The sequence below is a fragment of the Alosa pseudoharengus genome, unplaced genomic scaffold, assembly GCF_046254945.1.
Source record: "Alosa pseudoharengus isolate Yale_2024_CS ecotype anadromous, Long Island Sound unplaced genomic scaffold, YU_APseudo_1.1 YU_APseudo_1.1_scf_2, whole genome shotgun sequence".
Taxonomy (NCBI): domain Eukaryota; kingdom Metazoa; phylum Chordata; class Actinopteri; order Clupeiformes; family Clupeidae; genus Alosa; species Alosa pseudoharengus.
In genome coordinates, this window is record NW_027468663.1 from 4941117 (window position 1) to 5013205 (window position 72089).

Genomic DNA, 72089 nt, shown 5'->3' on the forward strand with positions numbered 1-72089 from the left:
CATCACAATCTAGAATTTTAGATAGTATAGTAATTTATGAATTACTATATAGTAATTTCAGACTTACCCCAGATGTCTTCCATTTTGTTCAAAAAGCAATGAAATCCTTACATCAAGCTTTAAAATTAAATGTGTGTATCATCATTGATATTCATAGTAAATTACATATCAAAGCAGCCAGGATGGATAGGGTATAATGCTTGACTCTTGTTGTGTATGTTATACAGACCCACCCAAGAAGTAACCCACAGTCAGGGTGTGGTGGCTGTGGTGAGAAAACACTAGTTGACACATTATAGTCCACAACTGCAAATTCTCACTCGTATTCATAATGGCAGGCTTGAAAATAATTCGATTTATATTGTTTTTATTTACATATCATCAGAGTTTGAGCTCTGTATGTTTAGGCTATATCCAATGACTGTGGTCAAAGGTGGGCACAAATACATCAAAAAATTGTTACAAATTACAAATACTGACTCATAAATAAATGTAACAAAATAAAATACAAAATACTGATTGGTCATTCCGTGTCAAATCAGATAAGGTTGTTGCTGCACTGTCTTAGATTTTTTTCAAACCTTGTCTATCATCAATGGGTCCTAAAACCAAGGCCTGTGAAATATTTCTGTGCAAATCTTGTCTTCATATCTTTTCCAGACCTTGAATTTCTTTCATTTTTACAGCTTGAGAAAAACATGCCATGTTTGGGCATTAATATCTTGACCTAGCCTCCTGAAATTTTCTAGGATGGAAGACCAACTCATAAGCATGTGTAAACCATTTACACCCTAGCATATGCCTATTTTAAACGGAATATTGGGTCATGAAAACATGGAACTATACTCTCATTCCAGCGTAATAATCAAACACCATGCGCGCAGCAGCACAATGATGTCATGCAGCACCTGAAAATAGTCCCCATAACTTCCAGCAACAAGGTTCAGCTGCAGCAGACAAATTGGTTAGTGACTGGATTGTTACACCTGAATGAGAGTATAGTTCCATGTCAAATCAGTCTAGAAAATCACCACGTTTCATTTTCCGTTGGTCTTATTACACTTTCTAACTTGAGAAGAGACAAGTTTTAAATAGTAAAATTACCGGAAATCTTAGTCACTTTTAAACGTGATGCTAGCAGGCGAGATGCTAATGGTCTAATCCGATTCAGTGATCTGCTAGGCTGGAGCTAAAAGTGGTATCGCCAGACTCAGAGAACGGCTGGATGAACTGGAGAAAGGTAAAAATAAATTGTTTAACTCAAGTGTGAGTTGAGTGTAATTCGAGTGTAAATGAGTGTAATTCCCCAAATGGTGGAATATCCCTTTAACAGAGTATGTCATCACTGAGGGCCAGATGTATGTACATTTGCAAACGTAGCGTTATCAGCGTCATGGACAAACCGCAGATTGCGAAAGCTGTCATGGTGCATTCATGGCACTTCGGAATGACAAGGACCGCCCCTACTGGCTACTTTGTTTTTCCCACAGCAAGTGTTCATGTGCTTTGCCGTCGGAATGTGTGACAAACACGGATGGCACAACAAAGGTTAAAACATACACTTACTAATCCTAAATAAACAACTGTATTTGCTTAAAATATAGTGTAAGACGCTTGTGAAAGAAAGATATGCAGCTTTCAAGTGACAAAAACGGCAAATTCCCAAGTTCACATTAAAACTGTTGGACATGAAAGGCCACATGGACTACAAACGAACTACAACGTGACGACAAAAGTGATGACGAGCCCCTAACTGGGCAACTCTGTTAGCAAAATCTAACCCCAGTTTCCGACCTCTGCCTCTGACTCACACATTACGTGACGTGAATGACGCGGAATGATGATGTTTTCACTGGGAAAAAGGTTTTTCCGAAGCCCATGAACACTAGGTCAGACCCAAGTTTCCGTCGTATTTGTCAATAGTGTAAACTGCGCCTGCCTTTCTCCGCCCATAAACGCAATTTACAAACGTCCACAACTGAACGGCAGAGCCTACATACAAGCGAAGTTGAAGTTGAGTTCTTGCAAGAGCACAATGGAATTGTCTCTGCGAGACACTCTGGCAAAGAGCAATGATGCACGTTACTTTTACCCCAACATTCCGGGAAACCAGCTAAACTGATGAAGACAGCGCTGCAACGTTGGAAGACAGTACACATTGGTCGTAGTGTTATCCAATTGAGTCAAAGTCTGAAATCATTCAGAGTAAACATGGCCTAGTGTTATCCAATTGCGTGACCTGCGTGAAGCTGGCCCCCCATGTTATTCAAAAATGATTAAAAACACTGCTATTTGTTTGTGCTACGTTGGTGCCGGTTTGTGCCGTAAAAATTATCGTTTGTGCTGTTAAGGGTTTTAAGTAATTCAACTTTAAATTTTCTGGCCAGTGACGTCACTCAGCCCCCCATACTTGTTCAAATTTCCCCAAAATAGTGTCAATCGTTTGTGCTACGTTTGTGCTCATTTGTGCCGTTAAAAGTAACATTTGTGCTAGGCCTACTATGTCTTTTAAGATATTCCACGTTATTTGTTACACGTCATCCAGCCCCCCATCAATGTCCAAATCTTTCCAAAATGGTCTCAATCGTTTGTGCTAGGTTTGTGCTGATTTGTGCCGTCAAAAGAAACATTTGTGCTACTATGTTTTCTAAGTTATTATGCTTTATTTATTACTCGCGTGACATCACCAGCCCCCCATCAATGTCCAAAACTCACCAAAATTGTCTCAATCGTTTGTGCTATGTTTGTGCTGATTTGTGCCGTTAAAAATAAAATTTTATGTAGCTATGTTTTTTAAGTTATCACGCTTTGTTACAAGTGTGGCGTCATCCAGCCCCTTATCAATGTCCAAATCTCCTCAAAATAGTTGCGATCGCTTTGGCTACGTGCGTGCTGATTTGTGCCATTTAAAGAAACGTTTGTGTACTATGTAGAAGTTGCCCAGCAGTTGTAGCTTATACTAGACATCACCTAGCAGCACCCCCCCCCCCCCAACCCCAATCAATGTCCAATCGTAGTCCTAATCGTTTGTGCTGATTGTGCTGTTAAAAAAAGAAACAAAAGGAAACATTTGTGTTGTTTACAAAACTATATCGTGCTGATCTTAACCGAGAAAAGAAAAGAAGATGTGCTATTATTTACGTGGCTGTTTGTGCTGCCAAGGGTTCTATAGTAGCCTACACCAGTTACTTGTGCATAACGTCAGAATAGACCTCTGAAGTTCGCCTACAAAAAAGAACCAAAACGGCCATCTTTGCCCATATAAGGAGATCCGGTTGTTAATTGAAGCTAACTACCTATGGCAAGTTGCATTGAAAGTTAGCTCTGGGGTAGCAAAAATCTAAGTGTGCCGCCTTCACGTACCGGAGATCACAGTATCCACTCGAAGGCAGAGGACAAAAGTGCGTTCAGGAAAACGTCTGCATTTCAGACTTTTTCATCCCCGTGAGAGTTTAACAGGTGCGATCATTCAAAATCCCCATGTTATTTTCCCATAGGAAAAATCGCCAGATACCGGATGTCAAAGATGGCAGCTTTTTTGTAGGCGAACTTCAGAGGTCTATTACTGCAACCACTAATAAACCTGCTGGCCATTAGTCGGCAGCTGTGGAGAAACACCACTCCATTCTCCGGCCAGTAGCGTCTGCAGCACAGCAGTGTGCGTAGGCCTACTATTAGGCAGCTACGGAGTAGGCTACGAGAGACTTACGAGAGATAATTCCCCCTGTGTGTGTATATTCACTCCAAGTTGGCCTACCATAACTCATCACTGCACTATAGCCCATATTCTCTAAAATAAACAAATGTATTTCTTCAATAATTTTATGCAACAGTGGATTGTGCACACAAGCAGCACTTAGGCTACTTGCTGACCCAAGTCTCCAAGGCCACCGTGGATATATGAAACTTTGCAAACAGCAAAAACAGAAAGGAAGGAGGCAGCAAAGCTATAGAAGTTATTTCAGATGGGCAAGAAGGTAGGCTAAATTGGTATGTTTGTCAAAATAATGTTTAAACATTAAAGTCATACGACAGTATACTCAAACTAAAGGTACATTTGTAGCCTTTTTAGCACTTTATAAAGTTGACTAAATGAATAGGCTACTCTTTAGCTATAAACCTAAGAAACAGCTTCCTTGCACTTATGTTTTCTGCTCAGATCAGGAGAAACATTTGGTAGGCTACAGTTTGGGACGATTTGGCCAGTGTGTGTGAGACTGATGTCATGAGCATAGCAGATAGAACTTGGTAATGTAAATATAGTTACAGAAAACACATTGATGGGGCTGGTATCACGTGTAATAAACATAGGAGAAATGTCGGCGCAATCAGCACAAACGATTGGGTATAGGCCTAGGTTTAGACATTGATGGAGGAGCTGGGTGATAAGCTACAACTGCTGGACAAGGCCGCTGGACAATTTACATAGTAGCCTACCCTACAAACGTTTATTTAAATGGCACAAATCAGCACGCACGTAGCACAAATGATCGCGGCTATTTTGAGGAGATTTGGACACTGATGATGGGCTGAATGACGTCACACATGTAACACAGCGTGTTAACTTAAAAAACATAGCTGCATAAATGTTATTTTTAACGGCACAAATCAGCACAAACATAGCACAAACGATTGAGACCATTTTGGTGAGTTTTGGACATTGATGGGGGGGCTGGTGACGTCACGCGAGTAATAAATAAACCATAATAACTTAGAAAACATAGTAGGCCTAGCACAAATGTTTCTTTTGACGGCACAAATCAGCACAAACGATTGACACTATTTTGGGGAAATTTGAACAAGTATGGGGGGCTGAGTGAGGTCACTGGCCAGAAAATGTAGGCCTAAAGTTTAGTTACTTAAAACCCTTAACAGCACAAACGATAATTTTTACGGCACAAACGTAGCACAAACTAATAGCAATGTTTTTAATCATTTTTGAATAACATGGGGGGCCAGCTTCACGCAGGTCTGATGCACCAACCGTCGTTACGGCCGTTTTCCGCGATCTCACGCTGTTTTACGCAACACCGCCCGCTGGTCATCGCGATCCCGATCGCATACGACATCTTATGAAGTTTCTACCTTTCCACCTGTGAGCAACACCACAGTAGGCGCCCGATATTGTTTAATTTTCCGATTGAGATATCCACGCTCTGACTATTCTAAATGCAAAAATGCATCAGGGAGTTTGACAAAACCTTAACTGTTAACAAACTAGATCCTAATAGAAAGCTGTTACCTTCCCTAAGCTACAGGTATAAGGTAGGCCTATTTACAAGATAAATTGTCAATAGGCTATGCTGGCGACACAAATACAATCTCCTTTGGAAACCAATGGCTTACGCCTTACAGCAGCGGTTCCCAAACTTTTTTCCCCGCGGACCACCTTCTACATCCTGACTCGGCTCGCGTACCCCCACCATCCAACACCTAAAAAAGTAACACATTCTATTGATGCATTCCAGGCATCATTGTTTAATTAGCCGCCCTACATGATAACATAATCAAAATGTACAACTGGTCTATGAGCTCTCACGTTAAAAAAAAAACAGTGTGGAGAACCACATTAGAATGGTTAGGTAGCATCTCACTGCAGACCACGCACTGTGGCTTTGGGCAGTCTGTCTCCCAATCCACGAAGCCTAGGACTATACTGTATGCCTCATCATACTTTTGTTTTCTTTGCGCAGTCTTTTCTGTCTCGTTCTTTCTTTTATCCCCCTGCGCTCCATCTCCACCTTCATTAGTCTGCCCCCATCCCATCGTTACCTGTGTCCTGCTCTGTTTCTCTCGCTTCTCCTCTTCGATCGCTTTAATTAGGCCTTTTGGACAGTGTCCCTGTTTTTAGCCACTTCCATGTTTACGCAGCGTTCTACCTAGCCTATACTTCAACGAAACTAACGCTCCAGATATTCTCGCAGGAAAACATGTGTATTGTGTGTAGCTTATTTTTTTAATGAAAACATAGCCTATTATAGAGTTTACAAATGATTTCCTTTAATTTCACGTTTCCATATCATTATAAGCCGATTCGAAATTATGTATTATTTATTAATTAATTAGAGTATTAATTAATTAATAATTTTTAACTCCTTTCCGCCATTGCCCTTTTCATCTCGCGTACCCCCTAGTGGCAGCTCGCGTACCACCAGGGGTACGCGTACCACAGTTTGGGAATCCCTGCCTTACAGTATCAAGCGGACTTAAGCTGCCACATCGTGGCGAAAAGTTGTAATAAAATTCACGCAGCTCCATGAATCACGGAAAGCGCGAATGAAGTAGCCACTTCTAAATGGGACCCACTGCACAGTAGCTTAAGGTGTGTTGCTAAAGCAGCCATAATGAAAGCCATAATGAAGGTGTCGTTGTTTGGATACTTCACACACACGTGCTTTTTAATCTCACAGACTACAACTACCAAGCTGGAATCAAAGCACATCGAAAGCACCCTGTATGCACTTAAAACAAATAAACAGGCGTCTCCGTCTCATGCATGTATAGCCATAGATAAAACTGTATCAGACCGGTGTAACGTTGGTAAATCATCCATTGCACAGAATGATTTTTGTAGCACGTGCAACAAATAATATTAGGATTATGTGTACAGCCCTGCCTTGGATACATCTCTCAAAGTGCGCTCTAAAATATTTGGTTTAGATGTAGATCATCACCGGTGCGTTCATTTTGAAAATAGAGTATTGAAGTAGCCTAGTGGGTGTGGGTTTGGGAATGAACGTTAGCTCAGATGCTTTTTCACTCTTTTTGTGGTCTTAATGCAACACTTTACAAAGCACTGACAGGGCCACCAAGGACTGTGACCAAATCAACAGCAGAAAAAAAACTATTTAGCAAGCAGAAATGTCCCAGCCCGGTGTTTGCATCATAGACAGGTTATCTTTCAGGTATATTTTCCATTAGAAAAACATCGCGTTAGGGAACGTTGTGGCTAACTTACTTAGCTTGTTAGTAGGCCAGAATGAGATGACAGTCGAAAGATACAATTACAGTGCTGCTATCAATTTGCTTGGTATAACCGCATTTATAGTTTTCTGTAAATGCAATCAAATTGGCCTCCATCACTCAACCAATGCTAACGGTAACATTATTGTGCCTACCTAGGTCCTTATTGATATTATAAGATTAACGTACCTGCAAAACCAATCATGTCCGATAAACATTCTCAGATTTATTTCGGCTTCAAGAAGAAATGGGAATTACATTACTAAATGTACACATAACCTAAATTTTTTTAGACCCCCCCATAGATGAAATTCTACGAAACTTGGCATACCCCCAGAGAATGCCAGGTTAATCATACACATAAAATTTGGTGCAGTTTTGAACATCTTAACTGAAGATAGGGGCGATTAAAGCAGAATGATATTGCATTTTAATTTTTTATCAGGGGGGTGCAAATCACAAATCAGTGATTATGGGCCAGGTTGATGTGGGCCCTTGAGACCAACATACCATAAAAAAATCTTCATCCTCAGTGCCACGGTTCAGGTAGTTATTTAGGAAAAAATGATTTTTTTGGGTTTCGGGGGGCCCAGCGCGGAGGGGGAGTGGCCCCCGGGGACCAAACTAAATTTTTCTGTAAAAGTCTAGTGGGGCTACATACCCACCAAATTTCATGTGCCCTGGTGTTTCGGTGTCCCAGGTATCGTTGACCAAAAATTCAGGAAGTAGATGACGGAAAAAAAACTTTGACAATCCCTATATGACTGCTTCGCTAGCGGCGGTCATAATAATAGCCATATGTGTATGATTTGCCAGGAGTGTGTTGATCATTTGGAAATTGAGTGTAAAGAAGTGAGTTGTGTTTACAGTTCTGCAAAAAGAGTGCTGTGCATTGATTTGTGCCTACAGTTGTGCAAAGTGTGTGTTACAAAATTGCAAACTGAGTGCAAAGCAGTATTAGTTTTGCGAACTCAGTGAGTGGTTTTGCTATAAGTATTAATAGTTTTAGAAATTGTGCTATAAGAATCACGGTTGTGTTTAAGCATTCAGAAAAAAACTGTAATAAATAGGCATTCCCAAGTGTATCAGCAATCACTAAATTCGTGTTTAAATAACATTCTAAAACATCCCCAAAGAACCACCTGCTATTTCCAATCACCCCCAATCAGAATCAGCTTTATTTTTATTCACTGCCAAAAAATTGTTCCACCAATATCCTTTTCTTTTTCTCATGAAAACAACCTATTCAGATTATGTTGACTCGGTCTGAGCCGAGACAAGAGTTTTCATACTCAGAAAACAGAAGCCTATAGAAGATGCCTTTCTGGTTGTGTTGTAATGATTTCTTATTATCTACAGTAGGTGGAGGTGTGAGCTAGGGCTTGCAGTGCACTAAATGGCAAGGGGGCTATTGTTTTTGGATGCACATTTACTCCGAAGATTATGGTAGTTGTGAAACAAAAACAGAACATGTCAAAACAGGAAACTTCATTTTCGTACGTTTCACGTTTTTATAACAGCATGAGCTCATGGATAGAAAACTACGACTAGTCCATCAAACTTGCAAATATTATTACGAACACAAAAGGTGACTAAAAGTAGCCCATGAACGATTGGTAGCCTATTACGTTGGGATCTTTCACTACTTTTCCAAACACACGATTTGTTTTGCTATTATTATGGGAGACCACAGTCCATCTCGTGTGGCGATTATCCTACTGTCCGTTGTAGTTTACGTCGCAGCTTTGGCATTTAACGGTCTGGCAGGTCCTGGGAAAGGTAAGGACTGGTCGCACCAAATGCGCAATTTATTTGGTTTTGACATTTTCAGCCTAGAAACTAGTTGCCACATGTACCTGATTTTCTGGGATTTTTCTCTTTTTTGAGTGACTGTCCCGGATAATTAATAATATTGTCCCCGGTTTTGGTGAAAATTAATTTCTGATTAGGCCTATAATTTCTTCTAGTTTCAAATGAAAGGGTCTATTCCAGCCATCACCAAATGGCGGTCCGCGGTCCGAGTCCGGACCATGACGTGATATCCGGACCCAGACCATAATAGCCTAATTTAGATTTTCACGTAAGATTTCAAAGCTGCGTTAAATGTTAAGTTGGTTAGGATAACAGCATTTACTTCAGGAGCTTCAGGAACCATCATTTCGCTTGCTGCTACTCAGCCAGTGAAATCTGTGAATTCTGATAAAGTCGAGTCAGTAAGTAAAGTAGCCTAGGCCTACTATGGAGAAGAGACTGATAGCCTGAAACGAGTGAGGAGAGGAGACGGGACGAGAAATAATCAGATGGATAGCCTATCTAAGTTAACGATAAGTAAGTTATTTTCAAATCATCGATTGCTCAAAGAGGAGAAAGCTAGACAGCGAGAACAGAGCTTTATATAACGATACGGGGGCAATACCACGCAAAACTGTCACGTCCGTAACGCCAACTAAATATGGATGTGACAGTTTTGCGCGGAATTGCCCTGGCCCTCTTCTATAGAATATAGCACCGAGGTGAAGTTAGTTTGATATTTGATATTCGGATATTCGACAGATTTTCAAAAAAAAATGTATGCGGCCAGTTTCACCCCGTGTTTGCAGACAATGTACAAACAGATGACCTGTCTACTTGCTCCCAGCCGACCTTAGGGACAGTCTAAAAAGTACCTTCTGAATTACCTTCATAGTCTTTTTTGTCAATAGCTTTGACATCATGTGACCTAGTGACTCCAAACCAATGCAGAATATTTATCCTATATGGGACTCATCAGACACATCCCTTTTTTGATAGTCTGTATGCACACTGTATTTTATATGAATATTTTGTAAAAAAATACATTATATCCTATATGAATGGTCCTCTTTTTTCAATACCTCCCAAGTCATGTGAACTAGTGACTCCAAACCAATGCAGAATAGTGATCCTATATGGGACTCATCGGGCACACCTCTTTTTATGGTCACTGTATGCACACTGTATTTTACATTAATATTTTAAAGGAAATACTTTATTTCATATAAGAAACAGTCTCCTTTTTTTCAATACCTCCCAAGCCATGTGACCTAGTGACTCCAAATCAATGCAGAATAGTTATCCTATATGGGACTCATCAGACACACCTCTTTTTATGGTCACTGTATGCACACTGTATTTTATATGAATATTTTGTAAAAAAAATACATTATTTCCTATATGAATGGTCCTCTTTTTTCAATACCTCCCAAGTCATGTGACCTAGTGACTCCAAACCAATGCAGAATAGTGATCCTATATGGGACTCATCGGGCACACCTCTTTTTATGGTCACTGTATGCACACTGTATTTTACATTAATATTTTAAAGGAAATACTTTATTTCATATAAGAAACAGTCTCCTTTTTTTCAATACCTCCCAAGCCATGTGACCTAGTGACTCCAAATCAATGCAGAATAGTTATCCTATATGGGACTCATCAGACACACCTCTTTTTATGGTCACTGTATGCACACTGTATTTTATATGAATATTTTGTAAAAAAAATACATTATTTCCTATATGAATGGTCCTCTTTTTTCAATACCTCCCAAGTCATTTGACCTAGTGACTCCAAACCAATGCAGAATAGTTATCCTATATGGGACTCATTGGGCACACCTCTTTTTATTGTCACTGTATGCACACTGTATTTTATATGAATATTTTAAAGAAAATACATTATTTCATATAAGAAACAGTCTTCTTTTTTTCAATACCTCCCAGGCCATGTGACCTAGTGACTCCAAACCAATGCAGAATTGTTATCCTATATGGGACTCATCAGACACACCTCTTTTTATAGTCACTGTATGCACACTGTATTTTATATTAATATTTTAAAGAAAATACATTATTTCATATAAGAAACAGTCTCCTTTTTTTCAATACCTCCCAGGTCATGTGACCTAGTGACTCCAAACCAATGCAGAATAGTTATCCTATATGGGACTCATCGGGCACACCTCTTTTTATGGTCACTGTATGCACACTGTATTTTATATGAATATTTTAAAGAAAATACATTATTTCCCATAATGAATGGTCTTCTTTTTTTCAATACCTCCTAAGCCATGTGACCTAGTGTCTCCAAACCAATGCAGAATAGTTATCCTATATGGGACTCATCAGACACACCTCTTTTTATGGTCACTGTATGCACACTGTATTTTATATGAATATTTGGTAAAAAAATACATTATTTCCTATATGAATGGTCCTCTTTTTTCAATACCTCCCAAGTCATGTGACCTAGTGACTCCAAACCAATGCAGAATAGTTATCCTATATGGGACCCATCGGGCACACCTCTTTTTATGGTCACTGTATGCACACTGTATTTTATATGAATATTTTAAAGAAAATACATTATTTCCCATGAGGAATGGTCTCCTTTTTTTCAATACCTCCCAAGCCATGTGACCTAGTGACTCCAAACCAATGCAGAAAAGTTATCCTATATGGGACTCATCAGACACACCTCTTCCTATAACCATTGAAAGCACACTATTTTATATTAATATTTTAAAGAAAATACATCGTTTCCTATAAGGAATGGTCTCCTTTTTCAATACCCCTGTGTGTCTGATGAGTCCCATATAGGATAACTATTCTGCATTGGTTTGGAGTCACTAGGTCGCATGGCTTGGGAGGTATTGAAAAAAGGGAGGCAGTTTCTTATGATAAATAATGTATTTTCTTTAAAATATTCATATAAAATACAGTGTGCATACAGTGACTATAAAAAGAGGTGTGCCCGATGAGTCCCATATAGGATAACTATTCTGCATTGGTTTGGAGTCACTAGGTCACATGAATTGGGAGGTATTGAAAAAAGAGTACCATTCATATAGGAAATAATGTATTTTTTTCACAAAATATTCATATAAAATACAGTGTGCATACAGTGACCATAAAAAGAGGTGTGCCCGATGAGTCCCATATAGGATAACTATTCTGCATTGGTTTGGAGTCACTAGGTCACATGACCTGGGAGGTATTGAAAAAAGGAGACTGTTTCTTATATGAAATAATGTATTTTCTTTAAAATATTCATAAAAAATACAGTGTGCATACAGTGACCATAAAAAGAGGTGTGCCCCCCGATGAGTCCCATATAGGATAACTATTCTGCATTGGTTTGGAGTCACTAGGTCGCATGGCTTGGGAGGTATTGAATAAAAGGAGACCGTTTCTTATGATAAATAATGTATTATATTTAAAATATTCATATAAAATACAGTGTGCATACAGTGACCATAAAAAGAGATGTGTCTGATGAGTCCCATATAGGATAACTATTTTGAATTGGTTTGGAGTCACTAGGTCACATGACCTGGGAGGTATTGAAAAATAGAAGACTGTTTCTTATATGAAATAATGTATTTTCTTTAAAATATTCATAAAAAATACAGTGTGCATACAGTGACCATAAAAAGAGGTGTGCCCGATGAGTCCCATATAGGATAACTATTCTGCATTGGTTTAGAGTCACTAGGTCGCATGGCTTGGGAGGTATTGAAAAAAAGGAGACCGTTTCTTATGATAAATAATGTATTATCTTTAAAATATTCATATAAAATACAGTGTGCATACAGTGACTATAAAAAGAAGTGTGTCTGATGAGTCCCATATAGGATAACTATTTTGAATTGGTTTGGAGTCACTAGGTCACATGATGTCAAAGCTATTGACAAAAAAGACTATGAAGGTAATTCAGAAGTTACTTTTTAGACGGTCCCTATGGTTGGCTGGGAGCAAGTAGACAGGTCATCTGTTTGTACATTGTCTGCAAACACGGGGTGAAACCGGCAGCATAATTTTTTTTTTTGAATATCTGTCGAATATCCGAATATCAAATATCAAACTAACTTCACCTCGGTGAATATAGCCTATATTCTGAGACAGGTGATTTTAAGCGCCAATTGAAACACCTCTACTAGACAAAGCATATATTTTGAGTAAGCATAGGGTAGGCTAGGCCCATTCAACAGTGAACTGAGACCACAGACCACACGATTTAAGAAGGCAATATGGCAATCTAGTTAAGCCTACATGCATTCACTGCCCAACAACGTGATATTCCTGGGTTTCCAGGATTTCGGGTCAACATAAAAAAAAAAAAAATTAAACTTGCTGATTAATGGGTTCAAGGAACCAGCTGTGGAATATCCATCCTTGTCTCAGCTCAAGATCTTAAAAATAGCCAAGGCTACTCAGTTTTTCTCCCCAATTAGGCTACTCTTATCTTGCCTTATTTCTCCTCATTTCGAATGTTGCCTTTTAGGCTACTTATTTTATTTCACATTAAACATTAGGCCTAGGCCTACAATCTTCTATTTCTTGAATTTCCCCTTGGGGATCAATAAAGTATCTATCTATCTATCTATCTATCTATAACTAAGGCTCCATCCATCCATCCTAATATTATACATACATAGGGGAGACCGGGGCTGGTTGGAACAGGGGCAGGTTTAAACACTGTTAATATCCAGGCTACTAGAGGGAGCTGCAACAAAATTCCAACACTAAACTGACGGCCTTATTGAGTAGCGTAAACTCACGTATGTAACTGGTCTCCAGGTCATTAACCCTTTTCTAGTGTCAAAACTTAGAATATGCACCTCCCACTAAATACATCCTAGAAGGGTAATAGTTAGGGATATAAAAAAAAGATTGATTATAATTGATTGCTAGGGGACTCATCTATAATTTAAAATGAAGTTTGAAAACCTGAGGTGACTGATATTAGCAGGCTAACAGCATTTGTGCAAAAAAGTTTGACCTAATGTGGGCGGGGCAGGTTGGCACACTGATTTTGGGGTTGGTTGGCACATACATTCCCTATGGCTATTTTGTGACAAATCTATAAACTTTGTATTTTATGCATAAAAACATCATTAAACTTTATTTTTAACATTGTTATTGTAATTACTGAACATAGTTTTACATTTGGAAGCATTTCAGACATTTTTAAACATTTGAAGTTAAAAAAAATCGGTAGGGAGCAAATTGATCTTGACGGTGGGCCCTACTGAAGAAAAACACACAGGAAAGACATCAGCAAAGCCCTACAGGCAGTGATATAGATAAGCACTTCAAACAAAACCAAAAGGAGTACTGCAAAGGACTATAACATAGGTGTTCCAACCAACCCCGACTACATGTGCCAACCAACCCCGTGCATGGGGCAGGTTGGCACACATGCACAACACCACTTTAATCATAAATAACTCAAAACAAGGGATCATTTGTTGACATTGAATGTATACATCTTGTAGCTGAGATCCCAAGCTTTCAGTTCATCACAATTTTACCATTTCAACGCATTGTAAGACAGAGAAATATAACCGAGAGTGAAAAGTGTTCCAACCAGCCCCGGTCTCCCCTACATATACATAGCTAGCCTAGAAATCTAGACGCGCCCCTAGCGGCAGCAAATTACATTTGCTGCCAGGGCTAGTCTAGCAACTCTCTGTTGGCTTGTGAGCTCCAGAAATCGAAACTTAATCAGGCATTGAAATCGTGTATAGAGTCGTTTGGTGGGCTTTACATAATGATTGATGGCAGAGTTGCAACGGTTTGGCTTGAATTCCCTGCTACTTGAAAACAAATATCCTATTGCGTCCTATTGCGTGCTAGTGTTGCACGGTGTATCGATACTAAAAAGGTATCACGATGCCTTCACGCAAAAAATGATACGATTTCCGACGTTTTTAGAATCGATACTTTATTAAAATAATAACGGTCTGTGTGAACTGCTGCTCTCACTGCTCCTTGCACGCACACGCATCTAGGCAAGTGGGCGTGTCAAGCAGGCAGCTCTGAGTGAGTGAGTGCGCAGCAACGTCAACATAGTTCTTTGCTGACAGTCCTCGGCCTTGTGGATAAAACAAAAGGTGATGTGAAATCTGGAACTATTTCGGATACATCGCGAATAGTGAAGGCAAGCCATCAGGTACACAGAGGCCCGTTTGTAAAATATGTTTCAAAGTCATTTAAAAGCAGTATGCTACGCATGGAACTTGGCTAAACACCTCGCAGACATATCCCAACATTCAAAGTTCGAAGAACGACAGGTTAACAAATATGCTATAGAAAACACAACTACATGGTTAGTGCCAAGTTCTTCTCTTCTGTTTTGTGAAAGTGAAACGATAAAGCGAACCTTCCTTCATCAATGAATTTTGACGAGACATAACGAGCTGTATTCATTTTGACGAGACATAACGAGCTGTAATCATAGGGTGCTAACGTGGTGAAAGCGCAATGTTCACGCCAGAATAACATTACCAACCCTACCAAACAAAATATTTTATGTTCGGTCAGTACTACTGGTAATATTTGTCATGGCATGTAGACTGCAATTTGTTCAATAATTATTGCCCAGATGTAGGATAGGCTACCCGAAAGGCGCTAATTAAAGCCCACAGCATACCATCAAAGCGTGTTGAGTCCTAATAATAATAGCGGCTTATTGTTACGTGGTAGTAAATCATGTTATCAAAGAAATAGACGTAATGTAATGCACACAGATATATTGCAACAGGTATGGTGTAAGCCTATCTGACGAAGACCTGAGTGGTTGGAACGTCGTACTTGTACACTGGGCGCAAAGAAGACTATCCTCACATTTTTCCCTTTGCAACTGTCAAAGAAATCACATGAACACGGGAAGGCCTAGGGTAGCCTATACTGTACATCAGATGGCCTAAAGATTAGGCCCCTCTGCATAGCATTCAGTGATTTGCATGCAGTAATTTCAACACTGACCTTGATCTAGCCTAGTTTGGCTATTTAATGCTACGTTATTGCCAAAACACAACACAACAAATGAACTATAACAAGGACTTAATCACACAAAGTAGGCCTACTATTTTACTGACTATAAAAAATAATGATTATGTAGGAAGTTTAGAAGGTTAGAACCCAGAATTGACCTGCACACTACAAAAGTGCACCGAATTCAACACAAATGACTCAATACACTTGGAGGAGGTATGAGTCCTTTCTTTTCCAGATATCTTAGGATTTCGCCGTAGTATCATTTCAGTATCGAGCATCGTGATATTTATGGCAGGTATCGTATCGAAGTCATACTTTTGGTATCGTGACAACACTATTGCGTGCAGAGGGAATTTAAAATACAACTGATTATCCCGCCCCTCGGACTGAGCACTGCGAACGGTGAGTGCCCAGACCCTACATTTTAATGTGGGTCTGGCTCGCCAGGCTAATACATAGCCTGAACACGCACGTTAAACATTATGATGCTCCGGACCTTTGCTTGAGGAAATTTTCCGTAACTGGACCTCGCTGAAGATTAATTGAATACCCCTGGTTTGGAATATTGTGTTTACTATTGTGGGATGTTGTGTGTTAACATTTGTAAATACTACAAAAACAATCCATAGTTTTGTTGGGAGGTATAGCTTGTCTGTTAAGAAAATGTAAGCATTGTAGATTTAATTTTATTACACACAATAGATTTTAGCGCCCCCTCAGGTGAAAAACAATATAGCATTTTGCTCTTTTTACAAAGCAGATTTTTTGCAGATTTTTTTCTTAAACTAGGGACTTCTATAAAACCAATGACACTGTGGCATAAACTTTTAATGATTGAATCGTACTGTGAACATGTTTGTCAACGTTTGGTCAAGCTAGGAATAATACTTTTTAACATGGCCTCCAAGATAAGGCCTCTTAGAGAGTGACAATCCAAGGGCAAAAAGACTATAAAAACAATAGAATTTAACAAAAATAAAAATATTTTACAGGTTTTAGTTATGGAACCTAAACATTGTGTAGATAAACTTTGAGGAAAATCAGAGTCGGTGCTGCAACCATTTTCCTGGATTTTTTCTGATTTGACAGGGAATGGCTCAACTACAACTCAATATTATACAAATTGTTAATGTTTTATGGATTAGCCTTATAGCTTGGGGGGGGGGGGGTCGGCAATGATTGTCCTGGATTTTCACAAATCAAATGTGGCAACCCTACTGGCAACACTTGTTTCAGCAGCCTCTGTTCACGTGGGTCATCAACATTTACATTATGTACATTATTATAGGTCCATTCTGGAATAGTACAGGAGATGTGTCCGGTAACTACGAGACTGAAATCACTCCTGCGGGATGGACTTTCTCCATTTGGGGCCTTATATATACCTGGCTCTTAATAATGCTTATCTATATCCTCACCTGGCTTTGCAGAAGGTAGGGCCACACACACAGAGATGCTCATCATTATCACCCTGCTCTAGATCTCGTAGCCTTATGTGTGTGACTTTGTGCTATGTGCAGGGACTCCAGTGGTTGGATGTACTGCAGCCCAGCAGTTCTTCCCAGTGGATTCTTCCTCACCTGGATCATTAATATGAGTCTAAACATCACCTGGCTATTCCTATGGGACAGAGAGTAAAGTGACATTGAAGCATTGTTTACTTTTGTAGCTATAGACCAGGATTTTTGACAGCTGTGGGGTATACTACCAATCTCGATTAGTGGGTTAGCGAGGTATGTTGCGCTCAAAGCCAGGCTATGCTGTGAAACGAAAGTGGATCTGTTTTAGTGTCGCTATATCACCATGGTATCTTATGCTGTCAACCAAACCTGGTTGGGAGGAGGTTATGTGCTAAGTTATAGCTCAAATCGTGTAATCTACTGCCCACTGACCAATCAATTGTCTTAAAAATAAAGTTATCTCACGTGTAGGATTCTCACATATATCTTACAGGTGGAGCTCCGCCTCTACTAACATTTTAGATCTCGAATGCGCTTTAATAGTGCTGTGCGTGCAAATATCCCACTATGGACGTGCATACCATACAACAACTGATGACGATTTATTTGATGTTATAGGTTATACACAAAAAATGACCGCAGTGTAGATTAAGCTATCGCTCATAAATGCGGAAGTAATTGAGGCGGTCTTGTGCGTCTCCACGTTTCACGATTGGCAAACGTCATCCCAACACCGAGAACGCACACAGATCTGAGCTGAAAGCCTAGTTTGACAAATATATCACATAACTGCTATCATAGTATCACTTAACGTATACCCCTGAGTCAAGGCTTTGTGAAGCCTTGATATGTCTACATAGCCTAGATATGTCTAACGTGCTTCGTAGTATACCCCACTGCTCTAGACAGTTTTGTGATAGTCCAGTTAATTTGTTTGTCATATCTTTCAGAATAATAGTGTTTTGACTGCAAATTGATCAAATCTCAATGCATCTTCATGCCCACAGGCAGATGAGCCCTGCACTGATAGTCCTAGCGCTGATTGCCTTCTCCAACTACCTGATGATATTCTTCTCCTGTCGTGGCCTCAGTGCGCATGGCAGCTGGCTCAGTCAGCATCACCCCAAAGACCTCTGGTGCATCAGAGTACTTGTATGTGTAACGACATTGTCTTATGTTAGGGTCTGGCAATCACAGACCTTCAGATATGAGAAAATAAGGACCATGATTTTCCCCATCAGAAATTCCTATCAATCAAGCATTTTTACATTTTTATATAATTTATTTTATTTTAGCCTATTTATTTATATATTTGTTGAGTTCACATGGTTAGGAGGGTTGTTTTTGTAGTTGGAAGTTCCTTTCCTTTTCATTTTGAGTAATCTGTCTTTGTTATTTGGGTTAGCATGTTTATTATGTGTTCCCAAAGGTCCAGAATGGCATTGCTGTTTACACTACATGGACGACTATTGCCACACTCATTAATTTGACAATCGTGCTGGATGTCTCTGGAGTGTCAAAGACAGATGCGGCCACAGTCTCTCTTTGTCTTCTTCTGATTGAGGTCCTTGGGTGGTAAGCCATACATCTCTTATCACTTATGACAATTTTAGTCTTGGTTATTTTTTTATTTCCTTGCTGTGTGCCGGCGTGATAAGAAAATCTACCTCTAATTAGTGAATTATTTTCTATCCTGGGTGTAGGTTTATTGTGGAGAATTTTGTGATTGACCGACATGTGCGATACATCGTCACAATTTATCCTGTGGTGATAATGGCTCTGGTCGGTAATGTGTACAAACACTATAACCCAGAGGCACCTGGACGAAATGCTAAGTTTACAGGTGAGCCATTGCAGGTGTCAAGTAAATGTTTCTGTAGCTCTTTTGTGGACTCTATAATTAAAATGGGAGGTATGTTTTGTAGAGTGTGTAAAAAGCAAAAGCAACATTCTATACTGTAGCTCAAGATTCAAAAATTGTCTATCCATAGCATTGTTCAGAGGAATTTAATGTCCCAATGTAGGTTACAGGCCTAGTACAATAGAGATATAGAGAAATGTATCCTCTAATCTTTAGCATTGTAATCTGTTGTTTTTAGTGGTCCAAAGTATTCTGTAGTTCAGTGATCTTCTCACAAACCTGGTCTAAACTATTAAATACATTTCTCCATATGTGGTGAATGTGGTGTAAGGTGTTAACAAACTGCCCTTAACCACATGCAGCCACCTCTACAACTCAGATGCTACATATTACATTTTTTTCTGATTGCTTAAGCACATTTTTTGTAACTATGGCTTTTTTTGCAAAACTAATAGGAAAACCTTTCACCCAATCAGCAAAACATTGTAGTTCTCTTGCAAAAGCTAACACACCTTGCTTAACTCTTCACACCTTCGTAAAAATGGTGTTTTCGTATCAAACAGTAAACACAAGCCATCACAATAGTAAGCACACAATGTGCCAACTACACACTGATGGTATGAATAAAAAACAGATCTGGCTTTTGCTTTCTTTGTGCGAAAGGTAGACTATGTCAGTTTGAGGTTATACTTTTGTCATAGTTCTGTAAACATACAGGGATTCAAACTTCAAGTATTGGTGTTTATTTACACACATCAAAACACACAAGTGTGTTTTTCCAAGTCAAAACACAAAATAGCAATTTCACTGAGACAAAACAAATCAGTCTACATCGGGTCGTCTCTCTCAAAATTTCGTCTACATCACATGCGATGTCCTAGTCCAAAGCACCGGGGAAAATATATTCTGGAATGCCGTATCCAGGCCTGACATGACAATATCCCCACATTTTTTTGCCTGTAAAGGGCTATTTCTTACTCTTCTTACCCTTCCTCTTCCCCCTCCCCATCCTCCTCTTGCTCCTTCTTGTCCTCTTCCTCTAACTTCACCTCCTTGTCCTTGTCATTCTCTCCCTCTCACTTCTTCACCTCCGCATCCTCTTCCTCCTCTTCTTCTTCCTACTTCTTCACCTCCACGTCCTATTCTTCAGCCTCCTCTAATTCTTACTCTTCTCACTCTTCCTGCTCCCTCCATTGTACCCATTGTACATTACCTGTGGCTTATCTATAGTGCTTAGGCTGATTGCAAAGTGAACTAATTATCTAAAACAGTTCTCACATGAGAAAGTGCCAGAGAGTTGGCAAAATAGTGTAAATAATAGCCATACATGTGTATAGATTTGTGAGGAGTGTGTTAATCATTTGGAAATTGAGTGTAAAGAATGAGTTGTGTTTACAGTTCCGCAAAAAGAGTGCTGTGCAGTGAATTGTGCCTACATTTGTGCAAAGTGTGTGTTACAAAATTGCACACTGAATGCAAAGCATTAGTTTTAGAAATTCTGCTATAAGAATCACGGTTGTGTTTAAGCATTCAGAAAAAACTGTAAGCACAAAATAATTGCTTGGTAGATCTACTAATTTTTAAGGCCACACCATTTTAGCATTGATGATTTCAAGAAGTGACCTTAAATTCAGTCTTCACATTTGGAACCAGAGCTATCAAGTTGTCAAAGCAGTCTTTTCTGTACAATATTGTTTAACAGAGGTCATAGAACACATTCATTCATTAGCATATAGAATAAGTAGGCTATAATGGTGGTTTAATATTTTTTTTTAAAAACATGCTCAACCAAACTAAATGCCATACATTGCAAAATGATAGAAAATGGTGATTAAACTCCATGGCTGTCTATTTAAAGTTCTAAAAATGCCCTTCCCCAAAGAAAGGTAATTTAACATTTAATTTGAACAATTAAGCAATTAAGTATAGATATGGACCTGTTCCTATAAGGCATAAAAACACCAACTCTCCTCTCTCCAAACGTACACTCAAAATGATTACTTATCCTGTTTTTTTTTTTACTCTTGACCAAATTTGGCCTAGCCTTTGTCTGGTGATTGTGCCTGAAGATAATTATCAGCATAAGATGATGTATTATTAGAGCTCCTTTTGTGTTAAGTCATAATTGTATAGGCCTAATGTTCACAACTTCTCCCAAACATTGTAATGCATGTGGCCTTCTGGGGGTGCTAGCTCAAAATCAGCTGATTTGCAATATTTGAACTTAAAATGTTCATAGGCTACTCAACAAAAATAGATTTATTTGAAAATTGGTCCTCATGTACAAAAAACCATCCATGCAAAATTCTGCTAATGGGCCTTAATCCTTAAGGGGTGAAACAGGGGTGAAATTCAAACTCAAATGAACTTTTTTGATGCTGACTCGAAACATAAGATTTGTGTCTTGCTTTTGGTCTCACAGTTGTCCTCCTCGTCCTGGCCTGTTTGCTGTTTGTATTTCGAGTCATCATGGTGATATGGAAAAACAGGATGCAGCCACTTTATCAGGGCTCCAGTGGTAACTCTACAATGACAGCCAGAAATTAAACCAAGCAGTGAGAAAACCCTATGCAGCTGTGTTACCTACATATACTCCACAATCAACACTAGCCCGAGTTGATGCTTCAGCAACACATACAGGGATGATATACCATAACTATTTTGCATGTATTTTACTGATCTTTAACAGGCCTATATTTGTTGCACTAACTGATACCTCAATAACATTTTCTTGAAAGGTCAATTATGTATTTTTAAGAAGCCACAACTTGCAATACTCACATTTTCTACTTTTATATTTGTTATTATCGATAAATGACTACAAAAATAAATAATTATTGAAGGTGTCCTCATTGTGTGTGCGTGAGCCCTTGTGTGAGGTTCTCCAGTTTGCCAGGCCAGGGTGAGCAGTGTTGGTTGATGTAATGACGTCTTCTCTCTGTGGAGGGGGCCCATGGAGGTCAGCCTCTCCACCGCCTGTCTCTTTCTGCTTCAGCACATGCTAGTGCAGTGTTGTGATGGATGCGTCATCAACCGCTGCAAACATGTTGGGAAATTACTTGTCTTGGTTCTGTGTGAGTGACGGGGATTTCACCTTGCCAGTCGTAAATGAACTGCTGTGTACACAGAGAGACATCTGCTATAATCAGAGGATATTCAGCACAGTCACAGACCGTACTGATGAGTGAAGAAGTCTTATGTCAGTTCCTCAGGTCAGAACTTAAATGCGCTTTAATGCATGTTATAAGTTATCCATTTCTGCATGTCATTCATGGTAAAGCATCATACAGTATTAGTCCTGTTTTTTTGTCTTATCCGTTTTTTACACCGCTTTATGGTTTACACATAGGAAATTACACTTGAATCAGCCCTCCAAGGAAGCTGTGTTAAAGTAGCCTGCCATTCTAATTCCATTTTTTTGTCGACTTTAGCAAATTGCTCTTGACTGTCCATCAGTTTTTGGACACATGCCTGTGGATTATTCCATGTAGTTTAGTGACAAACAGTACTCCGAGAGGTATGCCTCCTAATAGAGCAGCCCTGTTATTGTGAAACAAAGCCACAGGAGGGTTACCATCTGCTCTATAAAAATATCAACAACCTTCCCTGAAACCCTAAATTGAAGACTGCATGTCTTCAGTTGAATCTTGTTGGATCTCAACAGTGATCTTGATCTATTTTGAGGCCTTGGGTAGGCAAACAATAGGACAGATCTGAAATCAAACCAAAAAAGCGTTCTATTATAAGTGGCTGCCAATGGACAGTAAAATCACATAAATAAATAAAGGCACCAAAACAAGTATCTTTCAACTGCTGATGTTTGTATGTGCTTATTCGTTCACTGTGCTACCAGATCTGTTTAGAATCCGGGGAACATGTCACAAATTGATAAATTACAGTCTTTATAGCTGTATATTTTCAAACAGATACTATGCATTTGTATTTGTACTAAAGTCAACATCTGTCTCTGAGCAAACACTTACATGGACTCTAAATGATTTAGGCCTACTATAAAGGATGTAGTCTGTTGAACCTTCAAATAGATGGGTGCAGTGTATCACCCTACAAACAAGGTGATCAGTGTTTGTTTAAGGGAATGACGGTTGTCATTCTCATTGCATGGTTTAAATGATGTTACGCCCAAAACACACCCATGACTGATTAAGAAACATAGTGCGCCAAGTGGCCGGCTTTTGATCACATAATTGCGACATGAAATTAGTGAATGAGGACTGGCCACACCTTTAATGTCTGTAAACTTTACGCCTCTGACCATCCCAAATTCTATTGTAGTTTATGCAAGTTCAATATGGATTATAGATCTAGAGTTGAATGAACGAGTACTTGTGTCGGGCAGCTGTGGCCTACTGGTTAGCGATTCGGACCTGGAACTGGAGGGTTGCCGGTTCGAACCAACCAGTAGGAAGCGGCTGAAGTGCCCTTGAGCAAGGCACCTAACCCCTCACTGCTCCCCGAGCGCCACTGTTGTTGCAGGCAGCTCACTGCGCCGGGATTAGTGTGTGCTTCACCTCACTGTGTGTACACTGTGTGCTGAGTGTGTTTCACTAATTCACGGATTGAGATAAATGCAGAGACCAAATTTCCCTCACGGGATCAAAAGAGTATACTTCTTACTTACCTTTTGATTTCTTACAGGTTGGGTCGCTAGCATTGTGCTAATGAATAACGTCATTGACACGTTTGAAAGGCTTTTTAGAACAATTAAATGACTTTGAAAATATAATACTCAACAGTGTGTATTTTCTTTGCCTCCCCTTTTGAATGCAACATTCAAATTACTAGACAACAAATTAGGGGTGTAACGGTTCATGTATTCGTATTGAACCGAAACGGTACGGGCGTCACGGTTCGGTGCATGAATTTACACGGAGAATACACGGTATAAAAATACATAAAACTCGTGTGCGGATTAATTAATGTCATGCGCAATTACTGTTAAGTAGCGAGAGTTACGGGAGTTCTTTAGCGACACCTAACGCTAATCTGTAGCCTCGCCTTAGTTCTGAAGCTCTGATTGGCGCCTATGTTTTTTTTGTCAGGTCGTCGGTCGAGTCCGTCAGTCATTAAGCACTAAGGTTAGACCCACAAGAGTTAGAGGATCCGCTGGTCTCTTTAAGATCGCAAGTTTGAGAACTTCAGTTACAGTAACGTTAGTACAGGCGAAAGAGTGGTGGATAGGATGAAACTGTGTGTCGACGTTGTTCAGCAGTTGTTGGGTATGTGAGTGGAAAAAATGCTACACATATTCGAAGCCATCACCCAGATGATGTAGGCTACCAATCACTGAAACGAGGGGAAAACACTTTCCCTGCGCTTCAGCAGCCTTTGGATACACATACAAATAGGGCCAAAACCTATGGCTTAAATTAAATAATTTCGTAATGACAGAAAGCTATGTAAATCGCGTGGTAATTACCTTTATGTTGGGGTAACTTGTAACTTCTCACATGAGGTTCTGGTAGTGTTAAGTGCATAGACAGTAAAATAAAGTGACAACGCTAACCAGGCTAATAAACAAACCATGCTACGGTGAGTTAACGTCAAAGGGCAAAGTCACGTGACTTCTAGTTGTAGTCTGTTTATGAAATGAAAGGAGCAATTTCGTTTTTTAAAAAAAAGGCAAAATAGTGTGATATTTTCACAGTTAGTAGGCTAGATTATTACTTTACACACAATAAATTGTAGGCAAATTGTAGACCCTTCCATATACAACTAAACACAGATGTTGAAGGTCTTGCTTAAGTGGATTTTTAAAAATCATTTTTCTATGTAATTTGCACTTTCAAAAATAAGAGATGCTGTAGGCCTATTTTCAGTTTTATAGCTGATTGTCTTATTTTGTTTACAAGTTACAGATGGAGTCTGGGTACTTATTGTACTGTTTAGCCTACATCTTACACACTTCAGGCTGTTGCAGATAGCTCAGGGAAGAGACTGTATGACACTAGGTGGTACAGCCTGAGACATGTACAAAAAAAAAATGCTTTCTGCATTTTTGTTTTGCTTTTCCCTCCATTGTACCGAACTCGTACCGAACCGTGATGTCCGAACCGAGGTATGAACCGAACCGTGACTTCTGTGTACCGTTACACCCCTACAACAAATTATATCCTGAGAAAAAAGGATTTTGAGGGGCACAGCTCCCATTCATTCTGCACTCGTCGGTGAGTGCCCTCAACCAGAGAAGGAACCGCAACCAGTTCAGGTTCAGTTCCGAGAGTGGAAGTTCTCTCCTTATTAGACATTCTCTGATAACACCCAAATTTGTTAGACTTAAGTTGTTTCTGTATTGATCGCAACAGTCCCGCCCACTGCCGATTCCGGAAGTAAGAATTCCATACAATTTCTCCATTGACAACTGGAGTATAAGCCATAAAATCATAACCGTCCATGATAGACTTAAAACCAGCTACGTGGCTAAGCGTACATGCTCATAGACACGTCAAAAGTTAATGGGGCATCAACCTTGTTTTGAGAAAAAAATGTTTTATTCACGATTTAACAGAAAAGTACTACACTACCCAAAATCCTAACGTGTAAAAGCCAGTAAAAGCAGAGCCTTTGATTGGTAGAGATCGCCGTTGACATGGCAACGTTTATGCCACTCGCTGGAAATCCATAGATATATACCGTTTTTTCCGGACTATAAGTCACACTTTTTTCATAGTTTGACTGGTTCTGCAACTTATATATCAAATATAATTTAACATGTTTTTAAGTATGAATTGACATGAACACTACATGAAAAATTACCGTCTACAGCCGTGAGAGGGTGCTAGGCTTGTGGAATGGGAGCTTGTTGAACTTGCGACAGGTCATCACAGGGCATTTTTTCGTACTTAAGCCCAAAAGTTAGAGGAAAATGTATTAAATATTGTTATGTAAATGCACAAGTTCTGTGCACTTTCAGTCAGAGATTAGGGTTTGCACTATGCCTAAAACACATGTGCATACCGTAAATCCTCAAATTATGGCAGATTCGGACAAGGGCGGCCCCCAAATAGCCTACAAGCCAGGGTAATAATTGCCTACATCGTTTGGATTTAACTCAATTAAATAAAAGAGCTCTTCTTAATATTTTATATTGTTGGCTGGTTTAACACTGTTGCCAATGAAAAGTCGTTGTCCTACACTGGGTCTCCAACACATCACTCTCAAGCTACCAATTGCTTGCCGCCCCCTTCTGAGCTTGCCAGAGGCTGAAGCAGTACTAGCCTACATTTAAACACAATTCCAGCCTACTAATTAAAAAAAGTAAGTCATATAATAAAAAAATAATGCAATTTAGGTTACCATAGGCTTACGCAATAAGGTTTCCATTACAGCACAGCACAGCACACGTTCAGTGAATGGATGAAAGCGGATGCCTTGTCTCGCAATAAACAGTGGGTGGAATTCTCTTTCAACTACATGAAACTTAATAGTGAACCATCAGATACCCCCCAGATTTTAGTGCTCATCAGTCCTAACATTTAGCAATCAGTCCAAAAGCAAATTAAATCCCAAACCAAACCGAACATCTACTTTTGATCGCCTACTGGTATGGCACTCCAAAGGAAGAAATGTAACATAAGAAATAAAGGCCTGCCTCCAATAGGCTACAAGCCTGCCCCAAATAAAGGCCTGTGCTTTGCGCAGTCGTAAATAAAAGACCCCAGCCATAATTTGTGGATTTACGATAGTCTGTCTTCTAAACATTCCTCACCCGTTATCCAGACATGCATGAAAACATTTGAAAACAAAACTCAGCCATAGGTTATTTTAAGAATGATGACTTTCTTTTCAGCATTGTCCTAACCGTTAAAACGAGGCAGATATGACAAGGGATTGCAACAATGTCACTGTAAAGTTAGCTGCCAATATTACACTGTTACAATTGACTGACACATGTGCGCACACACACACACATTATCAAAATCATACGCTGGACGCTACAATCTTTCTACATGGGTTTAGTTAATGATCAGGCTATAATAAGACCACACTTTAATAGTGGTTGGTGTAAACAGGCTTTTGTCGGGACTTGGGACACGGAACTTGGGACGTCTGGTCACCCTATTCTTTGTGCTAGTTGAATAACTTGCCTTTCCAGATTACATGTAATGTCCATACTGGTTAAGAAAGGCATGTGAACAGTCTCTAAAATAAGAGTAGCTTCCTTATTATAGCGTTGTTGAAAGTTCACACGCTCTTTTAAAACGCATTTTAAAACATAAAATCTTTTTCTCTCTCTCTCTGAGGTAGCCTGCCGAGCATTTACTCTGCTGCCGGCTTGTGTCTCCACATCGCCCAAAATGCTTGATTGGATTGCATTCTCCACATTTTTAGCTAAATTTCCATGTACCACATCAGCATTTTTGTTCAGTGAATCTCTTGTAAATTGCTTTACAACTATTGTCGGGCCTCCTCTTATCGCCTGGCTCGCCTCAGCTTCGCCATTCACTCCTTCGTCGGCATGTCCTTTTAAAACCGTATATTTTTCTCTCTCGTGAGCATTTAATCTGCTGCCGGCTTGTGACTCCATATTGCCCAAAATGCTTGATTGTATTGTATTCTCCACATATTTAGCAAAATTTTGGTGTACCACATCAGCATTTTCATTCAGTGAATCTTTTGTAAATTGCTTTACAATTAGCTTCGGGCCCTCCTCTTGGCTGCCTTCCTTATATCTCCGCCATTCACTCCTTCATCTTCATTAACATTCCCGGTGGAATTCTCAATCTTTTTGGCCTCTGTGTGTCCAGTTACATAGTCTCTATCTGTTCTTGGTCTTGGATTTTGTGAAATACATTTCTAAATAATCCGACTTGTAGTCTGGTGCGACTTATGTTTGACTGATGCGACTTATACTCCGGAGCAATTTATAGTCTGGAAAATATGGTACTGACTAGATGTCGCCTTCTGCTTTTCAGCATGCATCAACCAGCGCCATCTTGGGATCGGTGATCTGAAACTCTAAACTAGTTCTCCGGTGTTGTCAGTGTTACCAATTTAGCGACGTTTGGCCTTCCCCAGCGATAGAAAACCTTATCTAGCGACTAGCGACAAATTTGGCGTCTTCACACAATGATGGCAAACTCGGTTTTGTTGTTGAAACGCCATAAAATCACCCTTCTCATGGCTTTTTCATTTGTGAAATTCTTTTTTTCATCTCGTTGGTAAACTTCCTGAAGGACATGTTTGTGCATGCCCATAGGCAGCCACTCTGAAGCAGTAAAGGCGATTCAAAACGAGTCAGAAAAGTCGAGACAGGACCAATCGTCAACATTTCGGTGTCCACCACTCTAGTCCATCCAAAACAAACCAGAAAAGGGACTCAAAGTGCTAAATACCGGAATTATACTTTAAATGTTCTAAAATCGTTGGGGGTTTTTTTGCTCGTCAGATAAATGCATATTTAGGATTTTGGAGTTGTATCCTGGTTTTGTATAGTTGTGTAACGGTGGATAGAAAAATGGATAAGCCAGCACGGAAACTCATGAGCAAAACCGATGGTAAAGCTATGTAGCCTACAATACCATTGTATGTTAAGGTAAAGCATTACATAGAGGCAATTAAACCTAATAAAAAAACAGCAATAATCATTTCAGAGGTTTTCAATGGATTGACAGTAGGCTAGGCTAGGTCGGAAAAGCAGAAAGAAGATTATAACTTTTTTTTTGTTTTACCATTGACTGTGCTTGAAGATGATCATGTCTAGTTTCAACATGGACATGACTTGATGTCACTTGTTTGTGATGATGATGATGTTAATAATAATAACTAAATAAATGTTTAACTTTGATGACTTTGAAGGCGAAGAAAGTGTTTCTGTGTGGACCACAGCTATCAGTCTCTTCTCCATAGTAGGCCTAGGCTACTTTACTCACTGACTTACTTTATCAGAATTCACAGATTTCACTGGCTGAGTAGCAGCAAGCGAAATGATGGTTCCTGAAGCTCTGAATGCTGTTATCCTAACCAACGAAACATTTAGCGCAGCTTTGAAATCTTATGTGAAAATCTAAATTAGGCTATTATGGTCTGGGTCCGGATCGCGATTTGGTGCCATTTGGTGATGGCTGCTTTATATGAACTTTTTCTATTTTCGGAGTAATACAACATTGTGTGATTGGCGTCATAACCTCGTAACTGACTTACCGGCTGAGTAATAAACTTTTTTCCGAAATCAATGCTAAGGTGACATAATTTACTTAATGAGCATGCGACCAAAGCGGGTGAAAGCGTTGCACAGGACCAAAATAACCGTATTCTCTGGATAAGAAGGAAAGCATCGGACCACAACATTTCAGCAGTTTTGATGGATTGACAGTAGGCTATGAATGTGGCGAGTGCTGTTTATATGAAATCACATTTATCTACAAACAACTAGTACATTTTAAAAAAGTAAATGTAGAAGTGGTGGTAACAAAGTAAGGGGCTACATACCCAATCTCTAGATGCAGCTATCACAAGAGATACACGAGTCAGACTACGTGCCTACGTTACATCTACGTCCCCTGAGCCTGCGCAGAAAGCCTCGTCAACCAATAGGAAACGGTTGAAATTTGCTTCACCCGTCTCGACTGACGTCTACGTGATGACTCTGTCCATATCTTTCCTAGCGTTCATGGGCTTCGGAAAAACCTTTTTCCCAGTGAAAACATCATTCTGCGTCATTCACGTCACGTAATGTGTGAGTCAGAGGTCGGAAACTGGGGCTAGATTTTGCTAACAGAGTTGCCCAGTTAGGGGCTCGTCATCACTTTTGTCGTCACGTTGAAGTTCGTTTGTAGTCCATGTGGCCTTCCAACAGTTTTAATGTGAACTTGGGAATTTGCCGTTTTTGTCACTTGAAAGCTGCATATCTTTCTTTCACAAGCATCTTACACTATATTTTAAGCAAATACAGTTGTTTATTTAGGATTGGTGAGTATGTTTTAACCTTTTTGTGGCATCCGTGTTTGTCACACATTCCGACGTCAAAGCACATGAACACTTGCTGTGGGAAAAACAAAGTACCCACGGGGGCGATCCTTGTCATTCCGAAGTGCCATGAATGCACCATTTTACTGTCTATGCTCTAAATGACTCCCTCTCTCCAGCGGCGAGATCACAACACTTGGCACGATGTATTCGCAACACACCACATGATTGACACAATGTATTCACATGTCGACTTTTTTGCTGCGGAAGGGGCACAAATAGCCTACCCTTGCCCAGAGACGGTTGATAAAATTGGAAAAAGAGATTAGGGAAAGGAAGGGATAGAAAATAATAAAGTTTTTCTCGATCGTTTTGATACCTGTGTCAACTCTGACATCACGTTCTAAAAACAGTTAACACCAGTGTCTGAACAAAAGCACTCTGGACAAAATGACACATTTTGCTTGCAAAAGGCTGTTACTCTCTCAAAACACTTAAAACATGCAGCAAAAGCAAATCTTGCCTTCAAACACTACAACTTGTTGCCAATTCAAAAGCACTCTTTAATCAATCATTACACACTGGACAACAAAATAAAAAATACGGCCATCAATATGAACCAGTGCAGCCTTACATGTCCTGTTGACATGCCAGTGGCATTTCCTTGCTTTACATACTCAAACAATTCCATGCCATTATTCTCGGAACTTTGGCTGAAAACTGAAATACAGAGAAAAATATGGGAATATACTAGGGGTGTAACGGTACACAGAAGTCACGGTTCGGTTCATACCTCGGTTCGGACATCACGGTTCGGTACGAGTTCGGTACAATGGAGGGAAAAGCAAAACAAAAATGCAGAAAGCATTTTTTTTTTGTACATGTCTCAGGCTGTACCACCTAGTGTCATACAGTCTCTTCCCTGAGCTATCTGCAACAGCCTGAAGTGTGTAAGATGTAGGCTAAACAGTACAATAAGTACCCAGACTCCATCTGTAACTTGTAAACAAAATAAGACAATCAGCTATAAAACTGAAAATAGGCCTACAGCATCTCTTATTTTTGAAAGTGCAAATTACATAGAAAAATGATTTTTAAAAATCCACTTAAGCAAGACCTTCAACATCTGTGTTTAGTTGTATATGGAAGGGTCTACAATTTGCCTACAATTTGTCTACAATGTATTGTGTGTAAAGTAATAATCTAGCCTACTAACTGTGAAAATATCACACTATTTTGCCTTTTTTTAAAAAAATGAAATTGCTCCTTTCATTTCATAAACAGACTACAACTAGAAGTCACGTGACTTTGCCCTTTGACGTTAACTCACCGTAGCATGGTTTGTTTATTAGCCTGGTTAGCGTTGTCACTTTATTTTACTGTCTATGCACTTAACACTACCAGAACCTCATGTGAGAAGTTACAAGTTACCCCAACATAAAGGTAATTACCACGCGATTTACATAGCTTTCTGTCATTACGAAATCATTTAATTTAAGCCATAGGTTTTGGCCCTATTTGTATGTGTATCCAAAGGCTGCTGAAGCGCAGGGAAAGTGTTTTCCCCTCGTTTCAGTGATTGGTAGCCTACATCATCTGGGTGATGGCTTCGAATATGTGTAGCATTTTTTCCACTCACATACCCAACAACTGCTGAACAACGTCGACACACAGTTTCATCTTATCCACCACTCTTTCGCCTGTACTAACGTTACTGTAACTGAAGTTCTCAAACTTGCGATCTTAAAGAGACCAGCGGATCCTCTAACTCTTGTGGGTCTAACCTTAGTGCTTAATGACTGACGGACTCGACCGACGACCTGACAAAAAAAACATAGGCGCCAATCAGAGCTTCAGAACTAAGGCGAGGCTACAGATTAGCGTTAGGTGTCGCTAAAGAACTCCCGTAACTCTCGCTACTTAACAGTAATTGCGCATGACATTAATTAATCCGCACACGAGTTTTATGTATTTTTATACCGTGTATTCTCCGTGTAAATTCATGCACCGAACCGTGACGCCCGTACCGTTTCGGTTCAATACGAATACATGAACCGTTACACCCCTAGAATATACAGTAACAACTGTGTTCAAATTAGTCATTGTCTATTCCTTCACGACGAAAGGGCCACAGGTTCTCATCTACATCGCATTCAATATTTTCTCTGGCAATGCATCGAGGGAAAAATCTCCTTGCATGGCGTATCCAGTCCTGACATTCTTCAGCGCCTATTTCCTGGGCCGCAGCAATCATGGCATCTAGCAAGGGCATCTGGCCATAGGGGCGGTGATCGTACACTTTCCACCTCAAAGCGCTGAAAAATTTCTCAATTGCATTTAGAAAGGGTGAATACACTGGGAGGAACTGCATCATCATGCGTGGCTTTGCTGCAAACCATTCATTGACTAAACGAGAATGGTGGAAGGCCACATTGTCCCAAATGATGACAAACAGAGGCATGCCAGGCCTCTCTGTTGAGGTGGTATCAGTTGGTGACGTAGTGCATCAAGAAAAGTGATCAGACGTTCAGTGTTGTAAGGGCCGATTGTAGGAATGTGGCACAGGACACCATCATTAGAGAGGGCAGCACACATAGTTATATTGGCGCCCCTCTGTCCTGGCACTGTGACAGTGGCCCTGTGCCCAATGATGTTCCTTCCACGTCTCCTCACTTTGGACAGGTTGAAGTCAGCTTCATCCACATAAATAAATGTATGTGCCCCCTCTGCTTCAAGCTCCATTATTCTCGAAGTGAAAATACAAAATCTGGAAATATAATTGCAGTTGCTTGTAAGTGTAGCCTATATGCAAGGCATTACAATACAGGAACATATCCTTACCTGCACATACTGGAATCTGGCCTCCTTCACCATTTCAGAGTTCCTTTCAAATGGAACTCTAGCTGTTTCATTGCCAGGTGATTATTTTTTAAAGGAACACGCCACCCAAAATCAGTAGTAATATATGCTCTTACCTTAACTTTCACGAGTTGATGCACTTCACCGGTAGGTGCACTCAAACGCTCTGTCGCGCGGCGCGAATGTGTTAGCATGTTGCTATGCTAGCGGGCTCTGTCGTGGCCGTAGAGAGAGGAACATAGCAGTAATCAAACACCACCATTTTTTCCCTACTTAAATACAGTTGCACGAGTAGTTGATAAAAATGTGTACGTCACACAACATGAAACGTGGCGATTTTCCAAGCGAATAAACTACAATGTGGCGCAATAGCACTTGGGAGTACTTCGACCTGGTAATATTATTAACACCTAATTGTAGATCCTATCCACCACAGAGTTTAGAATCCATGCTGGATCGACCCTCAGCCTCTCCCTCCCCTCTGAGCGAGAGAGAGGCACACACACTAGAGATGCGCTGATGGGCTATTATTTCAACCATAACTGCATAGCAAAACTTATCATCCATCAGCCATCCATCAGCACCAAAGTTTGTTGACCAATTTTCAAAACGGCACCCGCCCACCATCCGTTGGTTGTTTTAATGTAGGCTATATGGGTGATGCAGCGCTGCTGACGTGAGGCTAGAAAGCCCTTGCCTGTTCTAAAGACTGATCTAATGCAGCAAATATATTAAAAGGCTGAAGTCGTAGCCTACATTGGCTAGGCCTATCCCCAGAATATCAGCAGCAAACTCAGTCTCTGTCGCGCAAAACAGTCTCCAAATAAAACGCACATCGGCCTGTTGCCTATTCTGGCATGCAGCTTGTGACAATATATCGTCCAAAATGCTTGATTGCATTGCATTCTCCACATTTTTAGCTAAATTTTTATGTACCACATCAGCATTTTTGTTCAGTGAATCTTTTGTAAATTGCTTTACAATTAGGCTACCGTCGGGCCTATAGGCCTATTGCATGGCTTGCCTCAGCTTCGGTCACGTCCTTTTACAATTTTATCATTGTAATAAAAAACGCAATTTGCCACATAATTTCAGCATGCTCCTGGCCTACTAATTAATGCCTATTGTACTTCATTCACATTATAGGCTACTTTACACATATGTCAGGTTGACTGACAAGCCTGTTCTGAAGACTCCCATTCATTTTGACTGCACGAGCGCGTCTTTTTCAGACAGACATCGCAATTCATTTTAGCAGGCCATCGGACAAATATGACGCCTCGATATTAAAGAAACTCCGACTCCATTCATTCTGAAAGTCCACCGCACAACAGTGCAACGTGCAAGTTCAAATTTTTAGTAACAACCGCCAAACTTGCTTGCTTGCCTCATCTAAGTTTTCCGACTATTTTTCTTACCTTCTTTTTCCGCTGTGGATGTTATTGAGTTTGTAGAAGTTTTAGCTCTTACGTTCTGAACATCTCGCACTGCCATCGCCCGATGTCATTTCTGAGTCATATCACTCTCTGTCTCTCTTTTAAATGCCTATTCCCTGAATGGTAGGCTACAATTATGTGTTTTATAGGCTAATATCTAAACAAAATAACCCAGGCAGTCTCATGATATAACACAGGTTGAAGTCAACGTCAAGTTGGTTCTATTTAGGGAGGTGAATGTGTGTAAACATCTGTAGATGACTCAGAAATGACATCGGAAGACAAGGAGTGAATGCAAGAGGCAAGCCGAAGTCTGCTGACAAGGGCCCGACGGTAATTGTAAAGCAATTTACAAAAGATTCGCTGAACAAAAATGCTGATGTGGTACATGAAAATTTAGCTAAAAATGTGGAGAATGCAATGCAATCAAGCATTTTGGACGATATATTGTCACAAGCTGGCAGAATAGGCAACAGGCCGATGTGCGTTTTATTTGGAGACTGTTTTGCGCGACAGAGACTGAGTTTGCTGCTGATATTCTGGGGATAGGCCTAGCCAATGTACGACTTCAGCCTTTTAATATATTTGCTGCATTAGGTCAGTCTTTCTAGAACAGGCAAGGGCTTTCTAGCCTCACGTCAGCAGCGCTGCATCACCCATATAGCCTACATTAAAACAACCAATGGATGGTGGGCGGGTGCCGTTTTGAAAATTGGTCAACAAACTTTGGTGCTGATGGATGGCTGATGGATGATAAGTTTTGCTATGCAGTTATGGTTGAAATAATAGCCCATCAGCGCATTTCTAGTGTGTGTGCCTCTCTCTCGCTCAGAGGGGAGGGAGAGGCTGAGGGTCGATCCAGCATGGATTCTAAACTCTGTGGTGGATAGGATCTACAACAAAGATTGTTAAGGCGGAGCAAGATACTTCATCAGGAGCCACTTCCGGGAACCCGGATCGCACGAGGGGGGGGGTCAAAATCCCCCTTTATGCAGAGCAGAGGCAGCTACTGCTCCATTGAAGTCTATGGGCATAGCTCAGAATTTTACCACATATGCTAAGGTCTTAGTTCTATAGAGTTAGGAATGTGAATTTCGGGCACGTTTTCATGATCCTCAAACCCTTGTGAACATTTCAGGTACATTTTTAGCATTTTTGAGGATTCCAGTCTGGAGAAAATCGACTTCATATCAGGTGTGCGCCGGTTATTTATGCCGCTGCTGTTGGCGGGTTGCAACGTACGCTCATCAATACGTCATCGACACGCCTCTTTATGCAGACAGGATGCGATCCCCATTTCGCGCCCATAGACATGAACTACGACGAAGTATCTTGCTCCGCCTTAACAATCTTTGTCTACAATTAGGTGTTAATAATATTACCACGCTAGGTCGAAGTACTCCCAAGTGCTATTGCGCCACACATTGTAGTTCTCCTGTTTATTCGCTTGGAAAATCGCCACGTTTCATGTTGTGTGACGTACACATTTTTATCAACTACTCGTGCAACTGTATTTAAGTAGGGAAAAAATGGAGGTGTTTGATTACTGCTATGTTCCTCTCTCTACGGCCACGGCAGAGCCCGCTAGCATAGCAACATGCTAACACATTCGCGCTGTGCGACAGAGCGTTTGAGTGCACCTACCGGCGCGGGAGAGGTATGACTCAACTCGTGAAAGTTAAGGTAAGAACATAATATTACTACTGATTTTGGGTGGCGTGTTCCTTTAAGACATGGTCAATGGTAGACACACTCACACTGTTGATATTTGGAAATGTGCCCTGATCTGCAATTACTGCTGTCTGTATTTCTCACAGTTTTATTGCATGGTTTGCCACAAGCATGCCTACAATGGCAGCCTCCTGTTCGACACTACAGTAAATATTTTCCCTCTGCCACCACTGTGTGGTAGTCTGTGGACTCTATAAAGTATGATGAGAATGAGGGAACAATTACTGTATTTTACTGAAGACAGTTTGGTCTGCCAACAAGGCAATATGGCAGCATTGACTTAACTATTCTCATTTCGAAAAATTAGGACAATAGATACCACAGTGCTCCGTCTCAAAACTGGTTGTACTCTTTGACCAGCTTCTGTATAGGACAAGCCATGGTTTATTACGTGGTCAATGATTGTCGCCCGAATTTCGTCTGACACTTGAATTCTTCCTACTACACCTCCACCACGCATACAGACTCCTCTTCCTCGGGCCCCTCTACCATGGCCTCTCTCTCTCGCTTGCCTTTGACCTCTGATCCATGCTTGCAAAGAACAACAGGCAGAGACATGGCACCTATATAGGTGGAGAGTGACTGATTGCTAATTGAAGAATTGTGCAAAGTTTCACACAGGTGAATCAGTGATTCAGACTTATGCAAGGAATCTATACCACCTGTGAAAAGAGGTTTTCCTTTTGTTTAGCACGGGAAAACCAATAGAGTTTGGGGTTTTTGAATGACATCTGTGTTAACTGTTTTGCAAAAGGGTGTGAGAAATGTGTGAACCCAATGGAAATCAGAGGCGATTCTAGACCTAGAGCTTTGCTGGGGCACAGGCCCCCAACTCCCAATACATAAAAAAAAAAAACATTTAAATGCGTGCAATATGAAATAAATGGCTTTTTTGTCTAGCCCCCATCATGTCCTCATCCATTTCTTGCCTGTCTCTCTCCTCCTCCTCCTGCCTGGTATTGGACTGCCCAGCCTGTGCTCTTTCTCCCCTCTCTTCTCCTTCTTTTCGACCTTCTTCTCCTCCTCCTTCTCCTCCAGCACTCTCTCCCTCAATTGTTGTAGCAGCCACTGCAGCAACATCCAAACACATAGGCATAGGTAGGCCTACTGTATACTCACTGCATGAATTTAATAGGCTTTCCTACACAAGGGAAGCTTATTTTTAGTCAAAATTGAGATATACTTCCCTTCCAGGCAAGGGCCCTGTAGTCATCCTGGCAATACTGCAGTTCTTTGTAGCTTAAATAGCCTACTAAAGCCTTCATACTGACTTTTGGTGATAATTTGCAAATGTAGCCTAATAATCTACACAGAATCAGAGTCTGATTCTGTGTAGGCTAGATTATTATAGGCTACATTTACAAATGCAGCAAACTTATTTAAGTTTGCCATTAAACCATTGATCAAATCACAGCACTGGCTATTATCAGCATAAATGTTACCTTTAATGTGGGCAATTATCAGGGCCGGCCCGAGGCATAAGCGAACTAAGCGGCTGCTTGGGGCCCCCTGGCCACCAGGGGGCCCCCAATCGAGTTTCTTCTTTTTTTACATAATAAATAACGTAAACATCGTATAAACAAGTGACATCAATGAATGAATAAATGAAACAATTAATAATTCAAAACAAGAAAATTCTGATTTCATGATCAATATACCTGCCTACTGCTACTGTGTTTGCCAGCCTTTGAGTCATGCGCATAAAGTAGACACCTCGGGTGCATAGACAATTCGCGGTGCTACCCTAATATTTAGGCTGCAGTAGATCACCATGTTAACCGTTCACTATACTGCAATTATGCCTCATTTGCCAATAGAATATGAATTGTTAGATGTGGAATTGCTTGTTGATGAGTGTAAGTAATGATAGCAAAATAAACTCATTCTGCTCAATCAACTATGCACTTATGCAATATTTTTCAGGGACACTGTTGAAATACTTTGGAGCACATCTCTACCTCTACCTAATTCTACCTCATCAAGTGTCTGCCTCCACACCCGTTTGTACCCACATTTGCACAAATAGGGTAGGGGGAGAGGGTCCTTATGCATCTGTGTCCAGGGGGACAGTAGTTCATAATCAGTCACTGTATTAATACATAACCTCACTGTATTCATTTATAATATAACATTATAGTGTGAAGTTGTCAATTATCGCCAAGCACAGGTGACTCCGCATTGTGGGAGGGGGCCCCCAAATCAAATTCTGCTTAGGGCCCCCAAAAGGCTCGGACCGGCACTGGCAATTATCATACCTCCCATGTCCTCCTCATCTCTCCTCACTTTTCCTTTCCCTCTGCCTCTGTTCAGGAAGAATTGTCTGATGTTCATCTCTGAATAGTTTATCAGAAGGCTATGTTTAGTTTTACAGTAGGACAGCTTCACAAACAGTATAGGCTACTTTTACAGGACTCTCTCTCCAGTATACGTATAAATCATTATTAATTGTCCGCATGTGTGCATGCAGCCTACACATGGTGTGAGTGTGTGGGTGAGGGAGAGAGCTCAAGCTGGTAAACTGTTGCTAAATTTAGGCTACGACGCTAAGCATTGAAAAACAGATGCTAATTTTGTGGGCAACATTCTCTAACAGCGATCAACTTGTCATTTTTTCTGTCAAACAAGTTGTGAATTTGTTGTAACATTAAAACAGGGGACGACTTACTCTGTGCTCAAAGTGATATGACGAGCTCCAGCGGACGAAATACTCGGAAGAATCATGTTAACGATTTTCATTGGTTGTTGCGTTCAATCTTACCCAGCTACAGAGGTGCTATTTCCTGATTGGCTATTATGGCACCTTTCTTTTTTCCTTTCTTTTTTTTTATTGGCTGGTAAGTGACACGCTCGAGTCATAACTAAAGCAGGCACGGAGATGCGCTCATGAATGCCATTTCCATCGAGAGCAGCGCTAGAATTGTACTGGGGCACTGGAGACTTTTACTAAGGCACGTGCCCCAGTGAATAAGGTCTAGTGACGCCCCTGATGGAAATGTATGAACACATTCGCAAGAGATGGCTTCTGCTGTGCAAAGAAAGTAGTCATGAAGACCAAGTGGGTTCTAGTTTACTTAAGCAGGTAAAAGCAATCGAGAAAAACTTAATGTCACGCAGCGTTTGCATGGCTGCTTTTGCGCAGGCGCGCTGGGAGCGCTCTGTGGACAGCGCTTGCAGGTGGCTCGACTAGGATGACATGAGGCGAAACAAGAGAGTAAAGAAAAGCACGTAAGAGTGGAGCATGCGTAGGGGGGTACATGCAGGAAAGTGAAGAAATTAAAGTGCAGTAAAGTAAAGATGACGTAAGAGAAGTTGAAGCCCCCTAACAAATCATTGGCTAGGCCTACTTAAAATCCATAAGTCACAGACATCTCTATAAAAAGGGTGTCTCCCCAGAGTCAAGTCCAGTCAACAGTGTTGGATACAATGGAGTCAAATCAAGTCCAAGACATTTTACAGAGTGCTGGTTACAATGGAAAGAAAATAAAATATAAAAAGAAACAAAAACTAGATGTAGACCTAATTGCATAGCCTACCGCCTGAATTCAATAGGATTCATTAATTCAGGTCTAATTCTTGTAAAGGTGGTGCATTGCAGTTCATAAGTTCATAAATCAGGGTTTCTGTGGGGTCATAAAAAGTCTTAAATTCAATAATAAGAATTTTAGGCCTTAAAATGTCATAAAAACGTCCGGATTTTCCATACAAGGTCATAAATTACATTTAGTCACATCTTAAATTTATATGCTAGTTCATTTATTGATTCTACCATCGCCTTTTCCCCCTGAAAAATACACTGGCGGCAGCATTCATTCGCTCTGTTTGTTGTAGTTCTGTCTGAGGAATCTGGGTGCCAGAACTGCAAGGTCATTGTAAATCACACACTTTTCATATCATATGCAGTGTTGGTTAGTAACTGATTACAAGTAATCTTGATTATGTAATTAGATTACAAAAACCAGGTAACTATAAACAGACCAGATTACATTAGAATAATGTGTAATCAGATTATAGTTGTTAATTACTTGATTACATTTCGATTATGTCTTTCAATACATAACATAGCTTTACATCGTGCAGTCAGACAGTCAGAAAATTAAGATAGACCAATTGAGTGAATGGACACGGAATGTAGAAGACACAATGCCGGAATTTTATCTATCAAGTAGGCCATCCCAACACACACTCGCAAACACACACAGAGTCAAGGGCATTTTCTATACACTTTTCCCTTTATCAATTCATCTGAAACAGACAAAAAGGGTCATGCTCCTACCCGGGAGAATAACATTGCATAATGCAATAGAAAGCATGGGTGTGCATTGGAAATGTCAAACTTACTATTCTCCGTTAATTTTAAGTCAGTTTAGCATCAAAATGAGATTGACATTATTTTAAGATTGTTTTAAGGTGAAAAAGAAAATGAATATTGGTGATCATGTCTTTTTTTTAAATGTAATATAGGCCTATTTTATTTTTGAGTATTTTATTTTGAAGTAATCCAGAATAAGTCTATTCAGATTACGTTACCTTATTTTTGTAATCCAATGGATTAAGTTACAGATTATAGGCTGTAGCCTCAGTAGCATTAGGTACATTTCAAAGGAATCTGACCCAACACTGATCATTTGTTTTCTGAGATGTCATATCTTGTTTGAAGGAATTGCAAAGTTCGGGTATTTGTTGGCAAATTTATTTAGGTCAAGGCGAGTCTATTTTTATTAGCCTGCCTATCTCTATCGCGATTGTTATTTTCTCCAATTTATCCATTTTGTCTTCCTTATGTTATCCAATAGGTGGCGATATCGTACTTAACAGGCTGGACACACTGGGTCAGGCGCAGCCTATCTGTCATAACAGTGCTGTGTCTGTGTATGGTGCAATTGGTGTGTAAATTAGTGACAGGATAAAAGAGGGGTAGGCCTAAATAAAAAGAAAGCACCTGAAAGCATAAGGGTGTTGACTCGGTCTGAGCAAAGACAAGAGCTTTCATGCTCAGAAAAAAACATAGTCTAAGATGCGAGTGACTTTAGAGGGTAGGCCTAATGATTTCTTATTAGAAAATAGGTAAAGGTGTGAGTGCACTAAATTGGCAAGGCTATTTTTGGATGTACATTTACTCCAAAGATTTTGGTAGTTGTTGTTGACAAAAACAGAAAAAGTTAAACAAAAACAGAAAATGACCAAACAGGAAGTTTCACAGTTGTACGTTTTGTATACCAGCATGAGCTCATTGAAAGAAAACTAGCCTAGTCCATCAATCTTGCAAATATTTTTTACGATTTTTAAAATATTCTCTTTGAAGCCAGCTTTAAAATCAACACAAAAGGTGACTGTCACATGAAAGCCTATTTACTTGGTTTTGACATTTTCAGCCTGGCAACACTTGTTTCAGTAGCCTCTGTTCACGTGGGTCATTAACATTTGCATGATGTACTTTATTATAGGTCCATTCTTGCATAGTAGAGGATATGTGTCCGGTAGGCTACCTACGAGACTGAAATCACTCCTGCGGGATGGACTTTCTCTATTTTGGGCGCTATACCTGGCTCCTAATAATGCTTATCTATATCCTCACCTGGCTTTGCAGAAGGTAGGGCCACACACACAGAGATGCTCATCATTATCACCCTGCTCTAGATCTCGTAGCCTTATGTGTGTGACTTTGTGCTATGTGCAGGGACTCCAGTGGTTGGATGTACTGCAGCCCAGCAGTTCTTCCCAGTGGATTCTTCCTCACCTGGATCATTAATATGAGTCTAAACATCACCTGGCTATTCCTATGGGACAGAGAGTAAAGTGACAGTGAAGCATTGTTTACTTTTGTAGCTTAGACCAGGATTTTTGACAGCTACGCTAGACAGTGCATGCCCTTACAGTTTTGTGATAGTCCAATTCATTCACAGGCAGATGAGCCCTGCACTGATAGTCCTAGCGCTGATTGCCTTCTCCAACTACCTGATGATATTCTTCTCCTGTCGTGGCCTCAGTGCGCATGGCAGCTGGCTCAGTCAGCATCACCCCAAAGACCTCTGGTGCATCAGAGTACTTGTATGTGTAACGACATTGTCTTATGTTAGGGTCTGGCAATCACAGACCTTCAGATATGAGAAAATAAGGACCTTGGTTATTTTTTTATTTCCTTGCTGTGTGCACAGGTGTGATGAGAAAATCTACCTCTAATAAGTTAATTATTTTCTTTCCTGGGTGTAGGTTTATTGTGGAGAATTTTGTGATTGACCGACATGTGCGATACATCCTCACAATTTATCCTGTGGTGATAATGGCTCTGGTCAGTAATGTGTACAAACACTATGACCCAGAGGCTCCTGGACGAAATGCTGAGTTAACAGGTGAGCCATTGCAGGTGTCAAGTAAATGTTTCTGTAGCTCTTTTGTTGACTCCAAAATTAAAATGGGAGGTATGATTTGTACAGTGTGTAAAAAGTAAAAGCAACATTCTATAACTTAAGATTCAAAAGTTGTCTATCCATAGCATTGTTCAGTGGAATTTAAAAGGGAACTTGGCAACTATTTCAACTTAGTTTTTTTCAATCGCTAACAAGCGCTTACCCATACTTCAGATACTTTTTCTAAACTCTTAACACAGACTCACACCTACAAAACACAACTGGCCAAATGGATCATTTTCTTTTCAAAAACACATTTAGTTAAATATATACTAGCCTAACACATATTTCTCTGCACACACTAATAGAGTGTTAAAGAATAACACTTGTTTTCACTTCACAAGGTACATGCAGTCAATCAAAGTACACCAGGTTTCAAAATACTGGCTATTGTTGACATTACAAAAACTGCATAGACTTTTATGTTTCAGTTTTACAGGTATTTGCATGCAAAACATGCAATCTACCGTTTTTACACTAAATTTCTTGGTTGGGAACTATATGTCCACATGTAATATTCACATTCAAAAGCATCCAGTAAAAAGCAAATCAGTTTGTTTTCCTTTACTGTTTACTACAGGGGGTACAGTAGGAATACCATTTACATTATGATAGAACAGAAAAAGTTTTACAGTATTGCTTACAGTGACCAAAATATCCATGAAACACACAAGAGTATTCTGAACAAAAAAACAACAGCAAAAAGCCCAGATAAAAAAAGGGGGGGGGGGGCTAAAAAAAAATACTGTATCTAATCTCTGCGATCTTCAGGGATAGGCCACATGTTTTCATCAACATCGCATCTGATATTTCTGTATCCAAAGCAATGCACCTGGCATAAAACCACTTGGTAGCAGAAGCAGAGCAGAAGCAGAGGTTTTTATACTGTAGGCCTATCTAAGGTTTGGAAAAGTGTTTTTGCTATTGTGGGATGTTGTGTGTTAACATTCGTAAATACTGCAAACAATCCATAATTTTGTTGGTAGGTAGGCCTATAGCTTGTTTGTTAAGAAAATGTAAGCATTGTGGAAATGTGTTCACTGACTGCATAGTGCGTGAAAACGACATGAAATGTGTGAATGGTATGGCCACAAAAGACTGATCCTTTGCTAATTGTGTTTAGAGTTTTGAAAATATGACAACTGGTTAGACAAACGTTGTTAGCGACTGAAAAGTGTCCCCTATGGAGCTAAATTTGTCTCATTAATATTTGTATATGCGCAGAGGGGGATCCACAAATATTTCTTGATTTGCATGTGTGTTTTGATATCTACAAATAAAAAAATCATATTTGTCACACAAATCCACACGTAAATAGGCCTACTTTAATTCACTGGCACACAGAAATCGCAAATTAAAAAATCATATTTGTAACTTGTAAATTGGTTTTTACAATTGTAGATGTGTATTTGTAAATTAAATGGCATTTGTAAAACTGAAAATTGCCTTTGTGAAATCTAATTTTGCATTTGTGGATCACCAGCACACACAGTTTTCGTTTTCGCATTTGTGGATCAGCATTTGTGGATCATGTATTTTTGAGACAAACAAAGATCGTAATTCTTGATTTTGCTTGCAAACTGACGGTTTTATGCGTTTACTAAACAAAGATTATGGAAATTAAACACCACTTTTCCATCAAAAAGCTTGTTGTAAAAGGCATAACTTGTTAGATTTAAGAACTAGGTTCGCTAGCTCTGTGTGTTATGAGCAAAGAATCTTTGGTTATGAGTCCCATAGAACAACACTGCCATCTACTGGATTAGAAAGTGTCAGCAGGCTACTTGTGGATCTGGGTGGCTTCTCTGCCGCAAAGTTTGTCTCAAAAATACGTGATCCACAAATGCTGATCCACAAATGCGAAAACGAAAACTGTGTGTGCTGTGATTCCAAAAATCCAAAATTAGATTTCACAAAGGCAATTTTCAGTTTTACAAATGCCATTTCATTTACAAATACACATCTACAATTGTAAAAACCAATTTACAAGTTACAAATATGATGTCAAAACACAAATGCAAGTCAAGAAATATTTGTGGATGTCGCCATCTACTGGATTGCGATTTCTGTGTGCCGGTGAATTAAAGTAGGCCTATTTACGTGTGGATTTGTGTGACTTTCATGTGAAGAACGTCTCAAAAACACGTAACTTTGGAAAGCGAAGAATGCGTGTGCTGGTGATCCACAAATGCAGAATCACATTTCACAAATGAAATTTTCGGTTTTACAAATGGCATTTTATTATTTTATCTATATTTGTAAAAATCAATATACGAGTTACAAATAGGATTTTTTTATTTGTAGATATCAAAACACACATGCAAATCAATAAATATTTGTGGATCCCCCTCTGCGCATACAAATATTATTGAGACAAATTTAGCTCCATAAGCCCCACTCCTAGCGTCCCCAGGCGGAAAACCAACTTTGCAACTTTGGGACTACCGTTCCGGTAAGAAAAGTGATTTCTTACCTTGTAACATTCACATTGTTCTGCCGAACTTATGCTAACCGTTTTACTAGCTTGTAAACAAATCCATGTGCTTTATTGTTACCTTTTTCCACTGTTTGAAATAGAATAATGCACAACTTCTCCAGCAGAGGGGGAAATATAACTAATCCTGCCAAGTTTTCCTTTACAGTTTTTTTCTGATTGCTTAAGCACATTTTTTGTAACTATGGCTTTTTTTGCAAAACTAATAGGAAAACCTTTCACCCAATCAGCAAAACATTGTAGTTCTCTTGCAAAAGCTAACACACCTTGCTTAACTCTTCACACCTTCGTAAAAATGGTGTTTTCGTATCAAACAGTAAACACAAGCCATCACAATAGTAAGCACACAATGTGCCAACTACACACTGATGGTATGAATAAAAAACACATCTGGCTTTTGCTTTCTCTGTGCACAAGGTAGACTATGTCAGTTTGAGGTCATACCTTTGTCATAGTTCTGTAAACATACAGGGATCCAAACTTTAAGTATTACTGTTTATTTACACACATCAAAACAAACACAAGTGTGTTTTTCCAAGTCAAAACACAAAATAGCATTTCACTGAGACAAAACAAATCAGTCATATTAAACATTATTTGGCCTGCTATGAAACTTAAAGCCCAAAGTTGGAGGTATGCATGTAGAATTTTGCTGCAAATTCAAAACCGGATTAAACTGGAATGGCTATCTGTACAGGGGTATGCTTTACACCTTTGTGTTTGGTAAGGTCCGCTGTTTATTCTGATATATGGTTTGTATGTAATGTTTGTATATGGGAAGAGTTCGCAAAGCATTCCAGCGAGATGAATGGGGAGATGGGCGCAGAACTGTATAATAATATGAGTAAATTAAAGTTACTTTTCTCGCGAACCGTTTACCACAGCAACTAGTGGCTAACATCGTTTAAAAGTTGAGAAAAAGCTCTTTCATGTAATGTGATACATGTAATGTCTTTGTGATGAGTAGGCTACTTCGCGAGTAGTTCAACAGAGAAGAATGAGTAAATTTGGACGCTCTTTCTTTCTTGCCGTGCGCTGTCACTTTCTCCACTGCATAAAACACTAATTAATTTTACTTGTGTGTGTGATTAGATAAATAGCAGATGCGATAGGTAAATAGATATATTTGCGTGTTAGCACAAGCAGTAGCCTGTATGCCTAAACTCACATGCTAAAAACATCATGTATAACGGCATAATGGCCAATCGTAGACTATGATTTTGGGGTGGCACCTGGGGTGGCCAATCGAATTTCAAGGGTGGCCTGTGCCACGCCGAGCCACCCCTATGGCACCGCCCCTGGGTGATTGTGCCTGAAGATAATTATCAGCATAAGCATAAGAAATATATTATTAGAGATCCTTTTGCATTCCCTCACAATAGTTTTGTGTTCCCTTGCAATAGTTTTGCATTCCCTCGCAATACTTTTGATTTTGCGAGAAAATGTAAAATTATTGAAAGGGAATGCTAAACTATTCTAAGGGAACGCAATAGAAGCTGGAAAAAATGTATTCCCATCATGACCCTTTGCAGGCTCTGTACCATTGTATTTATATAAATATGAATAATAAAAAAAAAAATGACAATTTGGAGAGAACATGAGAAAATCAGTGGAAGCTCCGGTTCAACTAATTCATTATGTAGGCTTAACTGAAAACCTTAGAGTTAGGGAAAATTGGCAACTTTGATGGAAAAACAATGCAGGGGGCAGCCGTGGCCTACTGGTTAGCGCTTCGGACTTGTAACCGGGTTGCCGGTTCAAACCGCGACCAGTAGGAACGGCTGAAGTGCCCTTGAGCAAGGCACCTAACCCCTCACTGCTCCCCAAGCGCCGCTGTAGCAGGCAGGTCACTGCGTCGGGGTTAGTGTTTGCTTCACCTCATTGTGTGTTCACTGAGTGTGTTTCACTAATTCATGGATTGGGATAAATGCAGAGACCAAATTTCCCTCATGGGATCAAAAAAGTATATATACTTATACTTATACTGGTAATATGGTGATAAGCTGAAGTGAACGCTTTTTACCATTTCTGTCCTTGCATTGCAACATTTGACACTTTCCCCCAAGTTGAAATTGGTAGGCCTTTGCCTATAATGAGCATTATTTCCCCATAAATATGCCCTAAATAATCTACTTTTCTGGTATCAGGGTGCATATTCCCAAAGAACAGCAAAGAATTTTCAAGAACAGCAACCCCTCCCCGATCTTCCTGCGCAACCATTTACAATGTTAAATTGTTCATTCAACATGTGCCACTAATGCTTAGCATATGGTTGACAAAAAGGTTTCATGTGTATCTAACTTAATCTGAACAGTCTAGACACATTATTTTGTGGGATTAAGCTATAATTGTATAATGTTCACAACTTCTCCCACACATTGTAATGCATGTGGCCTTCTGGGGGTGCTAGAGATTGTCAAAATCAGCTGATTTGCAATAAACCTATTTGAACTTGAAATGTTCATACTCAACAAAAATACATTTATTTGAAAATTGGTCCTCAAGTACAAATAAATTCATCCATGCAAATTCTGCTAATGAGCCTTAATCCTTAACAGGGGTGAAATTCAAACTCAAATGAACTTTTTTGATGCTTTTGGTCTCACAGGTGTCCTCCTCATCCTGGCCTGTTTGCTGTTTTTTCTTCGAGTTGTCATGGTAATCAACAGGAAGCAGCCACTTTATCGGGGCTCCAGTGGTAACTCTACAATGACAGCCAGAAATTAAACCAAGCAGTGAGAAAACCCTATGCAGCTGTGTTACCTAAATATACTCCACAATCAACACTAGCCCGAGTTGATGCTTCAGCAACACATACAGGGATGATATACCATAACTATTTTGCATGTCATACGGTATCTAGAAGGTACAGTATTTTATCTTTAACAGCCCTATATTTGTTGCACTAACTGATATAACCTCAATAACATTTTCTTGAAAGGTCAAAGTAATTATGTATTTTTAAGAAGCCACAACTTGCAATATATACACATTTTCTACTTTTATATTTGTTATTATCGATAAATGACTACATAAATAAATAATTATTGAAGGTGTCCTCATTGTGTGTGCGTGAGCCCTTGTGTGAGGTTCTCCAGTTTGCCAGGCCAGGGTGAGCAGTGTTGGTTGATGTAATGAGGTCTTCTCTCTGTGGAGGGGGCCCATGGTGGTCAGCCTCTCCACCGCCTGTCTCTTTCTGCTTCAGCACATGCTAGTGCAGTGTTGTGATGGATGCGTCATCAACCGCTGCAAACATGTTGGGAAATTACTTGTCTTGGTTCTGTGTGAGTGTCGGGGATTTCACCTTGCCAGTCGTAAATGAACTGCTGTGTACACAGAGAGACATCTGCTATAATCAGAGGATATTCAGCACAGTCACAGACCGTACTGATGAGTGAAGAACTCTTATGTCAGTGCCTCACATCAGATGGGTCTGAATGGAACTTAAATGTGCTTTAATGCATGTTATGTTATGCATATCTGCATGTCATTCATGGTAAAGCGTTTCACTTCAAAGTCTTCGTCCTATTTTTTTGTCTTATCCGTTTTTTTACACAGCTTTATGTTTTACACAACTAATGAAATCACACTTGGGGAAACACGTAATTGATGAATCAACTCTCCATGGAAGCTATGTGATAAAGTAGTCTGCCATTCTAATTCCTATTCATATTTTTTTTGTTGACTATAGCAAATTGCTCTTGACTGTCCATCAGTTTTTGGACACATGCCTGTGGATTATTCCATGTAGTTTAGTGACAAACAGTACTCCGAGAGGTATGCCTCCTAATAGAGCAGCCCTGTTATTGTGAAACAAAGCAGGAGGATTACCATCTGCTCTATAAAAATATCAACAACCTTCCCTGAAACCCTAAATTGAAGACTGCATGTCTTCAGTGGAATCTTGTTGGATCTCAACAGTGATCTTGATCTACTTTGAGGCCTTGGGTAGGCAAACAATAGGACAGATCTGAAATCAAACCAAAAAAGCGTTCTATTATAAGTGGCTGCCAATGGACAGTAAAATCACAAAAATAAAGGCACCAATCAAGTATCTTTCAACTGCTGATGTTTGTAGGTGCTTATTCGTTCACTATGCAACCAGATCTGTTTAGAATCCGGGGAACATGTCACAAATTGATAAATTACAGTCTTTATAGCTGTATATTTTCAAACAGATACTATGCATTTGTATTTGTACTAAAGTCAACATCTGTCTCCGAGCAAACACTTAACATGGACTCTAAATGGTTTACTATAGAGGATGTAGTCTGTTGGACTTTCAAATAGATGGGTGCAGTGTATCATCCTGCAAACATGGTGATCAGTGTTTGTTTATATCTGTGTGCACAAACAGTGTGTTTCTATGGAATGCTGCTTGCAGTTCATCATCAGATAGGTCTTTAAAGGAAAATTCCGGTTTTTAGCACTTTAAGGCCCTTTTCTGGTTTGTTTTGGATGAACTAGAGTGGTGGACACCGAAATTTTGACGATTGGTCCTGTCTCGACTTTTCTGACTCGTTTTGAATCGCCTTTTCACCTCTCAGGGTGGCTGGCAATGGGTATACTGTAGTAGGCTACTCAAACATGTCCTAAAACAACCCTTAACGTTCATTTTCAAAACTGTGCAACGGTGAGTTCCACATAAAAGTCAGTGGAGCATATTGTGCAGAAAAGAGGCTTTTTTCGTGGTCAAATTTTGATTGAAAGAATTTACTGGCAAGCACCTCTTGACACAAGACATCTTGGTCTGCCACTCCAATCAGACTTAAGTGAATTCTGTTTGGCAGTCTCCTAGGTGGAGGTCGACGGCCCTCATAGATTTAATCTACACAAAAAAACAGCCATATGCTCCATCCTGGATGAAAGTAGAGTACACTGCTAGATCTAGCACTGTTGGAAATAGATAATAGTCAGAAGTGTCTTGACGAAGACCTCTGTGTCTGTGCTGGGACACCTCACATCCACACAAGGGCATCACATTCATCTTTTGTGACTCAACCTATATGCCGTTTCAGTATGTTAGAACACAAAACATTCCTCACAACTTGTTTGGAGACGCCACAACTGAGAAAATGGCGATTGAATATGAAAATGGAGATTGATATGCCGACACAAATGAGATGTTTCGTTATTGTTACTGGGGCGGTGGTAGAGTCATGGTTAAGGAGCTGGGCTAGCGTGCTGTAGCCTGAAAGTTAAACCCAGGTTGCTCCGGGCACAATGTAATCCCTTGTAATATAGTTGACATATGTAAGTCACTTTGAACAACAGTGTCTGCTAAATGAATAAATGCAAATGTTACTGAAGGAGGACTGAAAGTAACAAAGCTCTGGTTTACTGAACATGTTCTGGTAATACATCCACTGAGCCTTAACACAATAATTCATTCATTGAATGAATTCATAATTCATTCTGTAATGTTCAGTCAGTGGCTCTGATGTGTTTTCTATTACACTGCTGAGGGTTTTGCAACTTGTGCACACCTACACATGATTTATCTCTGCCTGTTTAGTGATCCCTACACAGACAGTGGGAAGACAGAAGGTTTCTGCAGTGCTTGCTTGGGCATATCAAGACTTATTGTGCAATGATGCTAGTATTTATTATGATTCTAGATGCCTTTATATTCATCTTAACATTTAGCCATGTCCAACATATCATGCAGTTTCTCTCTGAAGCACACTATCTCTCAGTTTCTGGTTTGATCACCATGATGGAATTGAAATGTTTCCATCTTTACACTTTACACATTACATGACATCATCTTTACACATTACATATAAGCACCCCACCTACACAAACATACACACACACACACACAAACACACACACACACAAACACCCCCTCCACACACACACACACTCCTTCTGGGACAAGAGTATCAGGCTATTATTTCCTCGCTGCGACCAGTGACTTCAGTATCCCTCCATCCTTGTCTGGTTGGACGTGTTGAGGTATGATGAGTAAAGGGTGGGCGCTGAGTAGCAGAGACTTATCAGCTGCATCCTGTTCTCCAACACAACAGAAAGTCATTCATCTGAGACGGGAATCCCTACACACATTGCGCTCAACAAACACACAACAACAGTAAAGCTTAACTCATGAATCATGAAGCAGATGAAAGCTTCATTTGAGTGAAACAAGATCCTACTGTAAATTTGCTTAGCATGAATGGTTTGAACTCTCATCTGGTTAATGATTAGACGTTGAAACACTGAGAATGTGTCATCATATGGACAACAGATGGGCATTTGATTTGAGCATTTTCTACAGAGTGGGGCTTGCTAAAGACAGTGGACCTGGGAAGTGTCCTGCTGTGGAACTGCTAAGCAGTATTCATGCACCTAACGTACATGTGAGGGACCATCAGAACTCTCTCTCTCTCGCCTGAAATGCATCACAAATGGTCCGTAAATCATTTTGCAGTAAGCATCAGTTAAGATGACATGCAATGGTAGCCTGGCGAGCCAGACCCACATTATAATGTAGGGTCTGGGCACTCACCGTTCGCAGTGCTCAGTCCGATGGTCGGGATAATCAGTTGTCTTTCAAATTCCCTCTGCACGCAATAGGACGCAATAGGATATTTGTTTTCAAGTAGCAGGGAATTCAAGCCAAACCGTTGCAACTCTGCCATCAATCATTATGTTAAGCCCAACAAACGACTCTATACACGATTTCAATGCCAGATTTAGTTTCGATTTCTAGAGCTCACAAGTCAACGGAGAGTTGCTAGACTAGCCCTGGCAGCAAATGTAATTTGCTGCCGCTAGGGGCGCATCTAGATTTCTAGGCTAGTGCAAGGGACCTTTTGCACATAATGATGCCAGGCATTTTGGGGGATGGCCAAAATCCCCTGTAGGTGTTGTGATTTCAAAATAGGCTTAACCAGATCAAAGCTTACCCTAACCAAAGGAGAGTCTAAACTTGTCCAAAGCCCTTCAGAGACACAACTGTGCCTATTACAATAGCACAGACGCGCCCCAACCCCCCTATGCCATTAGCACCCTCACATCTCATAATGCCATTTATGTTATTTCCCCCTCTGGAAATGCCTTTAAGAGATAGGTCTTTGACGATGAATACAGGGAGGAGTGGCACTCAGCAGCCAGGTCTGAACACCTTTAAACAGATAACCTGAACATGACAGGCTGCTGATCCAGTTAGGTTTAGACGAGCAGCAACACGGTAGAGTCAGGGGTCTTGAACAGTGGAGAGGCCATTGGGTGGTTCTAAGGAAGAGACTTAAGCAACAACTGAGCAACAGAGAGGCCTAGTGGAGATGCAAATGTTTCATAAAAACAATTGTGTGATGAGTCAGCAACGATGAAGGGATTATTTAGGAATATATGTGGTTAACCATTGGTAGCATGGTTTCAGACAGCTGTAACAGGTGTGGAATTTAAGGAATCTTCCTGATGACCCACCAGAGAGGGAAGTCTGATGGGAAGTCTGATGTGAAGGCTAATGGGAAAAAGGTGTATAGCTGTGGATAGCAGTTAATGTTTTTGCAGGGACTGACAAATTGAAATAAAATAATTATTTAAATACTCATGCTCATGTGCCTGGAATGCTGGATATTTGATCAGCAATATAATGTTACCTCCAGATACTGTGGCAATGCAGACAACAAACTCAAAGCAAAACTCTAGGCCTTACTTGTGTTTGCAGGTGTTTGAACTTGATTTTGTTGATAACATGGATCACCTAGGAGAGGTTCCCCTATCTCTGCCACCGCCCATGTCCCTGCAAAGGACTTCTTTGCAATGTGAAACTGTATGAATAGAGCTGAAAGAGGCTCTGCAAAGTTGTGTGAAGGCAAGACAGGTAATTAGTCATGCTGTCTCTAACCACATTCTTTGTCACGCTATCTCTCCACAGAGAAGATGTATGTTTTCCCAAAGGACCTCCAAGCTACATCTTTGTTTTCATTGAAAAAAGTTAAGCAAATTAAAAGTTTGCCCTGCTTTCCAAGACAGATGAATTGTAATGACAAACTGCAGCAACCCCTGTCTTGACTGCAACAGCAACTGTAAGTAATACTATATTCAGATTGTGATATGAGAAAAAATATCTGTCTAATTGGAAAATTACAAAAATCTGTTGTACTATCAAGATCTGTAATATGGTTCAAATCGAAACATGATGAATGACAAACAGCTGGATATAACAATAACAGGAATCAAAATTGAAAACTTTATTTCATACAATAACAGACGTGGTCATTAGTAATACATATTTCATCTGAAGAGGTAAGTATTGCAGTGATACATATTTACTGAGTAAAAAAATGTTCTGCAAATGTGAAATGAATGCAGTGGGCATAGTTCAATATAGATGTTTACATAAGTAGTTTGATTGATAAGGCTACACCTCCCTTCCCACACAAACCACCCCCCCCCCCCCCACACACACACACACTTAGCAAAACTTTTAAGTCCCAGTATCTTCATATTAGACACCAAAACCAAAACACAGTGACTCGGCCATAAACTTTCAATTATGAAGGGAAAGTAAAGTGTTCCAGTTCAGGTTTCTTGTTTAATCTGTACATAACTCATTACAAGTGATTTCACTGGTAGGGTGAGCTGTTGCATCCTGCTACTGTAAGAGGTACGGTATTCAGAACCCCATCCCCCTCGGCTTTTCCTGCAGTGCATACTGAAATGGTCCCAAAAAAATCAACTTCTCTGGGAAAGTACCCACTGCCTCTTGTAAGCTGGCTAGGATCCTGGATTTAAGCTATGCACCATTTATTCATTTGGTGCCTGATCCACTCTGGAAAATATCATAACACTCACAGATGTTCATTACATGCAGAGTCATTAAAAGTCAAAATTCAACTCGGTGAAAAAAAACAACAACTTTGGTCCAGTAGCCAAAGAATATTCATCATGCTTCTTTCCATTCAGTAAACACTTTAACTGAGCACTGTCTTCTCTGAAGTACATTTACATCTGAAAGGCACTGAATGGTCTGTAATGTCTGTAACGTGAATTCATTGCAGTGCATAAAATCTTTGTGTACAAACTCTGGTGATGTAGTTATACTTTCTGTGCAGATGGTATTCTTGAACGCCTTCAGGGGTAGCTACACTGCAGGACTGGATTATGTTTGTGCAGCAAGGAGAGCTGGATGCGCTGATATAGGTAGCAGCATACCAGCTTAAAGGGGTGGTTCAGGATTTTGAACATAGGACCTCATTTCCAAGTAAGCAAGTGTGATATTTATCAGTGGAGACCGTTTTCAACACGTTTCATTCAGTCCTTCTAATTGCAGAGTTCGCAGGTGCTAGGCTAGCGCAAGTCAACGGTATGTGCTAGCCTGCCACTAAAAACAGTCTTACCCACTCCAAAGTACACCCGAGGCAAACAAATTATAACGCCAGACTATCGATGTAAATGTCTGTATTGATAGTGTTATTTCTAACGTTATTCTATCCTTGCATTTCAACGATCGCATTACATTTTGATGAACTAGTTTCTTAGCAGCGGCGGAATTATACTTCTCCGGTTAGTAGTACTGCGCCGAAAAGTAAACAATAAAGCGGACTCCAATGGGGATACCTAGTAGTAGCCTTGGTAATAGCAGTCCGCCGCTGAGTTGCAAAATGACTACTAACAACTTCAGGGACCAAAGTATAACTATTGCAACGCGATGCAAGGGTAGTTGTATTTCTTACACTATTCTATCAACACAGACATTTACATCGATTGTCTGGAATTTGCCTCAGGTGTAGTTTAGAGTGGGTAAGACTGTCTTTAGTGGCAGGCTAGCACATACCGTTGACTTGCGCTAGCCTAGCACCTGCGAACTCTGCAATTAGAAGGACTGGATGAAACGTGTTAAAACGGTCTCCACTGATAAATATCACACTTGCTTACTTGGAAATGAGGTCTTATGTCCAAAATCCTGAACCACCCCTTTAAGGCCAAGAGAATACAGAGAGAAAACAATTAACATGTTATCTGCTCCACCTGACTCCATTCCCAGCCATAGGGAGCTGATGGGCTTTGGCATGTATCCTCCCAGGGTCTCAGTGCACATAACAGATATTTGTTATGCAACCCAACCACTGTTTACGAGACTCTTGACTTTACAGAAATAGTGCAGAATGATGTGAGCATAGTAGGCTACTTTGTCACACCATATGCGTGAACTTTTCATATCGAGATTTTACATGAGTTTAGTGAGTGAAATGGCCACTAAAACACACTGTATGCTGATGAAGACATAACCTTGCTGTGCAGGTGGGAGAAACTGTATTTCTTCAATTGTCCACTTAAAGCCTGACCCATAGCCTACTATATGTTCAATCAAACCTCTGTTCACAGGGTTAATGGCTTTTGATCCTGCAATATGAAAGATATGGAGCCCAAGGATTATCTGTGAACTCAACAACATCATTAGCCTATGTTTTCTTTACACTGCAGCCACTCAATTCACCTGTACTGTTCTCTTTGCATATGCCTTGAAATACATCTACTGATCCCTGTCACTATATGCAAATAACTAAATGTACCACAGAGCGGTACAAAATATGACCGCCGCCCAGTCCAGCACATTTTTTCCACAAAAATAAGTCACGCTGAAAGGCATATGATTCTAACTGTCTCACTGAATTGCATTATGCACACTCAATTCTCACTGGTATCTGCTAGACAACAAGTACCATGATTAGTTTATAGATTTCACATCATTGTACAACCCCACCCCCATCTTGCCTGTTCATAATTCTGAGAAATTCTTGAATTGTGTGCATGTGTGCGTGTACATGTTTATGTTTATGTTTATGTGTGGGTGTGTGTGTGTGTGTGTGTGTATGTGTGCGTGCATGTGCTTGTGTGTGTGCCTGTGTATGTGCCTGTGTGTGTGCATGTGCATGCATGCATACATATGTCTACTGTGTGAGTATGTGTCATACGTATGATTACTGTGAATGTATGTGCGTGCGTGTGTAACTGTTTATGCACATGTGTGCATATGGAATGGGTTAACATGACCCCTGGAGGCAAACATACGCAAAAAATTGTTCATCCTAGGCCCCACGGTTCTCAAGATATTCACAGAAAACTGTTGGTGTACGGTCACTAAATGTACACATAAATTAATTTATTGTATGGCCCCCCATGAACAAAAGTCCACAAAACTTGGCATGCATTCGGAGGGTGTCATAATGATCCTACACTTTCAATTTCGTGCAGTTTTGACCATGTCAGCCAGAGATATTGCGATTAAAACACCTCATTTTTACTTTTTTGTTTTTAACTAGGTGGCGCTATACATGAAATAAGTGGTAATGGGATGGGTTGACATGGCCCCTTAAGACCAACATACAAAAAAAAGGTTGTCCTCCTAGGCCCTACGGTTCTCGAGATATTCACAGAAAACTGTGTCCGGCCACCCACAGGCCAGTTGGTGTACAGTAACATATAAATTCATTTATTGTGTGGCCCCCCATGAACGGAATTCCACAAAACTTGGCGTGCATTCAGAGGGTGTCATAATGATCCTACACTTCAAATTTCGTGCAGTTTTGACCATGTTAGGTCACAGATACCTGCGATTACAACACCTCATTTTTACTTTTTTGTTTTTAACTAGGTGGCGCTATACATGAAATGAGTGGTTATGGAATGGGTTGACATGGCCCCTTAAGATCAACATACAAAAAAAGGTGGTCCTCCTAAACCCTACGGTTCTCGAGATATTCACAGAAAACTGTGTCTGCCCTACCCTCCTTTCGGGGGTCCAGTCCAGCGGGGGGGCTACAGATCAAAACGAAAAACGATGGTTCCATGCTATCCATGTGGGGCTACATGCCCACCAAGTTTCATGTACCCCGGTCTTTCAGTGTCCTGTGAATCCTTGACGGAAAATTGGCCATGCGAAAAAGAAAAAAATAAATAAATACAAATCAGACTAAACCTATCGCGGTCATAATAAAGCAGAATGACATTGAGGATATTTATCTGTGGCTGTTTGTATGTAGTAGAAGATGAGAACTATCCGAGCAAAAGGCTTTTAACAAAATGATAATGACCAAAAATTAAATGACAAAAACTAGCTTACTTTTAAGATAAGGGCTTATCTGAATCAAAAGATGCCCTTTTGCATGAAATATGTTTATCCTCATTAAAATATAATACGTCACAGGTGATGAGAAAACTGTCCATGGCTTTGGTGCCCCGTGTCCCAGTCCCATTAACAGTTGACACAAGCAATAAAATAACAATAAATTACGGGTCTTCTTTTAACCTTTCACAGCCGTGGGAAACGATATTTAATTACCCGTATGCATTGTTTTAAGCAATGTTTCAGGTGCTTGTGTTCGACGGTTTTTGTAAAAACTCCACTTGAACTGGTTTTCTGAGCTACGATAAAAGGGTGTTTGTTTTGGTGCGCTGGTTTACAGATGGCTAATAGGCTCTAAAATACTATTGGTACACCACAATGAGACATTTAGCAACCGGGTTGAAACAGACACACTCACATGACGCTTACAAGAAATATTAGCGATCATATGAGGCATTATGGCCATGCCGAATTTAGCCTATAATCCAGTGTTTCCCAAACTTTTTTTCTGGGGACCCACTTTTTAAAAATGACAGACCATCGCGACCCATTTCACTTCAGATCTAACATGCAACATGCATGCAACCACCAATATTTAATTTATTAGACAACATAAATTGTGCAGGCGACCCAAATAAAATCTCCTGATAAATGCAAACCATAAGATACAGATTATTGCAGTGTTTCCCAAAGGTCGCGACCCAGTCTTTGGGAAACACTGCTATAATCTGTATCTTATGGTTTGCATTTATCCTCCCCATAGGCTGTTTTTTTTTTTTTATTGTGAGCGTCCGTGAGTCTTAAGGTTTGTGTTCGGAGCGCGCATCCATGTGGGTAGGGTAGGGAGCCATTCTTAAAGCATACCACTGATTTAGGGTGTACCATCACAAGGATTAACACTTGTTCCTGGACCTACGTGAGTATCTGACGGCAACACGCGGTTCTAGATTCATAGTAAACCAATCAGTCAAATCTAAAAGTAGACATTACGTGGCAAGGACACAGACAAAAGCGGAAGAAGTTTGAAGTCGAAGTGTTACGCACACATGGACATGGATACTTGTGCCATATCTGCCTTTCTTCTGTTTTCGTTGCGATTGGTGAGTAGCCTAGGCTAATTGAAAAAGAACAGATTGTTTTCATTTGGATGATGGTAACTTTAATGTAGGCTAAATGCAATGTAAGCCTAATGTAAATAATGTATGATTTAGTTAATGGGCGTCATAGCCTGCATTTGAACTCAGAGCAAATTATTTCGTTATTGCCGAACAGTCTAAACTATTCTTCATTGACCTGGTTAAATCGGGCAGATATTAAAGCTACCTTGTCCCCATACAAAAGTGGCTAATTAAGGTAATAATTAAGTTAAAATGCATTCACAATCACAGAAACCATCCACGCTTACACGGTGCTTTGTTTTACAATGGGCTGAAAACCTGCTCTCAAGGTTAATGCTGAATATATTCAACACAAGATAGATGTGTAAATCTATAGGCTGCAAGCCTAACAATGTGTAAATTGTTGCATAGGCTACATGTTGTAGTAAAACAGCAATTAACTACAGTGCGACTTGAATCACATTCCTGTAGTTAAACCCTTTTGGATGAAACAGCTTGTACTAATGACAAACGGAATGGTGTCCCCTCTGGTTGCAACACAGTTTGAAGTAGTATACCCTTCCTACCAGGGAAACGATTGTTGTCCACCTGTAAAGCAGATGTTGTTGATTATGCATTCAGCTTTACTTATCACTAACTCATCCTGATACCCAAATGTCTGTGACTTCAATTACTTGAATACGAATTTGCTCATATTAGATATGATATTTAATGTGAGTTCACAATTTGATCTTATGATCCCTGACCAACTAATATACGCTGACCTCTTTAATGTTGTGTAACAGCAAAGCCCATCCAATAGAAGGTGGCAAGTTCAGTAACAAACAGCACCAGTGTTAGACAGTGTTTTTAAGGTTCTATACATTTGGTATGAAGGCTACAATCTAATCAAGGTGTTTTAACCTGACAATGAATCACGCTGACTCACACTTAAAGGGATAGTCTTTTGTGGCCATATGGGCACAGGGTGCGACTAACAATAGCTGTGTAGTAACGGTTTGATTTATGTGGCCACTGAAGCGCCTCATCTGCCAAAGTGGCTGATAAATCTGAATAGTGTTCCAGTCCAGTGTGATTCCGGCTATAAAAGCAATCCTAGAATTAAGAGTAGCCTATATGCTTATAAGAAGTGGTGGCAGACATACACTACCGGTCAAAAGTTTGGGGTCACTTATGTCCATTCCACTCCATTATAGACAGAATACCAGCTAAGATCAGTTGTTTAGTTCATCAGTTTAATCATTGCAGAAGTTTTCAGATTACATTATGTGCTTAAATAATTGCAAAAAGGTTCTCCAATGTTTTCTCAGTTAGCCTTTTAAAATGCTGTCAGACTAGTATGGGCAATGTAGATATTGCATTAAAGATCAGCCATATCTTTCTACAACATCTTTCTTGAATTTCCCCTGGGGATCAATAAAGTATCTATCTATCTATCTACAACAGTCGAGAACCCTTTTGCAATTATGTAAGCACATAATGTAATCTGAAAACACTGCAACTGATCTCAGCTGGTATTCTGTCTATAATGGAGTGGAATGGAAATTTCTAAGTGACCTCAAATGTTTGACCGGTAGTGTAGGGGGAAACCCTTTGATGATCTATGATAGCATATTCTCACCTTGGTTTGTAAATATTTGAATATTATTGATATTCGAACATGAGCATGATTATTTGTATATTTGCATTAGAAGATAAACATTCCCAATTTACCTATATATGTAATAATGCTCTGCAATGCCATTAATCAAACACTGATCCTCTGTTGTGGAACTGCATTTGTACTGCCAAACAGAATATCCTTCCACAACAAATGAATGGTCCAAAAAATCTGGGTCTAAAACCCAGAGTTGAAAGTAACCTGCTTTCAAGCAAAAAAGGTTTCTGCAGCTGGAGTTCGGCTTCTCTTCACAGCGAGAAATTTCACCTCAGCCCTTGCATACCTCTATGCAAGTCTATAATGTTCACATGTATTGTTTCATGACTGAGCCTGCTTTAATCTGCCATTGTTGCTTGATGATAGATAAATGTAACATTTTGCAGCATGGTCTCTAATAAGTGTAATAAGTGTATGCTCTCTTTCATTACAAAACAGCTGAGCTCAGTGCAGGCGTGTGGTGTTGAGATCGACGTAGAAAAGAAGAGAGAGTTGTGCTTGTCTCGAGTGGAGAATGTCACTTCAGGTATGCTCTCTCTCTCTCTCTCTCATATTGAAACATACACTCAAACACTCTCTCTCTCACAGACACACACTCACTCAAACACACACACACACACACACACACACACACACACACACATAAGCCACTGAAGCCAACCCAGATCTTCATGGTAATTTACTGATCTTACTGTAAGCAAGCTGATTATTTGTGTTCTCACCACTGTGTGTGAGTCCTCCGTCCTGTACGATCTTAATTATGATGAATGAGGGGGCTATTCTCTTCTATAGACTTACAGTGATAAAGCAACCAAGATGATGACAAAGGAATGCCAATGACCTATAAGGGGTGGAGAGTATTTTAATCGGGTTCACATAAATTAAAACTGTTGGTCAGATTTACGTCAATTACAGTACGTATGATTTACGTTTTTTTAACGAGGTAGTGGGTCACCATTGTGTGCTGCATGACTGCTCTTGTCATTGCAGTTTTTTAAAACTGTTTACACATGTTTTCAAAACTCTGTGTCTATTTTTCAAAACTCCACACACAAAACCAACAATCGCTCACACAAAATGCAAAATGCCTCAAATGTCCAGCAAAATGACACACAACGTTCAAAATGTCATAAATACATCTTTAAATCAAACATTCACCTCACATTACAAACACTTTTGTCATTATATGACATTTTGGATACATCATGTACACACTGTTGCTCAAAAACTAACGCTCTTTCGTCTTTCATAGACTTTATGTATTTCCATACAAGAGTGAAAGTTACGGTATCTACAGAGAGATGTTGAAATACACAGTAAAAATGCAAGCAATATTGAAACCAAAAAATAGTGATTTTTCCCAAATAATTTGCTGTTGTGAATACAGTATTTTACAGCCAACAACAACAAAGCAAAGCAAAATACAATGACCACCAGATGTACATGGAGTTCTGAAAAAACTGATTTTGCCTAAGATGGAAATGACTGACTACTATCAAATTACTTTGCTTTTTCTAAAGAAAAGTGTGTGTGTGTGTGTGTGTGTCTGTGTGTGTGTGTGTGTGTGTGTGTGTGTGTGTGTGTGTGTGTGTGTGTGTGTGTGTGTGTGTGTGTGCGTGTGTGTGTCTGTATTTGTGTGTGTGTGTGTGTGGGGGGGGGGGGGGGGGGGGGGGGTTATGTATGTATTCATATAGTAAAAAAGACTTTTTACTGTACATAAAGTCGTTTTGTAGAACACTCCTTTCAAAGTATTATATTTGCATTGGTTCTGAACATTTCAAACGGAAATCCTCTAGAGCCAGATTGAAAGGGTCCATACTGTACCTACAGTATATCTAGAGTATATCTTGTATTCATAGGCCTATACTAAGGCAATGATTGGATGGTGTTCCGTAAAGTAATGAGTGTTTACACATGTGAAGAGAGAGAGTGAAGCACTGGTGATTTAATGTAGCATTTTGATGGGTAGTGTTTGAAAAACAAAATCAAGTTACTTCCTGTTAGATTTTTGTGTGTTAAGTAGAAAATTGTGTGTTGTGTTTTGTAAAATGTGTTTTAGTACATTGAAAACTGACTCAAAAATTGAGAATTAGTGTATAGTTTTGCAGTTTGGGGTGGGGTTATGATGTTTGGAAGACATGTTTAGAAAATTGTGTGACAAGCAAAGATTTCGTGTGTAAGCAGTTGAAAAAAACTGTATTTGTCATTGTGATTATTTGAGTGAAACACAATATGATTGAAATGTGTTGTTCAAGAGGATTGAATGAATATTTTCAATAGTCAGTATGTTCAATTATTTGCTATTGCAGTGCACTCAAGATTGCATTTTCTTTACTCTGGCGCTAGATATATATCCGTGTTAAAGACAGTGTTCACACATGCAGTATATCAGTAAAAAGAACAGGTGTTCCGGACTCTTCAGAGACGTAATAAGGATCACTATCAGTGTTAACCTCACTGTGTGTGTGTGATTGTGTTGTGATTCCCATGCTCAGTAGCGCAAGTGTGATATTACTGTAATTAAGATTATAATTGACAGAGCAGTTACTGGACACAGTTCAAGTTGAGATCTGACAGACAGTGCAGCGCCAGTGAGACTATGCGCTGTCAATTACAACATCGACTCGTCTCAGGAGTAATGTTGCTGATACACATATTGGTTTCGCTTGTGATGAAATGAGCTGAGATTTCATAGTCTCTTCTGTGGTATTGTCCCCGATTGTTTGCCGTTGGGTCTTGTCCTAAAACAACCACAAAGGAGTTGGTTCTCAGTCAGTGAGAGCCGCCTGTCATGAGATTTTTAAGAGCAAAAGCTTTTAGTATGCAGTCAGCCTTGTGAAGGTACTAGTGCCCTCTGTTGTGTGCTTTCTGGTGGTAAAGAAAAACTTCAAGCAGCGATATACATGTTGTCTACTGAGATAAACAGTGGAGCACTTTTCAGTGTTGGTGGTCTGTGTTCAGTTGTGTAAGCTGTCACAAAAATGCCTGTTTCAACAAACATGTTTCATAAGCCTATGTACTGTACAAAAATTCACCTGCATCACCTGCATCTAAACCCTGTGCTGGGGGATTGGAATCATAGCTAGGGCATTTAAACATTTTTGGAGGAAGTGCCACAGTATCATTGTATCAGATTTGATATGGGAGGCAGTGCCACAGTATCCTTGTATCAGATTTGATATGGGTCTATTATATTTCTTTTTAACTGCACTGATAAGACTCAACTCCTGCCAACCTGTGTCTGTTGTGTTCTCCCCATCCTCTGACATGTCAATTTTCTCTTGTCAGGTTGCCTGGGGTCGTGGGACACGATTGCCTGTTGGCCATCAGCTCGTGTAGAAGAGGTGGTCACTATACCCTGCCCAGATTATTTCAGCTTTGTGTCTGGCCACCCCAAAGGTAAAACACACTGAAGGTGGTGTTCTTTCTCTTCCACTGGAATGGAATAGGGTAGTCTGGGTCATGCCTGTGTGCTTGCATTACAGAACCACAACAGGTCTTTTTCAGGCTGGTGAACAATGTTCAGATTGGATTCTAATTATCAGAGGGTATAATAACATAGACGTTTAGCTGTTCTGAGTCCTTGTTTTCTTTTTATATAGATCATAAACCCTATAGTGCAGTGTTTCTTAACTGGTGGGTCATGACCCAAAAGTGGGTCATGGAACCGTTCTGGGTGGGTTGCGGAGCTTGTGTTAAAAAAGAAGAAATCGCTCATTTAAAATGCTACATTATCAGATCTAATATTGGACCTTTATTTTCATAGATTTTATTCATATATGTCATTGCTATGGACATAGATAGACAATGTTTATGTGGCAGCAAGGTCATGTTAGACATAATTTTAGCGGTAAACAAGTAGGCTGCGACCCTGAATATTTGAAGTAGTATATGGATTCTCTTAAATTGAGGACTAAATGGGACAGAAACCCAAGTGTGTGGTGTGCAGTGCATTGCAGAGCATGAAACCATCAAAATTAAAATGTTACATGGAAACCAAGCACCCCTGTCAAAGATAAACCTGTCGTGTAGCCTACTTTGAAAGGTGCATCAGGAGTTGAAGACTTCACAAATGTAATGCCAAACATCAGCATGTTCCAAACAAATAGGCCTACAGGCACTTTGCGTGTCTTAGCATGTAACTCACCATATCTGTTGTCTTGAACGCGACTTGATGAACATGGGAAATTGTGGAACCCAAAGCCAGACCAGTTAAGAACCACTTCTATAGAGCATGGTAGAACACATTGTTTCCTCTTAAAATAGTGAACAGACCCCCTTGGAGGATTGAAGACATGTGATGCAACTGATTGTGTTGATGTTGTCATTTTGGTACAAAGTCTCACACATCTAAGGGTTATTAAAAGGATATAATGCAGTTAGATACTATACTGAAGCATTTTCATTTCCAGTCATACTGATGTACTTCTTGATGTTGTTTCCTCCCTCCCCCATACAAGCATAATGTACAACTTGGTTGCAAATGCTGACTTGTAGCTTAAATTGAGAACAGGAAGTTAGATATGTGACAGGAAAACTTGAAAACATGAGCAGTTTCTGTGATACGTGACTCATACTGACATGTTTATGAACCCATGTGGTTGCATCTTTGTCACAATCTATAATGCGGAAGATAAGGTACAAGAGGAAGTTGAGGTCTAAATGGGGAAAAGGTGTAATATACAGAACATGTATGAAAACTGTAGTGTTCATGTTTAAACTCTTTGCATCAGACAAATGTGCACACACGCAGACGCACACACACACACACACACACACACACACACACACACACACACACACACACACACACACATACAGGGCATTTAGGGAGTGAGAAAGATCTGCATCATCATTATCATTTCTTGGCAGTGATATTTTGTGAAAAGCGGGACAGGGGTAGGGGTGTCTACTTGTTTGAACCGTTGCCAGTAATTAAGAAGAAGCTCAGGCCAAGCCCCTAATGGCTGTGGGGGCCATGCATGGAGAAGCAGACTTTTTGTGTTTGTACGTTTTTCCCAACATCCTTGGCAGGCAGATCATTAACTCTCACTCTGACCTGAGGAGGTTGCTGAGATGTTGAGATGGGCCGAATGCATGTTTGTGTTTGTCCTGGTGTTGTGAAACTTTTAACTTGTTCATTAATTAGAGGGTCTCGGCAGCTCAGCAGGGTGCCTGAGTGGAGAAAGACGTGCTGGCTAATTTGATGGGCTGCTCTCATGAGGCTGGAGGGCCTTGCTAGCTGGAAAAGGGCCAGTGTCTGAAAACATACATGGCAACCAGCGTGGGAGTTCTGAGGTGGACCAGTACATGACTATTTCTGTTTCTGTATCTGCCCCCGTTTGTCTGTCTGTCACAGAGTGGCATGTCTCTAGGCTGTTATGGTTATGTCTGCGCTATTTAACTAGGCAAATGTGTGTGTGTGTGTGTGTGTGTGTGTGTGTGTGTGTGTGTGTGTGTGTGTGTGTGTGTGTGTGTGTGTGTGCAGACTAGGACTAAGTATGGTGAAACTGAAGATGAAGAAGATAAAAAGGGTTTGTTTACAGTGTAGTGTAGGTAGGTCTGCATGAATGTCAAAACAACAGTGAAAAAAACACTACGTGAAAAAATAAATACATTAAAAGTTTCTTGTTTCATACTTTAGTCATTGGGTAGTGTTTTGTCATTGCATAATTTGAATAAAAGTGTTTTACAATTATTAGTATCTGTTCAAAATTCATCAGAAGTCCATAATTTAAAATCAAAACCTGCCAAAGCTTTGAAGCAATAGATAGATAGATCGATAGATAGATAGACAGATAGATAGATACTTTATTGATCCCCAGGGGAAATTCAAGGTCTCAGTAGCATACAGACAACACACACACATTCACTAACAGCAGAAAAAGTAATTAAAAGTATATAATATAAAAACACAACTAAGCAAAAAGGACAGTAGAAGATAAAGAATATACTAAATATACTAAAATACAAATTATACTAACTAACACTTAATTAAGCAATATAGCACGAGTGAGAGTGGGGTTGGTCATGGATATTCCCACGGGTGTTGTTCAGCCATAGCCACGAGGCCGGAGGCCGAGTGGTGCAGGCAACAACAGCCGTGGGAATATCCATGACCAATCCCACGATCACGAGTGCTATATTGCTTTTATACAACAATTCTACCACAAACAAAATAATCTGAAAACACCCCATTATTGTTTAAACATTGTTTAAACATGAACGATTTCGATATCGTTCTTACGCATCAAAAATAGTTCCCTTTTCAATAGGGCGTGGGATCCGCGTTGCATTGTGGGACGTGGCGGCCATGTTGATGGCTATGCGAACGTTAACATAACTCTGACATAACGTTGTTGAACGAAGAGACGTAGAAGTAGAGTTGAGAAAGAATAGATAGAAAAAAGATGTTAAAATCCCGAAAAGGATCTGGAATTTACCGGGACAGCGTCTTGGTTGCTAGGTAACCAACATTCCAGATCCCTCGTTACGGGTCTTTGTGGTTTACGTGTCTTCTTCTATGGTCTTCTTGAAAGAAATGTTGAAAGTCGGGCTGAAATCACACTCATATCTAGCTTTGCTGCATGCATGTTACAAGGACACTGGGCCATGTCATGGAAGGGACATGGTACTGCAAAAAACGGAAACATAGCCTACATTGCAGAACCACTGAACTTTATTAATTTATGGTGAATAAATGTTACACTACTGTGCACAGCCCCATATGTTTTTCTGACACGATGCTAGCACGTTAGCAGCGGTTAGATAACTATGCTAACGTTAGTTATCTACAAGTCTCCTCCAAGTGACAATCATATTATAGGCCCTACACAATGCTGAGAACAATTAGCATCCTCGTTTATCTTACTTACATTGAGCTGACTGTGTGGCTTAATCCACAGATGTGGTGAAGCACTGTTTCATTATGGTTTGCTAAGGAGTAACCCATTACTTAAAATAGTGGAGAGCTGGGATGAGAACATTGTGTCAAATCTTCGTATCGCGGAGTGATTTATTATTAGCTGTGCAAAGTCTGAGTTGAAATGTCCAGGGATATTCCAACTCATGGAACGTCTCTTGGCCAATCAGAAACAAATAAATAGTTCCTTAGAACCCAATTGTTGTATAATCTAAATTAATTCTAAAAACAGTATCCACATAGTGGTGATTAATCAATCAAGAGGTGCTTGCAATGACTGAGGCAGGGACTGAGCCTGTGATTCTCTGTGCATAGTAAGGTAAGGTAAGGTGCTCTGTGTGAGTGAGTTTCACAGTGATAGTGCAATGGTGATAGTGGTCATGGTGATAGTGCAAATGAGTAAGTCCAACAGTGCAACAGTGCAAGAATAAGTATATATATATATATATATATATAACTATTTTAAGAAAAGGTATAAGTGTGGCCACAGTTCAGCTGTGGCATGGAGGGAGGGGTTATGCATATGTGCTAATGTGCTAATATAGCACGGAAACAGTGAGGCAGAAAGACAGTGGTAAAAAGTGTCTAGTGGACAGACAGTATCCAAACATGGAGGGGCTGAAGAGGCAGACAGACTATGCGGAGAAGTCTATCTCTCCTTTTCCCTTAAGTGAAGCATTGAACAGTTCAATGGCCCTGGGGACAAATTACTTCCTCAGTCTGTCTGTTGTGCAAGGCAGTGAGCGAAGTCTCCAGCTGATCAGGCTCTTCTGCTTAACAATAGTGCTGTGGAGTGGGCGACACTAATTGTCCAAGATGTTGATCAGTTTGTTCAGGGTCCTTTTGTCAGATAGTGAAGTGATGCACTCCAGTTCAGCTCCCACTACAGAGCCAGCTTTCCTTACCAGCCTATCAATTCGGCCCGCATCCTTCTTCTTTGTGCTTCCTCCCCAGCATACCACTGCATAGAAGAGGACGCTGGCAACAACAGATTGGTAGAACATCCTGAGGAGCTTGCTGCACACATTGAAGGACCGCAGCCTCCTCAGGAAGTACAGCCTGCCCTTTCTTGTAGAGTGCATCAGTGTTGGCTGACCAGTCCAGTTATTGTCCAGGTGGAGACCCAGAGACTTGTAGGTGCTTACCACCTCCACATTGACCCATCAATGGGGACTGGTAGCAGAGTAGGCTTAGACCTGCGGAAATCCACCACCATCGTCTTTGAACTGTTGAGTTGAAGATGATTGAGTTTGCACCATTGCACAAAGTCCTCCACCAGGCTCCTGTACTCCTCCTCCTGCCCGTTCCTGATACACCCCACAATTGCAGTATCGTCAGAAAACTTCTGCATGTGGCATGACTTGGTGTTGTAGCAGAAGTCAGATGTGTACAGGGTGAACAGGACTGGAGAGAGCACAGTTCCCTGTGGCGCTCCAGTGCTGCTGATCACAGTGTCAGAGACAGTTCTTCAGTCTGACTGTGGTCGCTCGGTCAGGTAATCTGTAATCCAGGTTACCAGGTGAGCGTCCACACCCATCTGCAAGAGCTTGTCTACCAGTCTGAGGGGTTGGATGGTGTTAAAAGCACTTGAGAAATCAAAGAACATGATTCTCACAGCACTTTTCCCCTTGTCTAGGTAAGAATGTGTACTGTGTAGAAGATAAGTGATGGCATCGTCCACGCCCACATTCTCCTGGTATGCAAACTGTAACGGGTCTAGTGCATGGCGTACCTGGGGTCTGAGCATACCTAAGACCAGCCGCTCCATTGTTTTCATCACATGTGATGTAAGAGCGACAGGTCTGTAGTCATTAAGCTCACTAGGGTGTGGCTTCTTAGGGACAGGGGTGAGACATGATGTCTTCCACAGTGTTGGAACTTGTCCAAGGCGTAGGCTCAAATTGAAGATGTGCTTCAGTGGCTCCCCCAGTTCAGCAGCACAGGCCTTGAGTAGCCTTGGACACAGTCTGTCAGGCCCCGCTACTTTATTGATGCGCAGTTTTTTTAGTTGGGCTCTCACTTGATCTGTTGTGATGATGGGGGGTGTAAGGGGAAAAATGAATAATTTTTCGATGTCAGGCCAGTTCAAAGTCTTGGATAGAGTTTGCATTTTTATGGAGTTTTATATTCTTGCTTTGGGAGAGTAGCTTTTGGAGCACTTCCAGAACAAGACCTGAAGGATTTAGATGCTGTGGGGGTGAAATGTGGTGGATTTATCTTCTTCACGTGGGCCAGGAGTTCACCGTAAAGATAGCCTCTAGAGATCAGTGATGCAACCCAGATGTGCTAGAGGGAGATGCAGCCACAGTGTATCCATGAACTTGTAGATCCACGTGTGTGTGCAATGCATGAGTGTGCACATAACTGTGTGTGTGTGTGTGTGTGTGTGTGTGTGTGTGTGTGTGTGTGTGTGTGTGCGCGTGTGTGTGTGTGTGTATGTATGTGTGTGTATCTGTTTAAATGCCTATAGATATATATCCCTTCTATGCATAGGATAAAGTTTCCCTATTGTAGGCTCAGGACTCCTGAAGCCTTGGACAGAGGAGGCAGACACGGGTTGTTGTAGGAATGTGAGGCTGATGCTGTGGGTGTATTTCACAGAGCTCTCCATACCAGTGAAAACCAGGGCAAGAGGGAGCTCCTGTCAATCATAGGGTTGATGGAGGATGTCCAATAAAACCTCAAATGTGCCCTCAAGACACCCATGAGTTGCCAACCCATGCCTGGTTGATTGTACATTTCCACTGGCTGGTTTCAATACCAATCCAGCAGGTGCAACACAAAACTCAGTCTTTAATCCATCACCAAATACGTTCAAACGGGTTTCTGTGCTCAAGCTGGAACTTATGGTTGTGATTGTATTTGGATTGTGTACCAACATTTTCACCTACTTAGGTGTACAATGATCAATTCCCCCCTTCCACAAATAGTTTAATTAAGTTTCTTACCTGTAATAGAGGTGAGACATTACTATCATTGTACAGTGAGGAAAATCCTACAAAATCCTCCTTTGCTCATTATAGTATTACAGACTCCAGAGAAAAGTCTGGGTTTTGACACATGTTCAAATTGAGTGGTATGTCTTTTTATGCAGCTCTGGAAAGGAAAACATGTGTTACGCAACTTGGCGCCACGCAGGTCGAGGGACATGCCATAAATTCAGCCTGGGTGGAGACTCCCATGTCCCAACACATTTGAACTTTTTCGCCAGGAGCTCATACGGGAAACATTTCTAGTCATCCATCTTCTTTACTGTCTCTCTTCTAGTTTGTTTGACTTTGTGAGGTTATTGTGAGGATTGATTTCTGTCCATCGTCATGTGGGTAAATACTGTATTTGATATATGCCGTTGTCAAGGCCAAAACTTTATGACTGGGGTGTGTGTGTTGTAGGTGTTTCTCCTACGTATTCAAAGTACTGATAAAAATTACCTGAAAAACTGGGTTGGTCATTTACTTGTCAACCACAAACCAGGATGTGCAGCTTTGACATCTCATGCATGATGATGCAGTGTACAACAGCTCTGATCAAATACAGTACACAAATGAGAAATGACTGCAGTCTTATTCTTTCATCAGCAAACCTCATGAGAGCATGGTCATGGCTATCTGTACCCCTGACATGGGTCAACTGTGGACTCATTAGGGGATCTTTGGGACCTACACATTCATTCTCTCTCTCTCTCTCTCTCTCTCTCTCTCTCTCACACACACACACACACACACACACACACACACACAAACACACATACACACACACTTGGCCTTTCACTCATTTGCTCACACACGCACACTCACATACTCTCTCTCACACACATACAGTACACGTGTGTGTGTGTGTGTTTGTGTGTGTGTGTGTGTGTGTGTGTGTGTGTGTGTGTGTGTGTGTGTGTGTGTGTGTGTGTGTGTGTGTGTGTGGTAAGACCTTGCCCAGATCCACAGCCCAGCATGCTTTGCAGTGTTGTGATGAGGCCCCTTCAAAGGCTGCGCTGCAACAACAGCATGCTGGTTGATTACCTCCCGCCAAACACACGGAGGCGTCACGCATGTCGTTGAAAATCCTCCCCCTCTTGTTTCTTGGGGTGATGAAAGCATTCTTTTGGCAAGCCTTCATTCAAAACAAATCTCTCTGTGCTGTGCACTGAAACAGCAGCAGCTGATCTCACCTATCTTAGCCTCCCTGCCCTGAGATTATCCACACAATTGTCTTTGGCGTATGTCATTCCGAGATCTGGATGAGTGGATTGAGGATGATTTTGAGTGAAAGTGTGTTTATTAGGAAGCCAAAGCCTGTAGTCACTGATCAAGATTAAAGGCTTTGTTCTCGCCGTTTTAATATCAGATATGTTGAAGATACAGTCATCCTAAATCCTTGGATAACAGGAATATTTTTGTGTTTCTACCATTTACTGACATGACTAGAACACTACAGACTATTTTTTGTTAATTTTTCTTGAACCGAACTGCAACAAAGCCTCAGGACTGCAACAAAGCCTCAGAACTGCAACAAAGCCTCAGAGCTGCAACAAAGCCTCAGAACTGAAACAAAGCCTCAGAACTGAAACAAAGCCTCAGGACTGCAACAAAGCCTCAGAACTTTTCTTTGTTTATGAGTAGTGATGCAAAAAAGAGCCATGCTGATCTTACAACATGCTCTCATGTTAAATCATGCAAGAAATCATCATATAGGTAATTGTGCATTTGAATCAGTTTGCCTTCATAAGAAGACTGCTTCAATCAGTGCCATTTGACTTGTTTATGGCTCACAGAAATATGGATGTGCAACACATGTCTGGAGGGGAGCATGCTTTTGTAATGAGAGCAACCATGGCATGGGGTACATTTACTGATGTTTTATTAATTTCCAATCTCTCTAATTGTAGTATGTAATGATTTATAGATGTCCTTTGAGATTAGGCGCCATAGCCTATAGGGATCTTATTATTGTGTTTCAGACAAGTAAGCTTGAAGTTGAACAAACATGAAAATAAATATTCCCCTGTTGTGTAGTTGGTATGATCAGGTGAAAATGGATGAAGATGACTGATCATCATTTATCTATCATAAATTGGGAATGAATCCATCAACCTGCTTTGTCAAGACATAGCATATTACCACAGCTGGGCATTATTTGCATTTGATTTGTTTTGTAATTAGTAAATGTGTAACAAGATAAGGCTATAAAAAATAATAATGGCATAAATATTTTTATGATTTTAACAATGTGTTATAGCATATGATAAAGATCATGAATTGTATTCTGTTTTACTACAGCTTACAGTCTGACAGGCAGATGGTCAGTCAGTTCCACGCCACCTGCCTTTTTGTAGTACAGGTTTAAAATGGTACCTGTTGCACTTTGCTGCATGCCTTTATGTT

General features: G+C 40.3%; 2 protein-coding genes and 1 pseudogene across 2 annotated transcripts in view; all 3 read left to right on the forward strand.

The window, feature by feature from the left end:
• The first annotated feature begins 8409 nt into the window (after positions 1-8409).
• Positions 8410-21928, forward strand: LOC143133659 (uncharacterized). Its single transcript, XM_076293451.1, has 7 exons — positions 8410-8742; positions 17050-17194; positions 17282-17395; positions 18229-18373; positions 18651-18796; positions 18925-19064; positions 21505-21928. The coding sequence occupies exons 1-7, from the start codon at positions 8643-8645 to the stop codon at positions 21627-21629; spliced, it is 915 nt and encodes a 304-aa protein (XP_076149566.1). The 5' UTR covers positions 8410-8642; the 3' UTR covers positions 21630-21928.
• A 19120-nt stretch (positions 21929-41048) lies between these two features.
• Positions 41049-47870, forward strand: LOC143135269 (uncharacterized; annotated as a pseudogene).
• A 9992-nt stretch (positions 47871-57862) lies between these two features.
• Positions 57863-72089, forward strand: part of vipr1a (vasoactive intestinal peptide receptor 1a) — a 23430-nt gene continuing 9203 nt past the window's right edge. The window contains exons 1-3 of the mRNA XM_076293453.1: positions 57863-58114; positions 60228-60315; positions 63078-63188. Coding sequence (XP_076149568.1) covers positions 58061-58114; positions 60228-60315; positions 63078-63188 — 253 coding nt within the window. The 5' untranslated portion in view covers positions 57863-58060. The remainder of the gene's footprint in view (positions 58115-60227; positions 60316-63077; positions 63189-72089) is intronic.

Coding starts and splice junctions, on each gene's coding strand:
- LOC143133659 (XM_076293451.1), top strand. CDS start 8,643: ATGGGAGACCACAGTCCATCTCGTGTGGCGATTATCCTACTGTCCGTT. Junction 18,797..18,924: donor CTGATTGAGGTCCTTGGGTG/GTAAGCCATACA, acceptor TCCTGGGTGTAG/GTTTATTGTGGAGAATTTTG. Junction 19,065..21,504: donor ACGAAATGCTAAGTTTACAG/GTGAGCCATTGC, acceptor TTGGTCTCACAG/TTGTCCTCCTCGTCCTGGCC.